The following is a 72,089-nucleotide window of genomic DNA, read 5'->3' on the forward strand; positions in this document are numbered from 1 at the left end:
CGTACACATGGATAATTGTTAAAGCAAGTGAAAGAAAGAGGGCCATTAGTCGTCTCACCTTTTTTCGGTGAATTTATACACCTCAAGTAGAACTGCGGCCAACTTTAGTGGTTTTTCACCAATGAGAAATCTACTACTACTATATATATATATATATATATATATATATATATATATATATATATATATATATATATATATATATATATATATATACTGAATTTATTCTATTCATAGTAGTTATATAAATAAGTTATCACAATCCCTTTTCCCAAAGGATGAATTAACGAGCACATTCACTTTTGCGATCCTGAAAACATCAGCATTTTCATCATTCAATCTATGCACCGAGTAATGCTGTCGAATCAAAACCATCACGCCATCCAACATTATCTGGTGTACAAAACACCCAACATCGAATAGAATTTTTTCCCAGCCAGCCCTTATTCATCATCGGAACGAGAGGATGTTTATAAACAAAAGGTTATAAACAGCGCATCATCATAAGCGAGCATCATAAGAACCAAGACCACGATCATCTCATCCAATGTTTGCAGATAAATGGATAAATATTTAGGGGGAGTGTAGACGAAATAAAGTTAGTTCTAATTGAGGATTCTTCGAATCTGTTATGTTTTATTATGTTACTTTTTGTTGAATAACTATCGTAAATTAGAGTAAAACAGAGTTCTGATTACGTAGAAATGTTCTCTAATGATAAACACTCGTAAGTGTCCAAGAAATTTTTGAATAATATTCAGTTTTCACTGAACTACGATTAAATGAAAGTTGACCCAATCTCACCCCTTAGAGGGGGTGACAATGGGTCAAAGTAGTTAATATTACTTTCTATCAAGAATTATGTTTAGAAATCAATTTCTCAATAATTTCATAATAATTTAACAACATATCTTGAATGATTATTTCAGTTGTGAAAATAGTGTCAATCCACCTAGAAGTGCGATGGAAATGTTTATATACAGCCATTCCATGTCAAACCGATATAGTGATTCTCCGATTTTCGTGAAAAGTTGTAGTTTTGTTCTTTATCTCAAAACATTAGACCCGTATTTTTTATTATTAGGGTGATTATTTCCATTTTAGGATTACATTTTTCATAATTTTTTTCTTTTTTTTTTTTTCCAAAAATGACTTTTTCTTGAATTTAAAATTTTTGAACTACTGTACCGATTCAGATGATCGATATATCAAATTAAAGCCAATTAGCTAGTCTATTATTTTGAAAAAATAGTATACTTGCAGATATTTTGGATTTTGGTTTTGTAATTATTGATTGTATTTTTTTTATTGTATTTGTCTCGGGACCAAAAACGCTATGCTTTTTTATATTTTTTCTTGAAAGCTAAGATTTTTTTAGATAACATATCCAAAATTCAGAGATGCGTTATTTTGTGTTATTGAGTTATGATTTTTCAAAATTAACCGATGGTCCAAAAAAATCATTTTTCCTTTTTTTTTTTTTCCAAAAATGACTCCTTTTGTTTTAATTTATAACTTTTAAACTACCGGGCCGATTCAAATGATCGATATACCAATTGGAAGCCACATTAGATATCACATATGCATAAAAATTGGATTTAGTCGCATAGATGTTGCTCAGTCGCATAGGAATATTGTACGATAACTGAGAACATGTTAATTTAGCACTCGAAAACGTAAAAAACACTTCTCTGATATTCGGATATATTATGTAAAAAACCACAGCTTTCAAGAAAAAAAATATAAATAATATGGTGACCTTAATTCCGAAACCATGTAAGCTATGAAAAACAATTATAATCAATTATTACGAAAACAAAATCTGATTTTTTTCAATGTACTGTTTTTCAAACAAAACTAGTTCATTGACTTTAATTTGATATATCGATCATCTAAATCGGTCCAGTAGTTCATAGGTTATGAATTATTAAAAAAAAGTCATTTTTGGGAAAAAAGGGGGAAAAGTTGATTTTTTGGACCACCATAAAATGGAAATGGCCACCCTGATGAAAAAAAAAAATGAAAAATATGGGTCTAATATTTTACGATGAGCAATAAAACTACCAATTTCCATGAAAATCTGATTGTGCTTGACTCATTCTCACCCCCACTCAGTGTAAATAAGAGATTATTTCTAAAATATTGAAATTCGAATGGAAAAAATACTTTTGATGTTCAAAATCAGCAATGACTCATCTGGCAAGACTTTAAAGAATTATTCTATCCAACATTTACAATTTTAGTAGTTCTGTATAATACTGGGCATTACATTTTTTTTCTGAGGTGTTATTTGATGGCTATTTACACATCAAACTTTGATGAATTAATAAATAATAACTATTTGTACTACAGTTAAATATTATGCATTGGAAGTTGTGGGAATATGTCTCCTATCAAACGGATCGCTGCTTTTAAAAATATTCGCAATATTTGTTGGGATATTACTAATAGTAACTTTCTCCATAGTGACGAACCAGCCAAAATGTTGTAACAGTTGCCACAACTGTTTTCATGATGTGATATTTTTGGATTATTTATTTACAATATTTTTGTGTATGTATAATAATTTATTTATTTATATATATATATATATATATATATATATATATATATATATATATATATATATATATATACAGGGTTTTCCAACTTTAAATTCCGAAAGTAAATTGAAATAAAACTCACTTAGAATTCGAATTTCGATGAAACTTTTATTTCAAATTAAGGTTTGGTTTATGCCATTATCTGTGAAATACAACATCATTCAAATGTCCACCTAGGGCTTCCTCGCACACCTTGATCCGGAACAGGTAATTTCCGGTGACTTTTCGGCACATATGGGACGGTGTCTCGGTCATAACTTCACGAATGTTGTCTTTCAAATGTTCAAGAGTTTGCGGAGAGTTGGTATAGACACGGTCTTTCGCATGACCCCACAAAAAAAAGTCTAGCGGGTTCAAATCGCATGATCTGGACGGCCAATTGGCATCACCAAAACGCGAAATTATGCGTCCCTCAAATTTCGTTCGCAATATGGCCATGTTCGGTCGTGTTGTGTGGCACGTGGCGCCGTCCTGCTGAAACCACATGTCATCCGTATCCATATCTTCAATTTGTGGCAAAAAAAAAAAATCGGTTAACATGCGGCTATAGCGCTCACCATTCACAGTTACCGTCTCGTCGTCCTCATTTTCAAAGAAATACGGCCCGATGACACCACCAGACCATAATGCGCACCAAACAGTGACTTTTGGCGGATGCAATGGCCTCTCAACAATCACGTGTGGATTTTCTGAGCTCCATATACTGAAATTTTGGGTGTTCACATAGCCACCGAGCTCGAAATGTGCTTCATCGCTGAAGAAAATTTGATGCGAAAATTCAACATTTTGCTGCTGTTGTTCGTTCACCCAATCGACGTATGCCCGACGCATTCCATGGTCACCACGCTCTGATGTTTGTACCAGTTGGACTTTATATGGATGTAGGTGCAAGTCCAAATGCAAAATTCACCAGAATGATGTGTTTGACAAGCCCAATTGCTGAGCACGCCGTGGAATCGAAACATTCGGGTCATCCTCCACACTGGCAGCAACAGCAGCAATATTTTCGGCTGAACGCACATTACGATGATGCACAGGTTTCACAATATCCGCTACGGATCCAGTTTGTTCGAATTTACGCACTACATTAGCGATTGTGTGCTGTGTAGGCCGTCCATGACGACCAAAATCCGTCCGTAATGCTCGTGCGATGCTAAAACGATCCATATTGTAAAATGGCAGACATTCAACTAACGATATGACGCTTTGGTTGAGAGCTATGTCAAACGGTTGTCAGCGCAGGGCTGTATACTTTCGGAAGCCCGAAATGGAAAACCCTATATATATATATATATATATATATATATATATATATATATATATATATATATATATATATATATATATATATATATATATATATATATATATATATATATATATATATATATATATATATATATATATATATATATATATATATATATATATATATATAGTTATTTATTTATTTATTGGTTAGGATAGTTAGTAATTACTCAAATATCAAATATTTAAATTCAAAAACTCACACTGAAACATTCACAGTGTACCTCCACTAAGTCACAACTGAAAGTAAACTAAAAGATACTCCAGAAAGTATACTTAAGAGCTTAGATTTCCCATCCCACCTCCCTGGAGCTGGGCGAAAGCTCAATCGCCAAAGTTGTTCGCGTAGCGCTTACTTTCGTGGCCTTGAGTTTGGGGAGGGGAATGAGAAGGTCATACTCAAGGACGGTTAGTTGAAGCAAGATGCACACAAGGGGACGCTTTGGGGAAATTGTCTTCGGCTGAGCTTGAGCTCTGAATCGCGAGATACCCTGCGGTTTATCTGAGGACTACAATGTTCTTCGACCATTTTGCCAAGAACTGTCCGACATCGCGGAACCATTGTGTGTTTTGTTCGCGATCGCTAATTGTAAGTTCTTTTTATATAACGTGAGGTCTTTGTGGTGATAAAGTTGGATTGTTTCAGTGCCATCATTTGTTCCTAGTTAGCAAACAAACGCTCAATAAAATTTAACGAGCAAAAAAAAAGCGACTACAACAGGTACATATATTGTATAAATTAGGGACATTTTTCTAACTGTGAACAAATTGGTAAAACAGGGAAATTCCTCTTGGCGAGACCCGACGAACCAAAACGCGTCGGAGAAAAGACTGCGCCGTAACCATCGCGCCTTCAACAGACCTGCTGGAAGCTATCAACCGGCGGAGAATCCGCCGCAAAGAAGCAGAAGGAGTCGGTGAGGAAATTTGTGTCCTCACCGCACTCCCCAGGTACCCTGTTTTGTCCAGGTGCACATGTGATGTCCCCATAGTTTAAGCAAAAGTAAATGTACACATAAATTGTAGAAATGTAAAATCATAGTCTACCCAAATGCAGAAAGTTTTGTAGTGTTGTCTAGGAGTAAAAGTCGCTATAATACAGGTGATCCTGTGAACATTCAATTTATTTTTATTAAGGTTTCACGTTATCCGTGTTTCGTAGTTGATGTCTGGAGTTGATTGTGGTCCGCCTTTGTTTCCCAGATGGCCGTGCCAGTCTGGTAATTTGTTAGAGTAACGTTGCCTGTGATGAGAAAAGCCTGTAGTGGTTTTCCGTCGCATTCGGAGTGATTCTGGGTTGTTGGTGATTTTCTTGGAGCTTCCTGCGGGTGTCTTCTGTCAGCCTTCGCTGACTGGAATTCGTACAGCTCAATCGTCCCCCGATCCTTATAAAAGGACACAAATTAGGCCTGCGTGTTAGGCCTCTAGCTGGGCAACGAACGCGGCGATTGGTCCTCGAAAGAGGTGGCGCTTAAGCCAATCGCTTAAGAGAGGTCGGGTGGGAAAGCTAACTTCTTAGCCTTCTTCGAGCTGGCCGTAGGTTCCGGGTTGTCTTTTGAAACCCGGTCCGCTACAATGTGTTGAAAATCACTATAATACAGAAAAAAAACTTTCTCCATTTTTGACTCAATTTCACCCCATAACCCATTTTCACCCCCATCGACGGTACCTCAAAAAAGTGTAACATATATATTCTCTCCTGTTCAAATCTATTTTCACGAGAATGAATCCAACTATCGATTTCCCTAATGTAAATGTGCCATATGACAAGAGTCTTCAATGACGTAAAGCTAGAGAGAAGTTCGAGAAAGTTTAGGATTTTGTGAAAAATGGTCTTCATCGGAATAGTCACCCTGTCACTTTTCGTTTCTCTCAAAAATTAAGGCAAAATTAAAAGGATATTTTTTAAGATATTATGGCCATTCAAGTGTCTTCAATCAAAGCATCGAACACCGTTTCTCAAAATAAGGGAGAGAGCAGGCGTTTCAATGGACTGTAAAAAGTGTTGTTAATCGATGCCTACAATCATTCACAATTGGAAATGCAAAGTATACACATGTTTTTGTGATTGTTTAGGTTTTATGAATTTTTTTTTTTTTAATTTTAAAAACATCTTCCGCATATTATTACCGAATTTATTGCCAAAACATACTTAATTTAAGTTATACAAAATTAAATGAAATTGATTGTAAGTGGTAGCTAATAACTTGGTGAAAGTGGTCAATATCGCGGGGCGGAAGTAATATTGATTTGATGGGGAACTTTCCAGTTTAGAAATAATTGGTAAACATTTAGAATAGCTGCTGTTCTTTGCTACCTTGGAAGCATTCCTATGATATTGGTGTCCTAATATTGTTACATTGTCTGATTCCATACAAACTTCTACTTTCTGGTTGTATATTTCAGTAACATACTTCAGTCAATCTCCCACCCTCGGCCAAATTAAGTTACCAACCGGAAGCACAATCCACCCTCTCTCAATTAGCACTATACCCCTAATAAATCCCGCAAACAGACTTCATTAGCCAGCCGATTTTAGGTAAAATATTTGTTTATCCTCCCAACAAATGGCTGTTTACGGCCCACGCGACGATCTTATCACAATCTCGGTGCCCAACCATTATTCCAACGTAAACTACTGCTGCTACTACCGGGGACAGGAATGAAAAATGACCACTCATTTTCTGCGCCCACACCGCCCACACACATTTCATTAACATAATTCTGTCGTCAAATTCTAATGCGCTCCCATCAATCCGCCGCGCTTATCGGAACCGTTTGTACCGCTTGGAAACAGGTAACCACACGCCATTAGACCGCCGGTTGTCATCCGTCGGTGGGAATAAAATAAACGTTGAAAAAAGCGTAACGAATAAATGAGCCATCAGTCGTCAGTCAGTCACAAGCTCTCTGGCGATGGCGAATCTTATCGGATTACAACGGTCTCTTCCGTCGGCACCGTGCCAAGCGTGGGAACAAAATTTACGTCGGTACGCTTTCTCCGCTGGGAGGGTTTGGGAAATATGGGGAAGCGCACAGCAGATCCGACTCCGTCGAAGCATTCCAGCGCACTGAAGTTCGGTCGTTCGAAGGCCGAACACGGTGCCACACGGTGTTCTCCGAGGGGGGAGTATCCTTTGGATGAACACATTCCGGTTGCATTCCGGTGCAGCGCCACCGAGTTTGCGCAGTTCCGAAGGGTTCCGTTTCGCAGGGGGGCGAATCGAGCCGTCCCGTTCGCTCCCGGTAGGTGTGCATTGGCAGATAGGAAGTAGCCCAAGAAAAAAAAAAGTATAGAGAGCAGCTGCAGCAACGATTGGATTTTAACGCCTTCTTCCCACGACGGATGGGAGAGCAATCCACGAAGCACGCGAGGAAGTGTTCATTCGCTTCGGATTTCTCGGGTGAGTCAACCTGTGCATCCGTGTTCGCTGGCGGCAGCTGCAAGGGAGGGAGGGGTGGTGTTGTGGGTTCCCGCTGGACCGGGATGGCACGACGGTCGGAGGGACGGTCGGAGCGCGATCCTGGACAATTCGGTGGTTCCTTCTTGACGTGGTTTGCCGTTCGGGACCTGCAGCGAACTTGAACCGCTGCTCTCTCCGCTGGCTGTGTGAGCCCAGTTTAGTTGCAAACTTAGCCAACGCCACCGACTCGCGCGCGTTCGACAGGTATTTTCGAGGAGACCCCTAGCCAGTGAAGTGAGTGTGTGCATTTTTTAAATTTTGGCCGCACGGTGTGTGCCATTCAGTGTTGTGTCCCCTCTTGCTGAAGAAATCCTTCGCGTGAAGCCGACGGAGCGTGATATTTTGGTGGGCCCTCGGTGGGCACGGAGTGGGGCGCGGGATATGCTGCTAGATCTCCATGATCTCTGTGCGGGCTGAGTGAGGGAGGGATAGTAGTGAAGGAGGGGTCCTGGGAGACAGTGCCGAGCTGAAATCAACAACAATAAAGGAAAACTAGTGCAACAATAAGACAGCTTAAAAGCGGGGGCTTACGGCTCGTTTTCCTTTGGGTGGGAGTGTGGGACGTGAATCAGAGTCGTGAGAAGGTGAGTGCCTTTCCCTCTAGAAAGCAGATCCTGTTGGTTGTTAGTCGTGGAGGGGTGACCAGCAGAGAGGGTGTGTGCTGGAGGGGTGAGCGATGCAAGATAATAACGGTAATAAACAGATACCCTCAGTTGAGCGCTAGCCGCTTGCAGAGGGGGATATCAACAGCCGGTGTCAACTTTTCAACGGAGATGAATTTTGGACCGGAGGTACACCCGATTCCTCGCATTGTGGCGAAGAATGCGGTTTGGATTCGTCTCGCTGCAGCTGCAGGGGCAAGGAATGATAGTCATTGTCGGATATGGCTACAATTTCGGCTGAAATATAAAGCCATAAATGAATAAAATAATAAAGAAATAAAGCGCGGGTATGACTCGTGCAAGCGGGTCACAAAGTTAGGATTGGCAAGGGAATGTGATTTATTCCACACTGTCCGATTGCTGGTGTACAATCCTTGAAGTTTTTTGTCAGCTCACAAAAAGATGTAATTGAACGTTCCAGTGAACTGCTTCACTCATTCGCTTGGCGTTATTCTAGACGAAACGCTGCTTTTTGAAGAGAACGTTAATTATACTATAAAGAAGGCAGCTCAAAAATATGGAGTGCTTTGTAGAATAAATCGTTTCTTGACTTTTGAAAGCAAAATAACGATCTACAAAGCGCTGATCGCTCCAAATTTTGATTATTGTTCATCTGTACTATTTCTGGCAAATAAGAGACAGATGCAAAGAATGCAAATGTTGCAAAACAAGGCTATGCGCCTGATATTGAGATGTGATCGACGAACTCCGCGGAGATTCATGCTAGAATGCCTACAATGGATGTCAGTCAGTCAGCGTATTAAATATTGCACGCTCACGTTTATATACAAAATGACTAATAATATGACGCCGAATTACCTACGAAACACTATAATGTATGGAAGAGACATGCATTGATATAATACAAGACAAGCAAGCGACCTCAGAACCATGAACTTCCGAATGTCGTGTACCCAAAATTCAATTTTTTATAAGGGATATCGACTGTATAATACCTTACCCAATGAAGCAAAGACAGCAACAAGCCTTCGAATGTTTCGTATTATTTGTAAAGAGTTTTTGAAGCATGATTTAAATTTTTGACCTGGGGTGTAATCAATGTTAGTATGTAAGATGACGAAGCTATAACGGATTAATTTTTTTTGTGCTTTTGTCTTTTTTATCATTAGACTATGATGATGGTGGTATTTTATTTGTTTGTACTCGTTTTTAATTTATTTTTTTTTTATACATTTCGAGTAGTCTACAACAGTTTGAGCATCGTGCACGTGAAACGGCATAGAGAAGCTTAACATTGAGCATTGGCTAAAAAAATGGTTCTGTTTTTAAGAAAATCATATTCTAAGGGATTGAAAGTGGAAATTGCGAACAAGCTAGGGATAGCTCAACCGGAATTCTTGTAAATTTATCTTTTTTACAGATGATTGACGAGATCTTTCTGTGTTGTGGCAGATCTCATTGCAGATTCAGATTGAAGCGATTATACCCCAGTTTGAATGAAGGGCCTGAAGTATCGGCTGGAATTAGGCTTAGGTTTGCTCAGCTGTCTGGTCTCGAAAACGATTAACAGATCGTTGTCGGGTATCCAGTAAAGCGGGATTTCCTTTGTAAATTCAAGGCTGGTACTGACATAGGTATTAGGTTCAATTCCTGATCGGTCAAGGGTCTTCCCGGGTTGGAAATTCTCTTGACATGCCTTGGGAGAGTTACTGGGCCTGAAGTGTCGGCTAGAATTAGGCTCGGGGTTGCTCAGCTGTTTGGACTCGAAAGCGATCGCATTAGTAGATCGTTCTCGGGACTCTAGTAAAGCGGGAAATGCCTTGTAAATTCATGGCTAATGCTGATATAGGCATTGGGTTCGATTCCCGATCGGTCAAGTGTCTTCCCGGATTGGAAATTCTCTTGACATGCCATGGAATATTTAGCGTTCAGATAATGCCCTTACTTGTTCTTTTGATAAACAATCTATGCCAGTGGTACAACCGGACCGTTTTTTGTTTTTAACTTGCTTACTGGTTGATTTGATATTACAAAGAAACTCCTCCATATAATTATCCACAAGATAACTCGTCCAGCTCAAACCTATGTAGGGGAAAGAGGTGGGACCATCATCATTTATATAAAGAAAAAAAAAATTCGCTGAAATAATGTTAACGAAAATAACTCTTATATAGGGTTGAAATGAAAAAAATTTGAATTATTAAACTTTGTATTGAGGTGTACAGGAAAAAAAATCGCTGTTCTTGATTTCAAAATCAAATGCAAACTGTAATTTCATCTCAACAATCTGCTGAAAACAGTTGGAAACGATAATACCTGATACATTCAATTCAGAAGCAAGATCTCAGAACATTTGTATGTGATTGACCGTCGTTAACTTCCCTTCCGATGGCCATCCAAGAGTAATCTTCAAGGCTTTTCAAACCCCTGCGGATTCCTGATGCTAGAACGTTTGCACTGGAACAAGATGCAAATTTGATTTTTATTTTTTTTACGTTCTGTAAAATAGACAAGAATCAACTTAGAAACGAACCAATATTGCTATAGTTATTTCAGTGTTTGTTTTCTAACGCAGCATGGGTCCTCTACTGATGGTTCTCTGGGGATGGGGATGGTTCAAACTACAGGGTATGTACACATTTATTCGTAACGAAAAAAACGTTACAAACTCGTGCTTTAGTACTTTACAGAATACATTGCATAATGGAGAAAACAGTTTTTTTTCAACCAAATTCTAACGAAGAAATGCTTAGTGCACAACGGTGGGCACACAATAAATATACTTTATAAATCATTTTCCGTCTTGGTATACGCTTTTTTGTTTATTTTAATTTATGATTGGCTCATCGATCAGATCGCTTAATTCTGGTTTTTTGACGAGATAGGACAATGGAAGGGAGCCTCCACCAATGTGGCCCGTGGATGTATTGCTTACCGGTGGCACTAATATACCAGAGACTCAAGATGGTTTATAAAACTCGCTCGCGCTCAATAGCTTCTGAATTGTCACAGTAAACATTTTCATCGTGAGCTAGCTAATTAATGTGACAAGATTTTGTTTTAAGACACACGGTGGATGAAATCTTTCTTTAATTTAGAGATGAACTCAAACAATTATCGCTGTGATAGGCAGGGTTGCCACATTTAAATCTGTAAAATTTTCTGAAAAAAACTGTACATCTGTATTTTTAGCCAAAAAATCTGTATAATAAACCTGTATCACGAAGTAAGAGGAAAAAAAATGAAAATAAAAGTTTATTTTCACTTTGAACTTATTTTTCTTATTTATGGGTTGTTAAAGTCGTGTCAATACAATGAGAGAAATCATAGGAAAGTTTTTCGCCTCTAAATTATACGATGTTTTCACATGGTTTTGTTGTACTTTGCCATAAAATTTTCCTTCAACTTCATCTTTGACGCTCCTCCTTGAGCCGATACATGGTTCCTCGCTCTCATAATAAAGTCCATAATTGTGTGAATCAACTGATTTCCGGACTTTGTTTTGTTGGCAATGTAAAGCAAAAATATTCGCTCAACACTTGCTGATGAATGTCATCAAATGTTTTTTTTTCAGTTCATTTATTTGTAAGGCATAAGCTTTGGGGAGCCGTAAAAAATCTCTTACAAACGACCTTAGCAATGGATACAAAAATTTCCCATCACGCCTTTTGATATCCAACAGCTGGGACCAAGTTATATCCGAGTTGCTCAATTTTTGCACCAAGGAATTATGATTTTTATATTCGACTTGAGTAGCCTAAATTCGTAACCCAAGCCTTTTCTATTATCTGTTTCAACGAATTGAGGAAATTGTAGCATCAAAACATTAAGGTTTGGTGGCTGGACGAAATTTTAAGGGTTTATCAAAGCTGCAACTATGTTTCACCAGTTCAATATAGAAGCCACTACAAATCAATTTAATGATCAACTTCCTAGCTGCATCCAATCCTTTTTCAGTTTCTTCTGCATCGATACCAACGCAAACATTCTCAGGCTTCTTTAGAAAGTCTTCAAAATCTTTCACATCAAGGTCAGCATCAACGAATCGTTGCACGTAGCTCTCCAAGCATAAGTTACCCAACATGATCAATAATAACAGTCTTCTCTCATTATAAAGTTCGCAAAATTGAGAACTTTCTGATTGAAAGGAGTGATTGACATTATTGATGAGCGGTAGAACAAAATTTAGGAACAGTATAATCGGGTTAGTTATAGGGTCGTTTAAAAGAGTCAATATACGATTGGCAAATTGATTATGGTCATACATAACTTGGAACGAAAAAAATACTTTAAGCTCTTCAAATCGCCCAAGATTTCACTTAATAACTGCCTCAAACGAAAGCCATCTCGTTCCGTTGCGTCCAACTTTTTTATAAATCAAGGTATCTATATATGCACTGTAATAAATTTAATATTAATATCTGTAAATTCTGTATTTTTGTTGAAAATCTGTAATTCTGTATATACAGCTTCTGTATCTAAAATTTAGCAAAAAATCTGTAAAATACAGAATATTCTGTATATGTGGCAACCCTTGTGATAGGCAATGCATCCGTCCGTGTCTAGATTTTTGCGAAGACTTCCCGCATTTTTTTCTTTTCGAAACTCTGTCTTATATCTATTTTTGTCTATTATTTTCTAAAAACATGGAACAAAGCCCGAACCTAGTTAAAATTTCTTGCCCACCGTTTTCCTCTCCACGCAATCATGAAAGACACATTCAAAACTCCGGCAAACAAACACAACTTAAATTTATTAATTTTGGTGTGTGTCACGGATAAAATTGAAAAATCAATGGTACCATGTAAAGAATTGATCCTAATGATCCTAATACTTGTTTTCCACACAAAGTAATAAATTAATATTCTCTGAATAAACAAAAACAATTGTAAATGATACATGGATATATAAAAAAGTAATTAAATATATTTAAAACAAACGAATAAATGAATACATAAAAAACTGAATAATCAAATAAATGAATACAATTCTTGAAAAATAAAAAATAAAACACTTATGCAAACAAAAAATACTTATGACCTGTCCCAAAAATATTCGCGTTCACGACATTGAAGTACAGCGATTTTCAGCCTCGTCTTGATATTCGAAACGTCGAAATCGAAGATCGTTGCGTGTTAGTGAAAATCAAAGCATAAAATTCAACGTCAACCATTTCAGAGTGAAATCGATTAATGCTAAAGGAAGGCCATTCATCGCTATTTAGCTACATACCTCCAATTATATGGGCAATGAGTTAAAATAACAGACGAGCGGAAAACGAACATAATCTTGTTTTGATTTCCAGTTTAATGATAGTGGCTCTAAATGATCAGCAATGATAGAAAACCCCTACGATATTGGTAATGGGTGAAGGGCTTCAACAGCAGAACAACCGTTCACCGACGCACAACGGTCAACGCTCAACGAAAACTATTGTTGCCTTTTCTGGAACCCTGGTCCTGTTTTTCTAAATATGCCCCCAAACTAGCGTTGTCAGAAATCATTTCACTTTCGACAGAAAATATGTCATTTCGTGCCTTCAAGCGTCAAATAGACAAAAAATGTCATCTGTCCCCCAACGCTTTAAAATGTTTGTATGTATGGGAGTAGAGACATCTCTTTCTTTTTTCTTTTTTTCATCTTTTTTGGGATTGCACCAAAAAAAAAAAGTCCAAACGACGTCAACGGGAATCGAACCAAGGCCGGCTGGAATGCAAGACTGTTTGACACGATCACGCTATCCACATAGCTAATGATGCTGTTGGGGAGGAGTGTGATAATATTACATCACATTACAAATTGAAGCTGGAAAGTGTTTTCTGATTTTACTCCTAGAAAACACCTGCCTGCATAAAGGAGATCTATATCTAGATAATATCTTATTGCTAAAAGATAGATAAACAAATAATGGTAATAATAGATGCTAAAAATATTTTTTGTTCTATTTTTACGGAGCTCCAAAAAACGTCCGAAATACATGTCTCTACAAGGCGGTATTCTACCTTAATATATTAGAGTATATTCATTATGACAGATATGGTGTTGAGTGTCAACGGAAGAGAATTCATTTGACACTGGGAAAAATTTAATTCCTCTATTCGTAAATAAATTTTGACAATTTGTGGTACTCTTATGACACATCAACCTGGATTATTTATTGAAGCTTGTTGGAAATATTTTTAAGTATGAATTGTAATATACACTGAAATTGCTTTTTACGCGGATTTCGGAATTCAAGCGGTTTTTTTTAACGCGGATTTTGGAATTTACGCGGATTTCCAAATTTACGAGGTTTTTTTTTACGCAGCGCATACTAACCGCGTTAAAATTCAATATGTTGATTAATGTGACTTTTCACGAAATAAGTTTGTATTGTATCACTGATTAGAAGCTGAGAAATTAAAGGAGATACAGATATCGTGGTTGTAGCATGCAAAAAAAAATTCAGGTAATCAATTGTTAGAATATGGGTTGCATTTCAAACTAATAATTCACTGTTTGTTAGATTTTTACACGGATTTTAAAATTACCCGGATTATTTTTACGTGGATTTTGGAAATCACGCGGTTTTTTTACGCGAATTTTGGAATTTACACGTTTTTCTTTTACGTGGTTCTTGTTTACGCAGCACGTATCCCCCGCGTAAAAAGCGACTCCAGTGTACTTGCTCCATTACCACTAGCTATTTTATAATGGATGGAGGTATTACAGTAAATGAAATACAAGTAGTAGATATTGACTGTAGATTTCTTATATGGCAAAACAGCAAAAAAATTATTTTGTGCAAAATTGGTTAGATCCAAAAACAACAGTTGACCAAACTCTTTTTTATAACCCAACGTTTGGTTACAGCTACAAAAAGATAGACCGATGAATGCACTTTAAAATTATGTAAAGATTCAAAGTGATTCATCGGAATTATTTCAAAAATAGAGTTTTTAAAGTAGACATAGCAAATCCATAAAAATTCACTCATGATCATACATATAAGCTGAAATTCCTGTGTGACATTCCGCTTTTTTTTTTACTATTCCCCCGTAAAAGCATTTGGATTGAATTTACAAACAAACTAGATCACGGTACATTTAGCAAGGGAATACAAACCATAATAGTGATAATCTGAAAAAAATCATTTTCGACAAACATTTTGAACCTTTTTGATGTCGTCTTAAATTTTGGTATGGCCGACGAAAAAACATTCAGAAATAAATCAATTTTAAATAACAAACCATTACTTTTCTTAATTCAATGTATTTCATTAACGTAACTAAAAAAAAGTGAAAAAAGTAATATATTTTTGTAGTGAAATAAAAAAAAAATAATAAAGAAAATCAATATTAATATCTTTCAACTACTGTCTCGTTGGTGAAAAGTAATCTCCATCAGATTATCAGACCCGGAAGCAATTTGAAAGTGTTCAAATTTGAAGTTGTTCAGATACTTAGAAGACATAGTTCTGACCTAACCTAACTAAACTTTATCCATTTTATAAAATCATTATCAGGGACAATTTTTGTTCAAGATTTTTGCCCACTAGTAGAGAATGCGTTTCTTTGTAACACAGAACACATATAAGGATCTATTTTCATTCATAGTTTTTGTTTTAAAAGCGTGCTTATTTCACACGAAAATTCGTTACTCTTTTCCTTGCACAGAAATGAAAAATTAATCTCTATGTAGTCTATGTCGAATTATGTGGCAAAGTTGCACCAATTGGATTTGAGCCAAACGGATCACAGAATGCAATATTGCGATCCATTCGGGTAATTCTGACTCGGTCAGATTTCAGAACATAGGAGAGTAGGTGATCAGTAGACGAACCTAGAATTTCAGAGGAAATAACGCAACCGATTTCCTCAGAGCATATTTTATCGACTAATCAAAGTAAAAATGTGCGTATGAGGTAATCCTCGCTTTTGCCATTCAATCTCATGCATCCAGCAACGTCTGGGACAGAATACGTGTAATGTGGTAATGGAGCTCATTAAAGACTTAATTTTTTGTTTGAATACACATGCTGTAATGTCATGCGATGTATGCGTTTTTTTCCTGGCAATAGTAAAGGCTGTGTAGGTTTTGCTCATGATAGCGTCTCGCAAGTGAATGTATTCTTCTTCACGCCGCTTCTATTGATTCAGTCGAGTGAATCGCAGTCGTTCGCTCTCTGCCTTTGTATATATGTCAACCATGCATTGTTGGCATAGCACACGACATCGTAAAATGACGTTGTCCTGATCACGTCGAATCATCATACGATACATATAAAAATCCAAGGATTTAATAAGTATTATTGGATTGTTTGTTTCGTATCCCTCATTCATGTTTAACCAAGTGCGAACTCGATAATGTACAGTTTCGGATTTATTATCACTGTGGCCAAGCTTTTGGGCATTACGGGCTACTAATTGTTCAACTGTTAGGCGGCGGACTACCAACTACCACTATAACAGAAATTCATTAGAAAATTAATGTAGTACTAGACTGTTGCAAACCAATGACAGACATATGATCCACAAACAATGGTTGCAACAAACCGCCATCTGAAAAGGCCTTTTCGGAATCAAACTATTGGACCTCGATATCACACAAACCTTGCGCTCGATAGTTGTTGTACGCAACTAAAGGATTTATGTTGTATAGAACAAAAACTTTGAATTTATTGTTCAAATTGATTTAAAGGCGCTCTTACACTGAAGATCCTTTCATTTCCATATTGAAGTAAAGAGAAGAAAGATAGTGCAGTTTTAAGAATAAATATTCAAAGTGTAAATTATAGTGAATAATAGGAACACTAAACGTAGGAAAACTCAATTTTATATTTTATTCCATGTTATTGAATTATGTTAAACTTCTAGGGATTTTTTAACCTACCACCGAATAAAGAATAAAGGTTCAAAAAATTGGAAAAGTTCCTGTTGCTCACGCAACATTTTAAAAAATCCGTTTACGCGATCGTAAACTATTTCCGTTGAACATGTCCAACAGAGGCGAGCCAATTATTCCCGTGGAGAAGAGTTGTTCAATTTGTAAATCCCCTGATAACAGTCGGATGGTGGCATGTGATGAGTGTGGGCTGTGGTTTCATTTCGAGTGTGTGAACGTTAATCAGAGCATCCAGGACCGTGATTGGAGTTGTGACAAGGGTACAGCACCCAGAGCTCAAATCCCAGTCGGAGCTTCTACGCCAATCGCCGGTGTTTCCGCTGCCACACAAATGCAACAAACCGAATGTAATAATCAGCTTGTGAAGCAAATTGAATCGTTACACTTGAGATTGAATGAACAACAACGAGCGTTTGAAAAAGTACTGCAACAGAGAAATAATCTTGAAATTGAATTGAATGCGAAGGTTGAACAGATGCAGAATAATGTTGGGCAACGTAGCGCTAGATTAACAGGTGCAATTCCTAAAGCCTGTTCAACTATGGTGCCTGACCAATCCGAAAAATTACTCGAGCAAGAACTAAAGCTTCTAGAAGAGAAGCAATCGTTAGAGAAAAGACACATCGAAGAGCGTATGGCGCTGTTACAGCGTAGGCGTGAAGGAGCAGCAATTCCAACAGCGGAAGCAAGTAGGCCTCCCCCGAATGTGGCAGAATTCAGAACAATGCAGAATTGGAACGAAATGGACTTTAACAACTTTTTACTAACTAGTTCAGGTATCGAGCTTAGCCGAAGTCAGTTAGCGGCACGCCAGGCGGTAGCAAGAGATTTACCTACTTTTTCCGGAAATCCAGAAGAATGGCCACTTTTCATCGCAAGTTTTGAAAGTTCAACAAGAATGTGTGGCTATAGTGATGAAGAGAATTTGCTTCGTCTTCAGCGCTGCTTACGTGGAAAAGCTCTTGATGCAGTACGATACCGACTGCTTCACCCGTCTGGCCTAGCAGGCGTGATTGTTACTCTGCGTACATTATTTGGTAGACCTGAAATAATAGTTCATTCACTAGTTGAGAAGATTCGGGAAATGCCGCCGCCCAAAGCAGAGAAATTGAACACACTTATCGAATTTGGTGTGGCTGTTCAAAACGTTTGTGCCACCATAAAAGCATGCGGCCTCGATGAATATTTATGTAATGTAGCCCTGCTTCAGGAACTTGTAGACAGATTACCCCCGTCTATAAAATTGAATTGGGCAATGCACCGATTAACGCAGACTTCTATTACATTATCATGCTTCGGAGATTGGCTGGGGAAATTAGTTGAAGCAGCTTGCACTGTAACAGTGACGCCAACATACTGTCCCTCAAATACAGAACGCCGTGTACGGAAAGAGAGTAATTTTTTTAACGTGCATTCCGAGGGCATAAATAACACAACAGATTTCGAAGAGATGCAACCAAAATCACAACAGATTGGCCCTAAAAAGTGTCCCGCGTGTATGGGGGCATGCGAAGCCCTCCAAAATTGTAGACGGTTTCAGGCAATGACTGTTACGAATCGATGGTTCATAATCAAAGAACATAGACTTTGTCGTAAATGTTTGCGGAGGCACTTTGGAGCGTGTGATGTAAAAACACCCTGTGGAAGAAATGGTTGCACCTTTATGCACAACACTATGTTGCATGACGATGTTAGATACAGCCAAGCAGGCATAAATAGAAACATGATGTATCAAAACAATACCGAAAGCTGTAACACTCATATGGAATTTACAGGCAAGATTCTTTTTAAATATATTCCCGTGATGGTTCACGGACGGAATAAATCAATAGAAACGTATGCATTTCTCGACGATGGTTCGTCATCAACGCTCATGGAGCATAGTCTGATGGATGAATTACAACTCGAAGGCTCACCACATCCTTTGTGCCTCAACTGGACTGCAGGGCAACACCGATACGAAAAAGAATCGATGAAACTCTCCGTCAAAATATCTGGAGTGAATAATCAACGAGAATTTATGCTTTCTGAAGATCACACTGTCAAAAGTCTATCGCTTCCATCGCAGTCTTTATTAATACGTGAATTAACAGATAAATACGATTACCTCAATGGCTTACCTATAAAGTCATATGAAAACGTTTGCCCTAGAATTCTTATTGGTATCAATAATTGCTATTTGGGGCATGCAATCAATAGTCGAGAAGGTAACACAAATGAACCTGTTGCAGCAAAAACCCGACTTGGGTGGTGCATCTTTGGTCCATGTGCAATCGGCTGTGGATCGCTTAATGCTCACTATACAGCATACCACGGAGTTCGAGTATGTGAGTGCAACAAAGAAGCAGATGAAAACATGAATGAAGAACTAAAAATGTATTTTTCCATTGATAGTCTCGGGATTTCCAAATACAACGATCCGATTCTATCAAAAGACAATGAACGAGCTCTAGAATTACTCTCATCTCAAACACAATTGAAGGATTGTCGTTACGAGACAGGTCTTCTTTGGCGATATGACGATGCAAAACTACCAAATAACAAATCAATGGCGTTGAAACGTCTGAACTGCCTGGAAAAAAGAACGAAGCGAGACAATGAATTACCAGAAATAATGAAATCGAAAATAAAAGAATATGAACAAAAGGGTTACATTCGTAAACTAGATCCGCATGAAATTAGGATAAATCACCCGCGAATCTGGTATTTGCCGATTTTCCCCGTAGTAAACCCGAACAAACCGGGAAAAATACGAATCGTTTGGGACGCAGCTGCATCTTATAGAGGAGTTTCACTCAACTCATTACTATTAACCGGTCCCGACCAGCTTAACTCACTGCTGTCAGTACTGTACAAACTCAGAGAATTCCGTATCGCCCTAACAGGCGACATTCGAGAAATGTTCCACCAGGTTCTCATCAATGAAAACGATCAGCAAAGTCAACGGTTCCTCTGGAGAGACGGTGATGCAACTCGCAATCCAGATGAATATGTCATGAGAGTAATGACATTTGGAGCGACATGCTCACCTAGCTCCGCACAATTTATAAAAAATTTAAATGCTGAGAGATTCCAACTCCGATATCCTAGAGCATCCGAATGTATCATAAAAGAACATTATGTTGATGATCTTTCTACCAGTGTTGAAACAGAAGAAGAAGCAGTCAGGCTAGCTCGTGAAGTACGATTTATACACTCTCAAGCTGGTTTTGAGATACGAAATTGGCTCTCCAACTCGAATAAGGTGTTGACGACATTAGGAGACATGCATGTTGAAGAAAAGAACATGAATATTTGTACCGAAATGGCAACCGAAAAAATCCTCGGAATGTATTGGTGCACACGAAGTGATGTTTTCACCTTCCGACTTTCCGCGAGGCACGACATGGAACTACTCTCTGGATGCAGAATTCCCACAAAAAGAGAAGTTTTGAAAACTCTAATGACCATTTACGATCCCATCGGCCTTATAGCCAATTTCCTGATGTTTCTTAAAATACTTATGCAGGAAATATGGCGATCTGGGACCGGGTGGGATGATAGTATATCACCAGTACTGTATGAGAAATGGAAAACCTGGCTGAGAATCCTGCCCATGGTCGAATCTGTTCGAGTGCCACGATGCTACCGTCAACTTACCACAATTCAAAATACAAACATCCAGCTCCATATTTTCGTAGATGCAAGCGAGAATGGCATCTCAGCAGTGGCGTACTTTAGGTTCAAACAAAATGATATTGTAGAATGTGCGCTAGTAGGATCCAAGACTCGCGTAGCGCCTCTTAAATACTTGTCCATCCCACGTCTGGAACTACAATCAGCAGTAGTTGGAGCACGACTTTCGAATAGCATAATCGAATCACATAAGATGGAAATCTCAGAGCGATATTTTTGGACCGATTCACGAGATGTTTTATGTTGGCTTCGATCGGATCATAGGCGGTATAGTCAATTTGTTGCAGTCAGGATAAGCGAGTTACTTGAGAGCACTTCGATGAATAACTGGAGATGGATCTCAACGAAACTCAATGTAGCTGATGAAGGTACGAAATGGCAAAAACTTCCAACGTTTTCTCCATCTAATCGATGGTTCCGTGGTCCAGAATTTCTGTGGCTGCCCGAAAACGAATGGCCACAAGAAAAAAGAGACACAGAGACGACCACAGAAGAGTTACGTTCGAGTGTTTTGCATCATACACTTCATGAGCCGTTGATAAATTCGCATGAATTCTCAAAATGGAAACGTTTACTCCGAGTTGTCGCATATGTTCTTCGTTTCGTATCAAACATTCACCTGAAAAGGAAGCGTAAATCAATAACCATCTGACCACTTACACAAGTCGAGTTTCAAGAAGCAGAACGTTTCCTATACCGACAGCTGCAACAACAAACATATCCAGAGGAAGTGAAGCTACTGCATAATCCGGAAACAAGTGAACGCCTACTTCCAAGAACAAGTAATTTATATAAACTTAGCCCAGTTGTAGACATACATGGTGTTCTTCGCATGCGTGGTCGTATTGATGCATGTACATTCGCTTCCGCCTGTTGCAAGCAACCAATTTTGCTTCCGAACAGAGATCATGTAACAGACTTATTGATAGCTGACTACCACCAGAAATACCAACACATCAACCATGAAACCGCTATGAACGAAATCAAACAGAAATTTTACATTCCGCAACATAGATCAGCATACAATCGTGTGCGCCGAAATTGTCAATTATGCAAAATTCGTCGAGCAAATCCTCAACCACCCATCATGGGGAATCTTCCAGCAGCTCGACTTGCAGCATTTACTCGTCCGTTTTCCTACACTGGAATAGACTATTTCGGACCCATCATGGTGGTAGTAGGACGAAGAGTGGAGAAACGCTGGGGAGTATTATTGACCTGCTTAACAATCCGTGCGATTCACATCGAGATCGCACATTCTTCAACAACTGACTCGTGTATTCTCGCTGTGCGGAATTTTATTGCACGTAGAGGATCTCCTATTGAAATCGTCAGCGATCGTGGTACAAATTTTATTGGCGCTAGCCGCGAATTACGTGCAGTCCTACAACAACTTAGCCAAGAGAGGATGATGGAGTACTTCGAGGGTCCGGACACCAAGTGGACCTTTAATCCGCCAGCTTCACCGCACTTTGGAGGTTGTTGGGGAAGAATGATTCAGTCGGTTAAAAAGGTGTTGAACCAGATGAAGTTCCCTCGACATCCTACTGATGAGATCCTGCAAAATATGATGATAGAAGTGGAAATGATGATTAATTCACGCCCACTCACTCATGTACCGTTAGATGATGAATCCTGTTTTCCACTGACTCCTAACCACTTTTTAATGGGCTCGTCTAATGGTAGTAAACCGTTGATCCCCTTTGACGGCAGTTCATCGATGCTGAAGAAATCCTGGAAGATGTCACAAGTTTATGCCAACGAATTTTGGAAGAAGTGGATTTCTGAATATCTTCCAACCTTGACACGAAGAACAAAATGGTTCCAGCCGATAGAACCCATCGAGAAGGGAGACATCGTATTAATAGTAGACAGCAATCTCCCTCGAAACTGTTGGCCCAAGGGTCGGGTCGTGGATGTGGTGTTTTCCAAAGATGGTCAGGTTCGTCGAGCAGCCGTTCAAACTTCACATGGAATATTGGAGAGGCCGGCCGTGAAAATCGCCGTTTTAGATGTCGGTTTGAATATAAGTAAGCCGAACGAGATTCGTCGTACCGTGGGGGAGTGTTGCAAACCAATGACAGACATATGATCCACAAACAATGGTTGCAACAAACCGCCATCTGAAAAGGCCTTTTCGGAATCAAACTATTGGACCTCGATATCACACAAACCTTGCGCTCGATAATTGTTGTACGCAACTAAAGGATTTATGTTGTATAGAACAAAAACTTTGAATTTATTGTTCAAATTGATTTAAAGGCGCTCTTACACTGAAGATCCTTTCATTTCCATATTGAAGTAAAGAGAAGAAAGATAGTGCAGTTTTAAGAATATATATTCAAAGTGTAAATTATAGTGAATAATTAACCTACCACCGAATAAAGAATAAAGGTACAAAAAATTGGAAAAGTTCCTGTTGCTCACGCAACAAGACAATAAAACAAAGTTTCAACCCTCCTGTACTCGCGCGTAAAATCATAACCCTTATACTCGCGCACGATATCACAGACTGTGCTTGTCTCTTGTCTTTGTAATTTTTCTATTGTGTATTTTTTTGCGTTATTTGTTATTTCAAGTAATAAAATATATAATCAAGTAATAAAACTCCATACATACGTTTTCTTCAACTTCATTCAATTTCAATAGTCTGAATAGTCTGAATTGAAACAGCCTCCTCAAAACACAATTATTGATTCTCGGTCTGTGGGACCGTATTCTCGAGTATAGGAGGGTTAATCAAGGGAAAACATAGGTTATACTAATAAATATTCAATGATAAATTATTCAACAAAATAAAAATAATTATCGGTTACTAAATAATTGATAAGTAATATTGTTTTAAGTCTTATCAATCAATATCGTTGTTTTTTAAAGGGAATTGTCGTTTATGAGTATATAAAACATTTATTTTCCCTAAAAATTCACCCAAGATGATTATTATATTCATCAATTAACTAGTATAAGGACCCTCTATCGTAAATATTGGCCCCTATTTATTATGTTAATTGAATCGCACGGTCGATTCGATCGCTACAACTATCACACCGAACAAATTTTCATATTTTGTAAATTTATAGAATCTCATCGAATCAAATTCGTTCTCGAACGTCGACGAATTGCATATTTTGAAACGTTGCTGAAATGTTTCCCAAAGCAAAACATCAGAAATGCAACAAGCAAACTAAACAGCTCGAAAAATTCGAAAATACTTCGCACTCGCAATCTTCAAAGGTTTCATTACAAGTTATGGTCGAACAACGGGATGTGTTAATAGTAAATAACTAACAATCTGAAAGAAAATATCAAAACGGAAACTTAAATGAAGAACTATCTACTCATGCGACTAATATGGTCTATTGAGGTTAGCATAAACACCTCATAAAATATTCATGGTAGAAGGAGAAGGGATATTTAATCCATTGCGTCTGGAGGTGACCCTATCCTAGCCCTGCTGGCGGGCGCCTAAGAATACCTACGTAGGGCGCAACAAATAGAATAAATAAAGCGTCTTCGCATTATTTCTAGAAAAAGGCATGTGCTATCGGTGTTTTCGAATCGTAATTTTCCCTTATCCTGAAGTTCAAATGGTTAACGCGTTTGTCGTGAACAGAGCCGTTTGCTCGATATCAATTATAGCATCGTCACAATATGCAGATATACAACCCCTTATAGAGTAGTTTCTCGACATCCAACCATCTGTCATTACTGAAGTTTAGAAATAATATAAGTGCAGCACTTTTTAAAATATCTTCACTATTTTTCAGCGCTACAATTGTGGCAAAAATTCCTAACCAAATTTAGATGAAACTCTGGTTCAAAGTCAGACACATTTTTAGTGAGACAATCGATAAAACTAGAATGGCGTCGAGTCTCAAACCTCAACCCAGTCTTTCATTCGAAAGTATCCGTATGTCGTCCCCAAGAATTACACACCCACGCACATGTATTGCGTGGAGGAGGAGGGAAACGCATTCGTAGTCGGGTCTTCGATTTCTTTTGTTTAACCCTTTCAAATTAGATTATTATCGTAATAATGCGTATAATTTCCTTCGAAAAAGCCGACCCACTCGGGCACCCGAGGAGCGAAAAAACAGGGGTTAAAAGGCTTGAAAAGCGACCCTCCGGCAAAACAAACGGACCCACCCACGTACATGCACACACATGGCCATGGTATCCCATGCGTGCGAGGTGGTCATATCCTCAAAAACTGTGGAAGTACGGTGTTAAAGCTACCGTTTTTGAGTGTGGTCAGGAATGGCCTCGAAGAGCGCAGGATGAGATTCTTGATTGCAGTTGGATTTGGGTGGAAAAAGCTAAATGGGAAAGACCTCGGTTGCTTTTGTTTACTCGATATCCCTTTTTGTTCCCATTCCCGTCCATTGTTACTCGCCCACGAGGATATGCTATTGCGTGAACAATTTCACGTTTAATGGTTCGCCGTGAATGTCATCATCGTTTGGTAGAGATTTTATGGGGTGGCAAAAGGTGGCATGGGGGAGGCGATGAGTATTGATTTTTTGGATTGAAGAAATTAGAAATTTCATGCAAATTGGAACCATTTTTCGGCGACAACTCCAGCGTGTCCTTTTCAATCTTTGTTCCGTCGCTGTTCTTGACTTCAATTAGTTTCACTCGTGACCCCTGAGGGATACCCTCGAAAGGATATGCGAGCGCATTGATTTGAGTGGAGGAGATTGTATGATAAATTATGCGTGTTTTGTGCGTACGTACTTGTACCGAAGTGCGTGTGGGATCCGCATCTCTAATAGAAATTAATGGATTCGGGACATGAAGGGAACCCTCCGTCTAACCCCGCTCTAATCAAATAAAGCAGGGAACGAAAATTAATAGCATTCTTCACATTTTCTCTTACAGAATTACGCCATACATCGAAATCCGGACGAAATGTAGAACCCGTTCGCCTCTTTCGATCGCCAACCGTCTGATATGCACCACCGGCCAAAGGTGCACATCCGAGACGAACCACGATCTGCTAATGCCGGACCACCGCGCTCTCGTATGGATTCATCGTCCGCATCGTACAGCAGCAAACGTCACAAATCGTCAACAGCCAGCGGTTCCTCCACTACCCGTAATCCGTCCGCGGTTATGCGAGGAGACTCCACTGTAGTCTCCGTATCCACAGTCAGCAGCAGTACCGGCCGAAGTACCGACCTCGACGCTCGTCTGTCAGGAAGCAGTCAAAGTCACAGTCGCAAGCTAAGTCCCGGAAGTGAGAGCGCTGTCAGTTCGTCGACGACCAGCTTTCGGGGGGTAGGTCTTGGAAGCGGGGCATCGTCATACTCCGGAGGCTTAGCAGCGGACGCTGTCAGCTTGGACCGGGCAGCAGCTCTCTTGCGACATCGAACGGGCTCTTCTGGGACGTCTACCGATGGTTGTTCGGTGGGTGCGCTGTCTTCGGGTTTGAAAGGTAGGTGTGTTGTGAACACTTCCCATTTTAAAGCTTTGATGGCGATTGTTGTGTTATGGCCTATCCAACATTGGAGAATGCGGAAATGAAACTCCTAACACAGATTGTGGAAAATTTAATGGTCTACAAATCAAATAAAAAATTTAACCCTCTAAAAAAGGAAAACAAAACAACTGGTATATTTTTTGAATCTACTGCGAGATGAATTGGGAAAAAAAATATCATCCGCGTCACGAAAATCGTCCAATTTTGAGCACTTATTGTTTAGTCAGAGCTTGATGAATATACGAGATTTTTGCATCAATCGTTTTGGACACTCCCAAACAATCTATATCAGTACATGAAGAGTCTTCATGATCGAGATCTATCACAAACTGCAACTAACGATGAATCCCCTCCTTTCGTAACAAAATGACGTTCTCTTAGTTAGTCTGAGTTGATCAATGCATCGCTAGACTGAATCTAGATTTGAGAATCGATCTTTTCACTCGGTTTTGTGTACACATCGCAGTAGTTTCTTTCGCTCCACGAGGATACTTGTCTCTATGGTGAACGATATGGCCGCTCTCGCTCTCTCCGCTCAGTTACGTTTGCAATGACCCGAATGTTAAAATTGCCTCACCGAGCGCGTCTTTGTAGACGAATCGGGAGACGAACGAAACGAAATCAACACGAACATGCTTCATTGGAAGCCAGTGAATCAGCCACTCGCTTCGACTATTTCCAAATGATGGCATACTCAGATCAAAGTTGTTCGTATGTTGTATATAGTCTCAACAACTTCTCATTCTCAGCTGCAAAAACTGAGATTATTCGTTTGTATCGCGTGTCCTCAATATAAACCATGAGTATCATAAGCAAACTTTTGGGATTGCAGGCAGTAATGATTTTGTTTCCATATCAAAATTGTTTGAAATGCGAAAACTAAGCATATTCATAAGCAGCTGAAAAATAGTTCCAACTCAACTATGATGTAAAAAGATTATCTCCCCCAAACACAGACATCAAAATCAGGCACCACCTTAGCAAAAAGAAACAATGTTCCGGAGACGAATGAATTACTAGATTTGAAGTCTCCGTAACTTATTTGTTAATTATTGTTATTTGTACTGAAACAATATTTCCAAATAATTTTCACGTTTAAAGCCTTTATATTAAACGTGAAAATTATTTGGAAATATTGTTTCCGTACCGTTATTTTGATTGAGAGAATTTAAATTTCTTCATTCATTCAAAATTCATACAATAAATGAAATGGAATGAAACAATTTTTCGGAGACGATCACTAGATCTAAAGTCTCCATCTACAAGGAAAAAGTCACAGGAGGGTTGTGTCTGTGACACGACCGCATAGTTGACGTAGTATTCCGTTAGGCTATCTGTTGATTTTGGATATGTTGGAAAAATTACATCGGAAAACTCTTTGATATTGATTTGGTGGCCCTGGAAAAGGCCGTTTTGTTTGATTGTTCGGCATTGTTTGTTCACTCCACCAGTGTTTACCGAGTGATGATGATAGGAGGATGGTAAACAGTCGTTGGATGGTGCGTATCAGATGCCGAAGTGGAACGAGATATGATGAAAATCGCCCTCTGTGATCCTAGACGAGATGCCTCCTGTGTTATGTATGGATGAAATAAAGAAAAAAAAACTCACCAATGCAATATAAGATAATTACCAATACCGTACACAATTATCAATGTTTCTCATCAGTAAAAACTTGTTACTTTAATATAGAGAAAACATATTTGAAATGGAAAAGGTAATTTTCTTTTATAATTTTTACTTTCTGAGTGTTTACTCAACCCAATGCGAATTTTAATTGAACTATCAATAACACAACCTACTATACTATATGGGAAACCACTTTTTCCAATATTTCTTCACCTTTCGATTTTTTCTCGCTGTGTAAACTTTCCTTGGGTGAAAATAAACATAACAAAACAGACAGCCTCATCCGAACGATCCGTTCTCGAGCGGGACACACCTCGTATCACTCACCTTACTTAAAAAATCATAAAATCATAAAAAATGCCCCCGACTTGCATATATTTGCCATGCCGAGTTCACCCGGGCAACTTGGTTTAGATGTCTCTGTTAGGGAACACTTTTCGGTGGGAACAAAAGCTCCCACTACTTCCATGTATTTGCAATGCCGATTTCCCCTAGATAGCTTGGTTTTGATGTCTCTGTTAAGGAACCGCCGCATATGTCGTCAATTTCGACCAATCAAAAGAGGGTATTTCCGTTAGGAAAGGGGTTGAGATTTTTCAATTGTTCGATAGTTAGTTTCATGACATTCATTATTTTCTTCAATATAACAAAAAAATTGTTGTAGAGTGCCGAAATCGATTGACGCAAACATTTTATCAATTCATCATGAAATGACTGAGTAATAAGTGTTTGAAATTGGACAATTTTCACGATGTGCTCGATTTTCGATTTTCAATTTGTACCCCAATATGTTCCCGAAAGACGTAATTCTACGTCAAAAGAAGAAGAGGAACAACTAATTTTTGTGGATCTCCGGTTGCGCTTATCAAGCAATCGAATGTGGGTTCCCGTGGCCGAGTGGTTAGCTTCCCACATTATCATGCCGGGGGTTCGGGTTCGATTCTCGTTCTGGCTGGGAAATTTTTCGTCAAAGAAATTTCTTCCGACTTGCACTGTGACGTCACGCGTATTCCAGAACTTGTCACTCCAGAATACATTCAAGGCGTGTTATTCGGCATATAAATCTCAACTAAGAAGTACTAATAAAAATAACTCAAGTGATACTTACGTTGAGAAGGCAAATGTTCCACTGGGAACGTTAGCGCTATCCAAGAAGAATGTGGGTTCAAACCCAGGACTCTCGATTGACCGATCTTTCAACATACTCCAAGGCTAGAGATAAATTAACTTTGTAGTAGTCTATAATAGAAGTTATATAGGGCATTATGTCCAAGACATGATTGACGTAGGACTATAAAATAATTTTATTCAATGAAGGAGTGTATCGAAAATAAGCTGTAAACACATTTTCAATTCTAAAATCCATCTTTATTGTTCAAGTAAACAAGGAAACCGTTCGGCAATGTTTTACGAACCTTCATCTTACAGAGTGTGAAGGAAAATAAGTAAAAAAATGATTAGTGGACATATGCTCTGACCGTCCACTTATCGTCTTTCATTAGATTTTTGTTTGCTTTCTTGGACGCAGCATTCCAGTTTTTTCTTGAATTTCGCCATGATATTATTGATCGTACCTTCCTTTTTGAAGATTCGCTTGACAATAGTTCAGTATCTCTCGGTCGGACGAAGCTGAGGGCAGTTTGGCGGATTGATGTCCTTCTCTACAAAATCTACATCATTATCCTTAAAGCATTTAGAAGTGGTTTTGGCATAGTGGGCCGATGCCAAATCTGGCCAGAATAGTGCTGGGATGATATGTTTCTTGTATAGTGGAAGCAACCTTTTCTGCAAACACTAACATTTGCACATATTGGAATTTATTGATTCTTTTGTGTAGAACCCTGACAACTTCAATTCACATGAGTAGATTGCCTGCCACACAAGCACTTTCTGCCCAAATTATACCATCTGAATCGACTTCTCATGGTCACTCGCATTCTCGTCAATGACTGTTTTAAAATTGTGGTCCCGGAACAGTTCTTGAGTCCTCTTCAACATAAGTCTTATCATCCATCAGAATATACGCATTGGATTCCTGCAAAATTCCAACTTACAGCTTCCGGGCTTTGGTTCCGGGTCGTGATTATTGTTCAGCACTTTGTTTTGATATTTGTTTTTGCTTCTCATATGTCTCCATGTTTTATCGCTTTTTTGATCCAATGCACCATTCCGACAGTCGTCCCAGCATTTTTCGCCAAATTACGTACTGACGTCGATTTATTCCGATTGATGAGATTGATTACTTTCCGGTCCAGATCGGGGTTGAAAGGTCCTGGTTTTCTTCCCTTTCCCGGTAAATCACCGAATAAATAGTGTTCCTCGAACTTCTGGATGATGGATTTCACACTTTCAACACCGAAACGTTTTGCTACAATTTTCATTGTAATGTCCTTCTCTCGCATCCATGTTTTCAAGACTTGATCTTTAGTGTCCTTTTTGATAGGTGACTTTCATTTCGGAAGGAATGAAAAATCCACAGGTAAAAAAATCCTCGTTGGGCTCTTGACAAATCAAGATACTAGATACAGGTGAGCAAACCTGCATTCGATTGCACATCAATGGCCATCAAAGAGGCACCAACAATGTTTATAGCAAATTTTTAAATACACCTCTTGGTTTGTTTATCACTTCGTATACTATTCTACAATGCATCGACATTTTATAAATAACTCTTTAAAAAAGTTATAATGGTCCTGAAATGGGCTGAAGGTTTTCTTTTTTGAAGATTCATTCTTGTTCTCGTGACAAGATTACACACCCGGGCAATATGTTAATTTACGCATTGCCCTAGGCATTTATCGCGAAAGCTATCGTGGCAGTCTTTTTCGTAGTTGCTCCTACTCGTTCACAGGCTCGTTATATTTCGTTCCACCGCTATTTCTTAACCACTTGAATCTATCTTTGGTAACTCATAAAACCAAAAATAATGGATAAAAAATACAGAAGTACTTTCACCAGACAGCATTGAAATCATCGCGTAGTTTCTACCGAATAAAATTGCACCACTGCGAGCGGAGGTTCTGGTCGAGTGACGCATGGTTTTTCTGTGGAAACGCTCTGAACGCCTGCAAAATAGTTCTGAGTAGAACTGACAAATCTCCTGCTTGGTGAACGGCGGGTAAAAAACACGTTGTGACAGGAGCGAAGCAAATGATGAGGATGTTTTGAATTATAAAAGGCTTCAAACTTTTTAAGTTCATTCCCCTCTAGCAAAAAAAAAACTTGAACTAAACTCTCTGTATTACCATCGTTGAGCCCCGTTCTGTTCTTGTTGTGCTTTTCATTCTGTAGAACGCTTCCCCAATATAATTGTCGGTCTAAGTTCTCAAAGATATTTATTATATAAAAAGAAACCAGTCAAAAAATTGACTTGATTTTGTAGCACATCCGAAAACAAAGTCATATTTTTTAATTTCTTATTAATTGTTAATCCCAGTGATCAACACTTTCCAGGCCATTTGGAAAATCTTGTGTGGTAGCTGTGATTTTGACAGGAAAATTGAAACTCGTTTGATGTTGCTGACGACGTTGTTGCTGCTGCAGAGGTTGTTGCTAATGATGCCGCTGTTTTGCTACAGCTCCTTTTGCTGATGAAAGATTCGACTATTCTGCTTTTTCCCTGGTTCGTATTCCTTTTGGTTGATGGTGCTAATTAACATCACGGTTGGAAAATGACTCGCTACGCTGTGAGGCAGCTATTTTTATACATACTGGCTGGCAAGAGGATTACACAGGAGCGGGGCATGCGACACAATGTTTCGCTTTCCTTATTCTCTTCCATTCTTCCTTTGTATCGAGCCAAACCGTTGTGTGTCTGCTGTCTGCTCGTTAGCTGTTGTAAGATTGTGATTTGGAATCGCTAATAGATTATCTATACTAAATACGTGGAAAGGAACGGAGCACAAATTGCAATGTTTCCTCTCTTTACATTGTCCGTTAACCGAACGCTGCATTTGCATTTGATTCTACTACGAATACTGTACTTCGAGTATAAATTATTTGCTCGTTATTGACAGCACGGATAGGATAACACAGAAATACTCTAAGCGAAAATGAGGATACGTTCAATTCAAAATAATAAATATGTTTGACTACTTTAAACCATTTACGGATTCGGTAATCGTAAGGTAAATGATTTTGGTTTGTCCACTTTTATGAATGCTCTAGTTCAGCGCACCTATGTCAAATTAGGTATTCGAATATTTCAAAACATTTAAATAATATTGCCTTCTTCGTGATCTTCAATAGTTTTATAGCATATTTTCACGGATTCACATGATTTGAAGGATTATAAAATCCCCATTCTATTCTATTCTATATTCTATCTTGAGCTAACTTTTAATCAATCCCCAGATGATTATTTGGCACGTATTCGGCCCTTTTTGGATTATAACACTTACAAATATTGACGTTAGAAAAACATAAATATTTCAATAATTTTAACGCCTTATAGTAGAATCAGAAACTAGAGACTTAGGGCTTTTCAACAAATCCAAACTCGTCTTGATTGTAGAATACTCGATTTGCATTTACTAGTTGCGTGAAAACACCCTAAATTGGACAAACCGAGATCATTTACCCTAATATATAGCAAATTAAATTTCGGAGAATTTCAAACAGCTTTCAGCTACCCGTCTATAAAAGGCTTTTGAATCTGTCAGGCATGTCTTAGAGGACTAAAGTGTGGTCCGATTCCCACCATGTCAAAATGGTACACATATCCCTATTACTATCTGTCATATTTCCACTGACTCCAAGATTCATTTTGCCTCGTTAGTCTCCGTTCTGACGTCACTTAGTCCGGCGGACATTTAATCAACCATTTGCAGTTGCTTGTATGAAACCACGCAAATTACCGGTCTTTTTCAGGGCCACCGAACATTTCTCAAATCTCAAATCTCTATAGTTATGTACACTTGCTCAAAATTCTATCTCAGTCAGGGTCAGAGAAAATCCGAAACAGCCAGAGGTTGATGCATGTTCGGCTGATAACCAAAGGACTATACATATTTTACTCGTCCTGGCCAACCCCAGCTTCTATTTCGCTACCGTATACAACTTTTTTTTCCCTTAGAATTCATTCTCAGAATATGCATAAAGCAAGTATAGTACAGAGATCGCACGAGCAGAAAATAAACAAAAGAGAAATATTAAACTGGCGCGTACGCAAGAACTTTCTTCTCCAATTTAGTTTTAGTCAATCAACGAGCAGTCAGCTTCCATACAAGGAGTTTTTTCCGACGCTAGGATTCCACATTTTAAAATAGTATCCAAAGCAATGAAAAGCGAAAAGATTCCTATTTATAGCGACTTCAAGCTTCCTCAGTTCATCCGACTCTAGCCTTGAAGAAGACCAATTTGGAAGAGTTTGACCAAACCAAACCATGAGAGTTTGGCCGTCTGGTCGCTAGCTGGATGATTGCTGAATCGTGAATGTCTTGCTTGTGTGAATTCGGCTTTTTTTTTCCATGTTAGAAGTGACGTCAAAATACAGTGTATTTCAAGACGAGTCTTCTTCACATGCAGCCTCAATGACGGCGCACTTTGATTTTCCAGCGGTGAGAACTTCGGTGACTATCACCACACAAGCGATTTTGGAGTTCGGATTCTCTGTTGTCGTTCTGCGAAAGAACCTTCACAGTATACAGATACTGATACAAAATATTGATCTATGCCGATTCATCTGGTTCGAAATTTCGTGTGTATGCGTTGTATGTTTTTTTTTTGTAGTGCGACTTGAAAAGTCCATCCAACCCATCCCACTATCTCGCGGAAGAACCATCGTGTGCTGCTGTTTTTACGTTCCGAGCATCACTCGCTCAGAGGAGCTGTCTCCGGATTTTTGTGTTTTTCTTGGAGATTGGCCAGACCCTAGACAGTTCCCTCTGAACCAGTATAAGCCAAAATAATCTTCGAGGAGAGGTTTGCTGAACACAAAAGGAATCCAACCTGAAGCCGCCATCTTGATTTGCGCCACTCTAACTACTAAACCATGCAAGCCGCCGAGATTTTTACGTATCTATATAAATAGAAGAAAAAAATCTATTTTTTGAAACAAACTAATAAAAAATTGAGCGAGGCTTAGGTTTCAATATTTCCGATTTCCTCAATGTTCCTAGGGTAGACACTGCATTTGTATTGTACCTCGTTATTATACAGTTGGGAAAACACAGAAATGCACAGAACAAATGTATGATAAATTAGGAGCTCGCATTATAGCGTTCTATTATTACAAGTTAATCACGGTTCATGATTGGATCATTACTTTCTCCGTTACAATATTGTTAGGAAGTGTCCTAAATTATGAGTACAAAAATCTCATAAATCCACCAAGAAGAGACTGAGTAATAAGGGTTAAAGACTGAAGAAATTTCCGTGACGAAAGCGATTGTTAGTTTTTGAATTTGCAACCCCAAAAAGGTTTCCGAAAGATGCAACCCCATGTCAAAAAGACCCACCATCAGAACCTAGCATATTCACTTTCGTTGATAAATCGACACCTCATAACACATCTACTGCATTTCATTTTGCAGCTTATTGACGCTGGCTCAGGGTATTGCTGCTCTATTTTCACACTCAATGAAGGCAATATCACTTCTCCTCCGTTTACGATTTTTTTGCTTCCGGATCGCGGAAACTATGTCCTTCTATACCTCTTTTAATAACACTTTTTTGGAAGACGGCCGAGAGTATGCTATTTGTTGAAATAAAATGGGTGAAATTTTCAGTCAAAAACTGGAAGTGGGTTATATCTATGGTATAACCGCAAGAGTGACGTAGGACTATCGTTGATTTAGAGATCATTTGTTTGAAGTTGAATCTAAATCCATTCTGAATGAATGAATAAATGAATATTTGGGAGACTTCGAAAACGAGAGCGTTACGTTGGAGGCACAAGGTTTTATGCATCCAATATAGGATACGAAAAACCTTGTTCTGAAGAATAATCTTCAGAAGCTAACCTGCTAACTGTACTTGATTGACAAATCACAAACCCAAATGTATTATATGGATATTTTATGAATAGAAAACATTAAAATAAACTCTTTCGCTTGAATGTAATTTTAATTCCAAGGGGAACTGGCAGATTATTTTCCAGCAACGATTAGATATTTCCACATTTTCCTCGATACTGGAAGCCCACCAGTGGTTAATACTAACTCGATAACCACCTGTTAATAGTACTTGATTGAAAAATATTTGGTCACAGTGTTACATGGATAGAAAACATTAAAATAAACTCTTTCACATGAATGTATTTTCAAATTCCCAGAGGAACTGGCAGATCATTTTCCAGCAATGATTAGATCTTTCCGGAACTTTCTCGATGCTGAATGGCATCCAAACGGAAAGAATTCTGCGCGTGTATGTGTCGATCCTTCGCCGTCCACCTCCTCCAGCACGTTAGGCAACGATGTTGTCTTGTCGATGTCCTCACGAAAAATGAATGTGTCTCACCACCAGAATATCGCTTAAGTATGCTTTTTGTGTGGGATTAAATCGAGAGAAGGTGTGGTTTACGATGGCAATTTGGAAGGCAAACTAGAGGGGAATGAACTCTCTGAGCTCGGAACTTTCGGCGACTGAGCAATAATCGATTGCGGGCGCATACAATATTGGATACGGAAATATCCTACTGATGGGGAAGAATAATCTTCTGAAGCTATCCTGTTAATTGCGATTGATTGAAAAATCACACAACCAAATGTATTTGGTCACAGTGTTACATGGATAGAAAACATTCAAATAAACCCTTTCACATGAATGTATTTTTAAATTCCCAGAGGCAGATTATTTTCAGTAACGATTAGATATTTCCACATTTTCCTCGATTTCAGAAGCCCTCCAGTGGTTAATACTAATTCGATAACCACCTGTTAATAGTACTTGATTGAAAAATATTTGGTCACAGTGTTACATGGATAGAAAACATTCAAATAAACTCTTTCACATGAATGTATTTTTAAATTCCCAGAGGAACTGGCAGATTATTTTCCAGAAAAGATTAGATCTTTCCGGAACTTTCTCAATGCTGAATGGCATCCAAACGGAAAGAATTCCGCGCGTGTATGTGTGTGTAGCGATGTCTTCCCGGGGAACCGTTTGTGGCATCACTCTCCTCCTGATGGATTCCCTTCTGGCCTAGGGTGCACAAACAGGCTCTTGGTGACACCGTTCATCCGCGCTTTCATGATAAATGAAGAGCTTCACCACAACAGCGACAACATGCTCCAATCGCTGTTCAATTAGAACTGAGTGGATTTCCGAGCGGCGCTCGCTTATATACCGATTGGTGATTTCAATAGCCTGTTTTGAAAGTAATTTTAAGACTATCGAAACAAGTTTTTGGATCAAAAAGTCACAAGTATAGAACGCGTAGACATTTTATCTTTCGAATGAAGTGTTTATCATACCATTTCGTTCAGTTGTTTAGGAGCTATTAACGCTCAAAATCTCGGTCTCCAGCGTAACGCTTTCGTTTTCGAAACTTTGATTTTACACCCCGGTATAGAAATGAAAGACGTAGTCCTACGTCAAAACTGTTAGGATTGTTTCGCATGCGAAACAAATACCTTTGACGGTAAAAATTTATATAGTTCATTCGAACAGTATCAATCGTCAATAATAGATTATGCTGTCCCAATTGAAAGGAATCAGAAGATAAATCATATGGAAACAGATGATCATCGATGTTTAGGTAAAAGTGATAAGTGGAAAAACGATTTTTATTTTTTTGCTTCGAAAATGACAAACCCTGTCCAGGCATATTTTTTCGTTAGAAAGTCACACATAGCAATCACGTACGATGAGATTCCAGAACAATGGTGATTTTTTTTCTGATTATATTTTTTTGTAGAATAACTCGTTCAACCTTTCTTGAAATTTATCTTTTATTTGTAGTTAATTTTTTTTTTCAATTTTTAAAAACCGATCCCTAGTCCAGTATTTCGGGAAGATCGCAGTATCCAAATAGTTCCTGGTGCAGGGAGCTCACGCACTCTTCAGTATTATTTTTCATTAATCTTTTCAAATAATACGATGCACCCAAAGATACTATTCATTGTTGATTTTTCGATAGGAACCGTCACCCTTCCCACCCGCTTGGCACAGAGCTCACTCTAATCCCCATTCCAGGAAAGCCTTCTCACTTCAAGAGATAAAACAGCAGCAAGGCTTGTCCAACGACGTGTTCGGAATATTTGCTTTGAAAAGTAGCTCCCGTAGATTCCCCTGTCAAGCGAATGAGGGAGGTAGGTTAAAGGAGAGAGAAAAATAAGTGGCCGAGTTCCCTGCGAAACATGTGTTACGTTTTCCTGCCCTTTTTCCGTACCGAACCTTCAGCTGATTAGAATTCTTCGTCCGGTAGACGCCCACACCCTTCTGCGATGGTACGATGAGATGATACGGAAGTCACCATGCCCGATAAGGACCTTTTTATGAGAATTTGAAGCTGTGCTCTCTTCCGCCCCGGGGGCGATGGTTTTATTTTTCTTTTCCCCGCATCGCACACACGTTCACACCCACACCCCGAACTGTGGTAGGCGAGTGCTCTGTGGACCTGAACGGACCTGAATCACACAGGTTAAAATAGTTGGATTTTCGGCTCGTAGGGGGAGTGATGATGACTCTGATGGTAAATTCATTTACAGAGCCATAAAATAAGGACTAAACAAGGATGTTACGGTGGGGATCTGCCGGCTGCCCCGTGAGTGAGTGAGTGAGTATTAGCAGGAACTGATTCATTCTTGCCAGGAAAATATTTGTTTAGGATGCTCAGCGTAGGGTACGAAGATGAGCTAATTTGGTTGCTGGATTTGCATTTTTTTTTGTGTCCCGTTGAAAGGAACTATCTCGGAAAGCGTTAGTGAAGATGTAGGAGTGTGTAACGAAATATTCCAGAATCACACAGCTATTTCTATCAAATAACTTCGCATCCACCAAGTTAAATTTAGTCCAATATTTAATCACAAAGACTGATTGCCTCGAACGATACAGAAACATTAATAGTGAATAAACAGTGTTGTATCGGAAACATTGCTAGCATTTCCGATACAACACTGTTTAAACACTCACGAAAACTATCATCGAAGCCAAACGATATGCGCTGTAAAATGAATGTCTTTCAACTGGAGAAAGTCCTTTTACCACTGCGAAGAACGTGCAGAAGTCCTCCGAATGTGCATCTCGAATCTTGTTTACCCTCAGCTCGAGAGGTGGGCGAAATTAGTTTACGCGACAAAACGCTTCAGAACATTATTTTAATTAGTTGAATGCATATTGAGCTGACTTTTCACGTCTGGTCTTATGTTTATTGTAGATTCTAGCAAGTGTCCAACACCAGGTTGCGTAGGACTTGGCCACGTTACCGGGCTATACTCTCATCACAGGAGGTACAATTTTGTACACTGACTCGCATCTTTGAACTAATTTTTGGTGAATTTGTTTGTTTTTGTTGTTCTTTTCCCATTGCAGCCTCTCTGGATGCCCGAGGAGAGACAAGGTTTCCTCTGAATGTGAGTATTCAAATTATTAGAGCTAATTAGAGCGCATGAGGAAACGGTTCATAGTAATGTGAGAGATGTTAAATTTCGAGCGTATTTCGAGTGCTAAGATCACTCAATATGAAACACGTGATCCACAACCACAAAAATAATCTTCGGTACAAACTAGGTTTTTCAATTTTTGACAATTTTTGATTTTTATACGATTAATTAAATAAAATTGTATTTATTTTTTTTCGAATCATCAATTTTTTCATAATTCAAAAAAATTCCATTATCGAAATTTAAAATTTAAAATTTTTATAATTTAATCGAATTATTTTCTTCAAAGATCGCCAATTTGAATTTTTAATTTTCAATATTTTGAATATTCATTCTTTTTAGATTTAAAAAATGTGTCATAATTTTTCTTGAATTTTCTTGCTTTATTTTAGTTCAATAAATATTAGTTATCATTGTCTTACCTTTGGCATTATCTTTTTTATCGTTCTAAAAATAAAACTTCCATAATGTTAACTTTTATCATTTTTTAAAATATATTTTTTTAACTATCATCATATAATGTTTTCATCGCTTTTTCAAATTCCTATAATTTTGTAGTAACATTATTTCCAATTTCCATACTTTTGAAACTTTCATAATTTTTTTCATTAAATTCAAAATTTTGAAGGAGAATTTTTTCTTCAGATTTCGTCATTTTTGTCAACTTTTCCTCAATTATCATCACCAATTTTGATTTTTTTATGAATTTATAATTTACATTATTACATTATTATTTTACCATAATTATGGTTTTTTTTTAATATTTATTAATTTGAATAATTAATATTCATTCCATTTTTTCTTATTTTTTCATTTTTTCATCAATTTGAACTTTGTTGGCTCTGAATTTCCACTATTTTTAAATTTAAGATCTTTTCTGGTGTTTTTTGTCAGAAATTTTCTCATCATCTTCTTCGTATTTTTCATCATCATGATTTTTCTTTTGAGTTTTCCTCATCTTAAATATTAATTATTTCAAATATTGAGTATGTATCATTTTTGATCATCTTGATTTCATCATTTTTAGTATACAGGTCCGGCTCGTTTATATACACTTTTTATATAGAAGTTTCCGGTTCGAATGTCAACGAAAAAAAATGTAGAACGGTTCGAGAACTTTAATTTTATTGATAGAAGAAATCTAGTTTATTATGATCTTTGGGATAAAATTAACAAAAAAAAAACCTTCAAAACCATAATCTTTTAAGTTTTGCACTTTCAAAATGGTACTTCAATCCACAAATTTAGACGTTTCACAACTATATCCTATATTAAATTTTCACATCTTCCAAATGGAAGCAACAGAATCGTCCTACGTAGCGTACTTTTTGAAGTAGAGTCAGTTTAAGGCACAAAGCCCGGAACAATAAATAAGTTCGATAACTCTGTCATTGTGGCAATTCGACCATATGCGTGAAAGGATGTTTTCATTAATTATAATCGTCTAAGAGATTCCGGATAAATTATTTTTTTTCGTGTGAGTAACGTGTTTTTTGACTTGGTTGAATCAATAAAAAAAAATCGGAAACTGTACATAATCAAGTCCGCCCTGTATATATATACTTTTAATATTCACCATTTCAAATTATAAATTTATAAAATTTGAAATGTTTTTTTAAAATTTTTATAATGCTTGATTCTTCTTACTGTTTAAACTTTCTTCATTTTTTTAATTCATTAGAATTTAATTGTTTTCAATTAAAAGTTTTAATTTTTTTCGGTATCTTTATGAGCTTGAGCTTGAGCTTGGGTAGACTGTACAATTCGTAGTTGCTCTCCGTGATTGACCTGAACCAACCAAATTGCACAAAGAACACACAGAATGACGCTTGGGACTAGCAAATCATTCTCGTTGTGCAATTTTCGGTGATTCGAGCTTTCAAGGATCAATAACGACGCCGGCCACGTCCTTACAGTCACCAGGGGAAGGGTAGGAATGTTAGTATGATATTCGCCGCCCGAAGGCCAGAAGGGTCGCCTCTATAGCGTGGTTCCCTAGCGTTTATCATGGAAGGGATAGTTTGTTAGTGGGAAGGGGTAATAATCAGGATTCACTGTGGTAAGTGATGTGATTATGCTAACGCAAACTAGAGATCACTTGACGAAACGAAAACTTGAAAACCAAATGCATTTCGTAGCCGTGAAGATATTAAAGGGTGACCTGAAAAGGTCTCTGCAAAAGGATCATAACTCTGGTAAGTGAATTAATTTTGTAAGCGTGGACCCAATTACTTGTTGAAACGAAAACTCGAACATCAAATGCATTTCGTAGCAGCTGAACGGTAACCTGAAAAGTCTCCTCTGTTCAACGACGCAAAAACTCGAAAATCAAATGCATTTGAAGATTGAATATATTGAAGGGTCACCTGATAAGGTCTTATCAGACTCGGATCGGACTTAATACTTGTGCCTAGTCGCACGTCATGCTCTTCCATTGTAATACACGGAAATCACGGAAGTTTTCCGAATTGGGACTCTAGCATCTTGAACCTAGTCTTGCAATTTATATTTGAACCTCGAAAAGGAAAACTTGATACCTGCGATTTGGATTTGTAATAAAAACTAACAATTTCTCAAGTAATCAGTCGAGCAATTATTAACGAAATCATTGTTCTTGTAGTAAGGGTTAGAATGACATAATTGAAGGAAAAGCAACGTCAATCCTCTATTCAAAAAAAAACCGAAAAGGAGATACATACAAGAAGAACTCACTGACATTCAAGGTGAACTACTAATCCCAAGAAAAAACATGGGTGAGCAAAAGAGACAAATGTAAGTTAATTCAAACTTTTCTCTCGACCTCCGTAACATTCTCATGGTCGAAACGCACACTACATTGAATATTCTTGCATGGAAATCTTATGGCCGCTTGTACATACACATCAAAGTCAACGTCTAGCTAGATTTAAAAGAAAAGAAAATCGATGTTACGTTGACGTCAATGCGCTCTTTACCACGAAGACAATATTAGATATATAAAAACCTCTAAAACTATTGGATCTTCTAAAACTCTAGAATATCGTTTAGATTGAATGCAACTCCGCGCGAAAATGCGGCTGCACAAATCTCACGCAACTGCGAGAAGTAAACAACGACATAGAACTGCACCGGCGTGGCTACACCGTCCGCTCCGCGTTGCCGTGACCGAAATCGTCTGCCTCGAACAAACAAAACAGCCTGCCTCCATCCGTCAGCTATCGCACAATCAAAATATGCTCTCCGATCCAATCCTCTCACAAAAACTCGACTGTACGTCAACCGACGAAAAGAATCAAACTACCTTGGTCTTCCGAAGCAAACGAGTCCGTTCTGGGAAGCAAGGCAACCACACCAATACAATCACATGTTTGCTGGTCATCCTCCACGATCGCGCACTCGTAATGCCACACTCTCACACGCAGCCGCACCCGCCATCACCGCAGTCTTCTACTGACTGACACTTTCTCTCTCTCGCACACAACACCGAGAGACTTGAAGCGGATTGCATTTCGGATCGGTTATAAAAATAACAAATTGTTAATAGTACTTAGCTGGGATGTTGATGTTTCTCGATACAGTTGGATCATTTTGCTGGCAGAATTAGTGGTTTGTGGATTCCATCCTTAATATCACTGCTGTAAAAAACATGCTCTAAAATGCAAGCTACCACGCATACACACATAACCACGGTACACGAGAGAGTTGAAAAAAAAAACAACGCCATAATCCAGTAAAATAACCACAAAACTGATTAACTGCATTTGAACTTTTTTTTTCATTACAACACCATTAACACAACGAAACCAGAAACCATTTTCACGATAACTTCCACCAACAAACTATTCCTAGCAGCGAATAGAGACGAAACAGGTTGAAACGCGCTAAACAAAGAAGAAAAAAAAATCAGACGCGGAGCAAAGAAAAACTCATCCGCACCCGACGAGTGTTCGGTCGAGACTTCTTTTGATTTTTTTCGGTATCTTTATATTGATTTTCAACATCAATTGTGATTTTTTTCAAATTAAAATAATGTTTGTGAAAATGAAGAAAAAAAAAATGTCGGCTTTTTGGATTTTTTTATATTAACATTTTTAAATAGTATAAATATATAAAAAAAAATTTTTTTTATATTTTTTGAATATTTTTTTTTCAAATCAAAATAATGTTTGTTTTGTTTTTATCATGTTTGGAATTTTATCGCTATCTTTTCTTTTATTCGCATTCATAATGATATTTTAAAAAAGTTTGAGGATGAAAATGAAATAAAAAGTAATTCTGTATTTTTATTGTTTTTGTTTTGTTGTATTTTTTATATGTATTTTGGATTTTCCCATTATCCATGAATTTGTATAATTCTTTAATCGTCATATGGAAATTTGCAAAATTTCATAATGTTTTCGTTTTTACCATTACTTTTTTCTTAACTTTAATTATCGTGATTTTCTTCAACTTTCAAATATTGAATTTATATCATTCTTCATTTTTTTAAATTTTTTTTCGATGTATATCATTTTGAATATTGATTCTGCAACATACCAATTATGAGAACACTTGTAATACTAACCTCGAGCCAACCGCGAGTAATCGGTTACATAATACTAACATAGTTGTAAGCAAACATTGTCGAAATATTGAACTCCCGGCCCCGTTAGGCTGACGCCATATGAGCCTTAATAAAAATATATATTTTGGATTAAAAAAAAAAATCATTTTGAATATTCTATCAAACATCCGTGTTTCATTTGAGTTTCCAACATTTATGGTTTTTTTTTCATTATCTTTATCTCAATTTTCGTCATCAATTGTGAGTTTTTTTAAATTAGAATAATTTTTGTTACTACCCTGGTTTTTTATAATAGTCATTATATGGAATTTGTATTTCTGTAATTTAGTATTAAGCCATTCCATGCCAAAGCATTATAGTGATTCTCAACTTTTCGTGAAAATTGATTGTTTTGTTCCTTATGGCAAAATATTAGACCCGTTTTTTTCAATAAGGTGCCCATTTCCAGTTTAGGGTGATCCAAAATATAAATGTTAACTCTTTTTTCCTAAATTTTTTTTTTCAAATTTTTTAACTACTCAACCGATTCAGAAAATTGACATATCAAATTGAAGCCAATGAACTATTTTTTCGTTCAAAAAATATTAAACTGGCGAATACAATGGATGCTGTTTTAGTAATTATTGATTGTATTTGTTTTTTACAGCTTACATGGTATCGGAACCAAAAGGGAGCTATATTTTTTCCTGACAGCTGATCATATCTAAAAATCAGAGTGATATTTTTTTTTTAGTCATAATAAACTTCAAAATTCAAAATTTGTGCTCCCGTGGCCGAGTGGTTAGCGTCATAACTAACATGCCGGGTGTTCGGGTTCGATTCCCGTTCTGGTCGGGGGAATTTTTCGTCAAAGAAATTTCCTCCGACTTGCACTGTGATCACGCGTATTCTAGAGCTTGCCATTCAGAATGCATTCAAGGCGTGTTATTTGGCATAGAAATCTCAACTAAGTACTAATAAAAAATGACGCAAGTAATACAACGCTGAGACGGCGAAGTTCCTCTAGGAACGTTAGTGCCATTGAAGAAGAAGAAACTTCAAAATTCAAAAAAACAAACAAAACATTTAAATATAAAGAAAACCAAAGAAATTGTATTTTTTGAATAAAAAATGAAAATTTTAGTATTCAGAAAATCTGAATATGTGGACATCTACACATAAAACAAAATATATCCAAAAAACTGTATTTGTATTTTTTTATGTTTAGTATTTTAAAAAATTCAAAAAATTAAAACCTCAACATCAGAAATAAAGGAATCGAAAAATCAATCAAAAATCAAAATGTTAAAAACTCAATAAAATAATTAAAATGCAAAAAAAAATTAAGTTAACTTCAAAATTCGTTTTTTTTTTAAACTAAGTTTTCAAATAATGAAAAAAAATAAAGGTAATCTAAAATCTTTTTTTTTTGTTTCTATATATTTTTAGTTTTTCTGATTTTGTTTATTTTTCGATATTTCTATTTTTTGAAAAAAAAAATGAACATGAAAAAAAATGTAAAAATTCAAAAAACCGGAAATTTTATTTTGGTTTTGATCTGATTATAATTTTTACATATTTTTTCAACTATTCATTTATGAATATGTTGATTTGATTTTTTGGATGATCGTTTGATTTTTCATATTTTTGTCTGTTTTTATTTGTGGGAATTTTGATTTTCTGAAAAAAAACCCTGGGGTTTGGAAGTGAATGGTTGATGATGTCTAAGATATAATCCTAAACTCTCAGACGAGTGATCTAGGCTTCAAAACATTGTGTATGGCCTTCTGAAACCCTATTCCATCATGGTGAAAAACAGAACCGATTTCCTCCTTTTAACAATTGCTGTAGAACTAGTTTTTATTCCAATAAACCTTCAGATGTTATTTACCCTGACGAACACTCCTTATAATACCATTTCCTTGGTATTATACAGTACTCGCCCTCCACGAGACTATCCTCAAATGCCCGACACCCGGTTGTAACGGACGAGGCCACGTCAGCGCTGGTCGCAACTCACACCGAAGTTTGTCCGGCTGTCCGAAGGCTGCCGCCAGCAAGGCAGCTGCCCGCGAAGTAAAATATCAGAATGGATTACTCTTCCGTCAGAAACTACACTCAGCAGGTTGATTTAGTTCTAAGTGTCATGAAACCTACTAGTTTTACAGAATTTTATTTGCAGTGTTGAACTACCAGCATTTGAACGAATACAGATCACCTTTGCTAGGTCAAATTCCACAGCAAAACCGCAGTCACTCACCGGGGGTGGATAATCGAGGAGCCCCTGTTGAAGAACCCCAGAATCTTAAAACTACTGAAAGGAGAGAATTCGACAGTCAGCCGTCACTAGCGACCGAAGATAAAACGGTGATCAAAACCGAGAAACCGGACTTTGATAGCGAGTCGGTAACTGGAAACAGAGATAGCACCATGCTAGACAGTAGCAGCAGCTATGGTCGCGATGTCGACTATCGTTACGGTCACCATCAACAGCAACAATCGCAGCCCCAACAGCAGCATCAGCAGTATACGAACTCCCACATGAGTAACTCCGCCTTGGGTTACGACTTCGGGGGGTACCCAAACCGATCGTACGACCAGGGGGCATTCGATCGTTTCGACCCGGCATACGCTTCCGCTTCCAGGTATGGTCCATACGGAGCAGTACAGCCTCTCATGGACGACTACAGCTCCTCGGCAGCGATGGGGTTTCAACAGCTGCCGCAGGGCCAAGCTACGAGTCTTGGTCTTGCAGAGGCAGCATCAGCAGCAGCACCACCACCACCGGTGCTCAAGGTGGAGATGGACGACAACAGCAGTTCAACTGGTCCGATTTGTCCCCGGCCGGTGTATCAACAGTACGAACCGTCGAACCCCAGCAACCCTGCCAATACTGGTGGGACGGTAGCACAGTCGACAACTCCAACTCAACCACCGTCCACCGGGAGGATGGGCTTTTCGGCGATCAATTTGAGTGTCAAAACGAGTCCGGATACGATTACGGAGGGTGTTACCGCTAATCAGGCCAGTAGATCACCAGTGCCCGGTGAACGGGCTCCGGTGATGGATTTATCGACCGCAAATATTTCCTCCAGTGGTCGTCAGAGTCCGAGAACTTCGGAGAATCAAATCGTCAGTGGGAGTCAAATTTCCAGCCCGCAGACGTTGGATTTGAGCGTGAATCGACTATCGAATAGGTGAGTTGAGTTTGTTTTGAATTCGATATTGAATTCAATCAATTTGTTTCCTTAGCACTTCGAGTCCTCAGAGCAATCAGCGAGCCTCTTCGGGATCACCCGTTCCACGGTCTCCGCAGGCCGAACCGGTAGATTTCAGTGGCCCATCGAGACCCGGACTGGGCTTTGGGTTTATGGCTCCGCCACCTACGATGGGTTACAGTCGGGAATCCACTCCGGACAGTGCGTCATCGCACTATATTTCCTCCGACGGCTATCGGGATCATAGCGGTGAGTATATGTACTCATTTTCAGGCTTCACTCAAACGACAAACATTAGTGTAATTGTCCCGAGGGGACATCAAAAGGCATCAAAGCGAAAAATCATAACTCGTCAAAGGAAGGCATCCCATAAAAGAGAGTGATTATGGACAGCCAGGTGGAAAAGCAGCTCCACCCATCCTTTCCCCGCTTGCGTGTAGTATAGCGAGCTGGTCAACATGAGAAAGAATGCAAATTTTTCTCATTTTGAAATATTTCCCCTTTCCTCCTCGGCAGGAAAAAGGATTCATTGAACGGAAAAGCGGGAAAGAGGTCTACAAAAGAATTTCACTCTCCATTGCCCGGCTAATGAGAAAGTGTTTACGAGCCTTTCATGTCGAAGTCTGTCTTTTTCGGGGACAAAAATCTGTGGAATTTTCCCGTCGGTCCGTCGACCGTTGGGGGACTTCATGTTGAAAGATTTCTAATTATGTAACTCTCGCCGGTTGTCCGGCCTCCCGCAGGTTACAGCCCTCATCCGAGCTACGGTATGGCAATGGAATATGCCACCGCCGGTTCGAGTTACCCTGGATACGGCCCACCGGGAGCATACCAGGCTTGCAGTCCGTACGGAGCGCCTCCTCCCCATCCCCTGTACTCCACCGGGGCGTACTCCGGAGGACACTACTCGATGCCACCACCGAGCCACATTCCCTCCCAGGATCGGCTGCTGAAGGATGGGTAAGTTTTAGTTTATTTGTTTTTTCCCGACGCCAATTCGAAAATAATTCGTAACGGTCGCACACCGAATTCAGATTGACAGGCCTCTGCAGATCGTATCATCATGGGAACTCCCAGGAGCTGAAGTGTCCCACGCCGGGATGCGATGGTTCTGGCCATGCCACGGGCAACTATTCCTCCCACCGGAGTTTGTCTGGGTGCCCGCGGGCTACGAGACCGAAGAACAAACCCAGGGATGGATGCGAGGCGGAACCGCTGAGGTAATTATTATGTAATTTGGTAATTCAACTAAGATATTGTTTTATATTGATGTTTATTTCATTATTTAGAAAATTGTCCGATGCTCATATCTTGATATTCTATATGATTTGTCTTGAAAAAGAGAATGAGAGAGAGAAACCAATGGTTTGGGAAATCATTTTGTATTATATTAATTTCAAACACGATGCATTGAGGCATTAGAAATGACATTGAAATATATGACAAACTGACAGAACTTTAAGGGGACTAGCATCGTATGTTAGCTATATCCCCTCTTCGGGCTTTAAGAAGTGTGATCTTATATCGTAGAAAATCCATGAGGCCGAATATGAATGAATGAAAATCGATTTGATTGGAGGAATTTCTATAACATTATAACGATATTTTTACTGTCGATGGGGTTCAAATAAAGTAAAATCTAACGATCCTCTTGGAAAAATGTCCAAAATTATCTGGAAAGACCAAACTAGCCGCGTTCCAAATCATTATTTTTAGTTGCTATAAAATACTTAAAGGTTAAACCACGGAATCACGGAATAAAATATTTTTTTCTCTAAAATTTAACTGTATCAAGCTAGGAGGGGATAGAATCACAGAAGCGAACCCCGAAGCTTTCATCAATGCAAGCGGCGAACAAGATGAATTTTTCACAATCTTATGTACAAAAAGTGAATAAGTGGACTGTATTAAAATGTTTTAAAGCCCAGAGTGTGCTGGACCGGAATGCAAAGCAGAATTGGAAGGGTAAGAAACGCTCATAGAAAAATTGTTAACAAAATATGATTGCGTGGTTATGGACGACGAAACGTACTTTCTGTTCAAATTTATCGTCAAAAATTTCATACCCCTGCTGACTGGAAGAATGTGAAATTAAGAACAAGTCGAAATTCCCCGAAAAGTTCTTCGCAAGCAATGTACAATTGTGGATTGAAAAGGTGAAATTTTCTTTTCTTTTGGGACCATGAACCAACAATTTGAAGAAGTGTCTACGGAAGAGATTACTGCCTTTTCAAACTGTTTTTCAAACACTATTCAAACTCCACCAAACAGTGTTACAGCGAAAATGCAGCGCCTCGGCCATGAGAGGAGAGTTTCTGGTCAATTTATCATAATCATTGCGTAGTACCGATCTCTTCCGAGTTTTTTTTTGTTTTTTTTTTCTCCAGGAACTTTCCTAGTGCATCCAGCTAAGATATAGGGCTACACGATGCTGGATCTCCAAATGGCATTCCTGGTCTCGGAAGCAGCACCAACTTTTGAATTTTCTGCAGCACCAGTTTGGAAATATCGGAGAATGCTAGAATCGGCATGTTCAAGGCCAAATCAGGGCTTCCAACGGGACCAGGGGCCTTCTTCATCTCCAATCCTTAGTTAACCTTAATCCTATGGATGTTGTACCTCAAATTCTCGTCATCACGATTCGATATGCGTCAACCCAGCGATTAACGTCAGCATCTGGGCACAGACTCCTATAGCAATTGGTTTGCTCAATCTTATCTCTCGTTTTTAACCAACCCTGGTCGCTCGGAATAGCGTTCGTCGGTCCTCTCTTTATGCTTCAGTCCGCGTCTTCTGGACTTGTTTTCTGGCTGGGAGACAACAAAATTTGGAACGCCTATAACAAGATCATTTCTGGATAAATCACAAAGAAATTCAATTTCTTTGGAGCCAACAAACAACAGAATCATCGTAAAATGTCAAGCATCATCTAAGCACACCAAATCTCATGGTCAAATTTGCAGTCCACAATTTGTACCGACCAAACAAATGACTGAAGTAGAAACGAAACACAATTTGAATACATCACTGAAAACGATTGTGTAGTAAATGAAAAAGTGTAAAAAGGGGGAAACTGCATGCGTCGAGATGGAGTTCAGTCATAATGGAAATTTAGAATTTTAGAGAAGTAGGAAAACAATTCGTCAAAGAATGATGGGCCGTGTTTCACAATAAGTATAAACATTAGTTATGTACCAGTTCTAATCGTCAATACAAACTTCACCTTAATACATTATTGGCCACATTGTCTGGTTTTGACATCTAGCAAAGCATTTGACCTCAAAATAAAATTATTTTTACTCTGCTGCATCAATTTGAAGAGTTTTGAGCATGTCGACTTTTGTGCTTGAAATGTGCGATTTGCGGTCAAGCATTAATTTTCTTCTACCGTTTTGTCTCATATTCCGAACACTTCATTTTTAAATGTAAATTTACTACACATTAATTTTATAAATAATTGAATAATGTAAGCCCTGACATTGCATTGATTCAGCCTGTAATTTAAAATATTAACCATTTGCAAAAAAGTGACAGTCAAAACCAAAGATAAAATGCTTGCGTTAGCAAATTGCGTGAAAAACAAGCATCGTTATTTTTTAGTTTTTGTAGTTCTTCCAATTTCTTTGTTCCCTTTTTTCATGTTAAGTGCTAGAAATGGTGAGAATCTACAATAAATGAATGAAAAAATTATATTTTATGCAGATATATATTAATCAAAATTAGTACTGAAGTAGTGTTCGGAATTCAATTTTCGGAATCAAGTTTCTTTGCATGATTCAAATTCCGAACACTTCATTTCAAATGTAAATTTACTGAACTTTATTGTTATAAATAGTTGAATAATGAGAGCCTTGACATTATTTGGGTTATAGGCTACATTTTCATATCATTTACAGATATCGATACAGCCTATAATATATAATATTAAACATTTGCAAAAAAAAAGTGGCAGTAAAAACCAATAATAAAATGTTTGCGTTAGCAATTTTGTTTTGCATTCCGTAAAAGACAAGCACCGTTATTTTTTCAGTTTTTAAAATTTTTTCAACTATTTTGTTTGCTGTTTTCATGTAAAGTTCTAGAAAAGGTAAGGGACTATAATAAATGGATGAAAAAAATGATATTTTGTGCACAAATATTCATAAAAATTAGTATTGAAGTAGTGTTCGGAATTTGAATCAAGTTTCTATGCATGATTCAAATTCCGAACACTTCATTTTAAATGTAAATTTACTAAACTTTAATGGTATAAATAATTGAATAATGAGAACCTTGACATTCTATGGGTTATAGGCTTCATTTTAACATCATTTACAGGTATCGATACAGCCTATAATTTACAATATTAAGCATTTGCAAAAAAGTGACAGTCAAAATCAATGATAAAAAGGTTTACGTTAGCAAATTCCGTAAAAGACAAGCACCATTATTTTTTCAGTTTTTGTAGTTTTTTCAACTTTTTTTTTGCTGTTTTCATGTAAAGTGCTAGAAAAGGTGAGAATCTACATTAAATGGATGAAAAAAATGATATTTTATGCAGAAATATTTATTAAAATTAGTATTGAATTTGAATCGAGTTTCGATGTATGATTCAAATCCCGAATACATCATTTTTAAATGAGAATTTACTGAACTTTAATGTTAAAATAATCCCATAATGAAAACAAAAAAAAAGTCTATCGAAAACCAGTGATAAATTGTTTGCATTTGCAGATTCCGTCGAAAACAAGCATCGTGAATTTTTCGATTTTTTTAATTGCTGTTCGTTAGGTAAGAATCTCATTACGAATCTACTATAAATTGTTTAAAAAAAACTTTCATGAAGGAATCTTTATTAAAATTAACGTTAAAGTAGTGTTCGTAATTTGAATCAAGTTTCGACGCACGAATCGAATTCCGAATAAAAATGTTTGAACACTATTTTCCGGCAAATACAACGATAGTTCACAAATTAGGGTACAAGGACCAGGGGTACCAAATGTACTGCATCACGACAGTAATCTCATGACTGTCGCCACCATTGTCCCGTGACAGTCACGCGATTGAATTTTTAACTACAGTCACACAGTGGAAATGTTATGCGACATTTATTGTTACTGTCGTGTACTGTACACGAATACATTCCCATGTGAGAGTATTTTGGTCTTTCGTCTGCGACAGACCCGCTTGCTCATTAGTGATGTTACGTTGCTACCGTCGTTGATGATTTTTTTCCCTCGTGCTGATGATGTCGGGTGTCTTAGTATATATTTTTCCAGTACAACGTCATTTTATTTCATTTCATTTTCGCAAACTAAAGAGATTAATCTGCTGTGCAGCGAAGAATTAATAACAATTAATAACTGGCGAGTTCTGCAGCATATTCCGATATGGGAAAATTTAATTTGTTGATGACGCGGCTATTCTATGTAGAGAAGTTTTCGGGGGAAATAGTGTGAGCAACAGAAGAGAATCTGTTGAAAGAGGTGCGTGGAGAAGTGTCGTGGGTGGAAGTCGTGTGAATGAAAGTTACGCGAATGCAACTGTAGGGCCAGATTAGAATGCGGCTGGGGGAAGTGTTGCGCACTTAGCAATGTAGGTTTGGACATGAAGGAGATTTTATTTTATTTATGAATAAAATATGTTTAGTGCGTAATCTTAATATTATCAACAAAAATGTAAAGTAACATTTTAGTATTATTATCATTATTACTAGCCGACCCGGTAAACGTTATGCTGTCATTTAGATAATTTTTAGCGAATATATTCGTTGTTATATGACAAAAAACAAGTGTATTGCAAGTGTGTTTCATATTCATATCGATATACTGAATTTGAAATACAGCCACATTACTGCCCTCATTCACGGACTTGCAAATGTATTTAATGCTTTTCACGGAACTACAGAACTGCAGAACATTAATATATATGTTGTATATGCAAGATTTTATTACTCTGTTACATAGAACACATTTGATACGGTAGAGTGTGGCTAGGATGCATAGCTCGATTGAACTTGAGTCGTCTAACGGATTACAGAATGCAAAATTGCGATCCGTTCGGGTAATTCTAACTCGATTGTATTTCAGAATACGACGGTATACTTTTACCTGGTGAATTAGGTTTGCCTGGTTGATTATTGCTTTGAAATATATGATTCATTGACATTCAAAACTATAATTATATCATGATCTGAAGAATTTTCCACATATAGAGATATTTTGATTTGAACATTCAGCTATTTTTGAAAGTGTGAAGTTTTGCCTTTTTTTATGTACAAATTTATTTCCATGAGATCTTCTACGTGCGAAAATTTTCGTTATACTTGTTTCATTTGCGATTTTTTCGGGAATCTGTTTAATGGGGGAATCAACTCTGGTAAATCGAAAAAATGGTTTTTATGCAATGTTGTACCGGAAGGATTCTTCGATATTTCATTTCGTTGAAAATCTGCAGTAAAAACTATGGGGTCATCTCAAGAGTAACATGGCTGTACGAATCTTTAAGCGCATTTTTTTCAGCTGGTGCTACGTTTATTTCAGAATCTAGTGGACCAATTTAGCAGAAGTGTTTTTTCAGCATGCAAAAATGAATTCTTGTGTGACCTACGAAAAGGACCTATCTGCTTTGATCGATTATCATCATTGATAACTTCTCTGATAACCACGGCCTTACTATTTTTGTTGATTTTTTGTTTTATTCAAATGGCCGACATTTTGGCAATTTTCATAATTTTCAAAAACCGTTACGTAGCGGTTCAGATAATAAGATTTTAACATGCTAAAAAAATCAGCCATATCGGTCCACTGGATTATGAGAAAATCGTACAACTAGCAAGAAAATGTTTTAAAGATTTATAAAAAAATATCTTTCAAATGAAAGCAACATAATTGGCTCACGTAGCGTACTTTTTAGTGTAGAGCCAATTTTGTCCTATAACTCTGTCACTGTTAAAATTCGAACATATACGTAGGAGGGTTTTTCCATGAAATATGATCATCTATCACCTCCTGAGAGATTCTGGGAAAATATATTAAATTCTTCTTTTACATTCAATAATCAAAAATTATATGCATGAAAAACAAATTGAAAAAAAACATTTTTTTGACTCGATTATATACAGGATTCGATTATATACAGTGAAAAGAAATTGGAGACTGTATATAATCGAGTTCGCGCTGCATTAGTTTCCAACTTGGAGGATAAATCTAAACACTCCCAACACTGAGTATTATTATAACGAATTTTTTCACATTCCTCGTCAGGACACACTCGTTAGTTGGCAGCGCATGTGGAGTGAAGATGAGTTCGGTCGTTGGTTACACACGATTATCCCTAAGGTTTCGACGAAAGCTTGGTTTAAGGGATTGAATGTCGGTCGTGATTTCATTCGCGTGATATCTCGGCTTATGTCCAATCACTACAACCTAAACGCGCATCTCTATCGAATTGGGCTCGCAACAAACAATCTTTGTGATTGTGGCGATGGCTACCACGACATCGAGCATATTGTCTGGTCGTGTATTCGGTTCCATGCTGCTCGCTCTCAGCTCTGTAGAGCACTGAGAGCACAAGGCAGACAATCGGATATCCCCGTCCGAGATATCTTAGGTAGCCGTGATCCTGATCTTCTGCTTCATCTATACCTGTTCCTCAGGAACGCCGATGTCAACGTTTAATGATTTTTCCTTCGTTGTGTCCCTGTTTCGTATCCCTCCTGTTCGATCTATAAACTTTTACTTAGTCGCGGCAATACATACACACACTCTTTACAGATACACGGGCCAAAGGTTGTGCAGTCCACTGATGATTCAACAAAAGCCAAAGGTTGTACCGCTCATGACAACTCTACACGAGCTGATGATTGCGCCGGCTAGTGACCATTCTATCCTGGATTCCTCGAGAAGACGCACCACGCTAGATATGGGGTACAGACTAGGGGGGCGTTGCTGATTAATGGTCAGCTGCATCCCAATAGGAAGTATCCCGTGTCGGGCACAGGCACAGATCATTGAAGACAGCAACATCACAATTACGAAAACACTTGTAATACTAACCTCGAGCCAACCGCGAGTAATCGGTTACATATTACTAACATAGTTATAAGGCAAACATTGTCGAAATATTGAACTCCCGGCCCCGTCAGGTTGACGCCATATGAGCCTTAATAAAAATATATATTTTGGATAAAAAAAAAAAAAACACTGAGTATTTCCGACGTCACCAATATATTATCGAAGAAACTCTCGCCTAGAATTATTAAGCTGTGCGTGGTTTTTGTTGATCATTTGTGTATCTGGATTCAGGCATCCCAACAGTAAAGCATTCTTATTACAGTATAAAAGAACATTTGTTAACAAATGTTTGCATGCTATTTCCTTGCAAAACACAGGTCGCAGGTGCAAACCAACGAGAGTAAAATTCATTTTCTTAGCCAGGTCTTCAACTAAAACCACAATAACAAAACCGGGGTCCTGAAGTAACAGGGCGAACTCGATTATTATATTACATTTTTATATAACTTATCCAAAAATAATAAATGGGTTGTTTTTTGTTTTTGAATTATAATTTTCAAAGTTAATCGTTGGTCTAAAACTTATGTTTCCCTTTTTTCCAAAAATGACGTCTTCCAAAAATTCATAACTTTTGAACTACCTAACAGATTTGGATAATGGACATATTAAATTTAAGTCAATGAGCTAGTCTTCTTTGAAAAAATATTCAATTTGCAAAAAAATGGAATCCTTTTCGCATAATAATAACTCAAAAACGATAAAAAAACACATCTTTGATTTTTGGATATGTTATGTAAAAACTCCTCAGCTTTCAAGAAAAAATATAAAAATATATAGCGCCCTTGGTCCCGAAACCATGTAAACTAGAAAAAACGAACACAATTGATAATTACGAAAACCAAAATCAAATTTTGTTGCGAGTAAAATATTTTTCCACAAAAGATTAGCTTATTCGCTTCAATTAGATATAACAATCATCTGAATCGGTCCAGTAGTTCAAAAGTTATGAATTTTTTAAACCAATGCATTTTGGCTGTTCGGAATTTGAGACAAATGTGATTAATGTAATTTTTATTTGCGAAGCAATTTAAATGAAAAAAAAAGTAAAATGAAAAAGAATGCTCTATTGTATCCAAAAATCAAATTAATTTCGCGATAAAGTACCATTTTGAGTACTGAGACACTGTTCAATGCCCACCGAAGTTTGAGTGTTCGGAATTTGAGACAAAACGGTATTATCTAAAGAAAACTGTTGCAGATTTGTATCGAATGCTTATCGAAGCATACAGTGAACATGTTCGTGAATAATCTCAGTGTCTTGAGCTGTTCAGCAATTGAAAAATAGATGACACTCAAACGCTTTTTCGAGAATCCTAAGCGTCAAAGATGTTGGTTTCACGACCAAATCACTATGGGCAGAAGACAATGGTCTATGTAAGGTGGGATTATAGTTTTACTATTCATTATATCATTTGTTTATCTATCTTTTAACAATAAAACAAAAATTGGACGGAAGAAAAATATACATGGTTAGAAAAGTTACAAGTTGATGAAGTGAGGGGGTTTAAAAAAAGGTGTGCCATGGCGTACACGATTCTAGCTCTTCTGATTATGTGAAACATAAAAAAATCGAACAGATTCTGAATCAGTAAAGATGCCTCTATCACATGAACCTTGGATAAGTAAAAAAAAAAACAGTTTTTTGACAATTTGACGGCCGTTTGAAGGAAAATTTACCCATTGTTTACCGAGTTAGAACCATTTTTGTGATGCGGTATCTAACCTGGTACGGCCATATCAACGAACTTCAAACGCGTTTTTCTCGAAACTTGTTTTTTTTTAAACTGGCGTTTTTTTTCAAACTTGCGTACACGATATCTCAAGTTCTACTGAACCGATACATGTCATATTTCTACAATCGATACAATTTGTATGCATTTCTTTATCGCATGAACCTCTAAAAAATGATAATTTTGAAATTTTAAAATTTTTAAAAAATCGGGAAACGCAAGGAAAAGCGTTTTAAACCGCATTTTGTTTTTCAAACGGCCACCATTTTGTCACAAAAGATGTTTTTGACTTGTCCGAGGTTCATGCGATAGTGGCATCTTTACTGATTTGATTTAGAATCTGTTCGATTTTTTTGTTTCGGATAATCAGAAGGGCTGGAAACGTGTACGCCATGGTACAACTTTTTTTTGAAACCCCTCACTTCATCAGCTTGTAACTATTCTAGTTATGAATATTTTTTCTCCGTTCAATTTTTGTTTTATTGTTAAAAGATAAATGAACAAATAATGATATGATGGAATGTAAAAATACTCTTTGTTCAATTTTTACGGAGATCGAAAAAACGTCCGAAATTTGTGTTCTACAGTGGAATACCCCCTTAAAAATCCGATTTCATAATTTTACATTGATAAATAAGAAAATGACACGCATAATTCCCCTCTACCACGATTTTTTGCCCGTTTTGTTTCGGGTCCAAATGTTTTCATGTTCAACCTTTAAAATTATGTTCCTTAAATGATTGTTTTTATCGATCTCATGTACAATTTCATATTTTATTCAAAACCAAGCCCTAATTTAATTCCATAATTCAGGTGCCCGATTCCGGGATGTGATGGTTCTGGTCACTCTACCGGCAAATTTCTCTCCCACCGTAGGTGAGTCCCATTTGGATCGTTTCAACTGATTCTAAGTACACCATTTATGATTTCCTAACTACCCTTGCAGCGCATCCGGCTGTCCAATCGCAAGCAAGACCCGCATGAGGATCATCGATTCCGGTGGAGGTGATACTCTTGGTGCACTGAAATTCAGCAGTGCTTCTGAATGCTCGACTCCCGACTGCGAAGGTATCATAATAAATCGGGTCTGAGTATTGTTAAATCATGGGAGTGTTTCTTTTGTGTTTAGCTTCCACGGTTTCTAAGAAAATGAAATATTCTGACGAGGAGTCCGATAAGTTGATGAAAAATTACAATGGTATATAAATTGTGAAATTTTAAGATTGATAAGGAAGCTTAAATGTTTGTTTTCTAGGGATCAACGATTTGGTTTCCTCGAATGACATCCGAGACAGCGATGCGTCCAACGGATCCCATATGGATACCCACCAGTCGGATCATTCCAGCAATAGCTACGCATTCCCAAGCAATCCCTCCGGTTCAAGTAATAGTAGCCAACCACCGCATCAACAGCAGCAGCAGCACCCTCAAGCGGCGGATGGCACCGGTGAGGACCTGCTTTCCCTGGAGGCCGAAATTACCGAACTGCAGCGGGAGAACGCACGTGTCGAGTCGCAGATGCTGCGACTCAAGACCGACATCAACGCCATCGAGACGCAGCTAGGTCACGCCGATCGGGTACGTAAGCTCAGGTTGGTTGACGAGACGGGATCCACGCACGGACCCAAGAAGCTTCTTCGCCCATCTCACCAGCTTATTTGACCTCGTTTGTTTGTGTTCTGTTTGCGGTTGCCCACGTTCGGAGCCGGGAAAGCTAAAACCACAGCAAAAAACGAAAAACGATAATCGTTGCTAATCTTGTTTTGGTTGACCCAAAAGCACCCAATCACAACATACCGAGAAAGAAATGGAGCTAAGCGCCGGTCGTGACGGCAAATCAAATTCAATAAAGTCATAAAAACGGAATAAAATAACAAAACTCATCGAGATATGATCGCTCGTAAATTGTCTGTGTGAGCAGGTTCCGCCGCAGTCTAGAGTTTTCCCCCTTTTCCGGGGAAGGGGAAGATTTTTTACTTCGGCGCGTTGCTTGGGACGAATGGCTGAGGCAAAAAAAAAGTGACCCTTTTTTTCTTCTCCCCTTGTGTTTTTTTCGGCATTACGTCACCCCGCAGCGGAACTATCGCTTACATTGCGAGATTACTATCAATAAACACAGGCGGAAATTTGTAACAGCACCCCGTTTCTGGCGATGGGCTGTGAGTGGGAGGAATTGCATCCATAAAACGATTATAATAATGTCAACTGCTTCTCCAGCTGTGAGTTTGTTTAGATTCGAGAGCTTGGTCGCAAACGTCCAAACCTCAAACTTTTAAATTAGATTAACGCAAATTAGATTCCTTGGGAGGGACTACAATCGAACAAGGTGAAAGGCTGCGCCTTGATGTGGTGTTTACATTCGAGTTGACTGCGGTAGCGTTGACCCGTTTTTGGTTTGTTTATTGAGTCGTCAGGCAGCAAAACAGACGTTCGTCATGCAATTAGGCCATTCATCACACGCCCCATACGAATGCCGGCCCGAAAAAAAAACCAGGGGAAGCATAACTTTTGGTGCCACCGAAATCGTTGCAACAAACAAGTCAACTGCACTTCTAACTTCGCCGCAGAATGTGTTCTATTCGAACGATTTTGATGGTTCAAACTTTCAAGTGATGAATGTGTTTGCATTTACTCCAAAATTATTTCCAATAAGCAATTAAGATCGGCATGTGCGTGATTTCCCGGTTCCGAATGCAGTTTGGCACATTCTTAGCGAACCTAAATCATTATAATTTTATTTCGTACAGAAAGCTGAAACTGCTCCAACTCATGACGGCTACTATGAAGGCTTACGAAGCAACGTGATCTCGCTACTGAAACCACCTTCCTCGGAACCAGCTGGCAGCGTCTCCGGCAACGAGCCGAGGGATCCACCAGCCAACGCAATCGCGAGAAGAGAAACCGACAGCAATATGGTGGGCGAAAAGTTGCCCACTCAAAACACCAACCACAACAATAATAACAACAACAACAACAACAACAACAACGAGATTTGCAGGAATCTGAACGGAAACAGCAACTCAGCACCAACGTCAACGCCCAACAACGGGGAGCCCCATTTCGATCAATATCTCTCCAAGCTGCAATCGTTCTGCAACGATGCCCCGATGGCAAGGAGTGCCAAAGATGGCCACGGCATGGCTCACCAACAGTACTACCAGCACCCAGTTAACCAGGGTTACCATCACGAGGGGCAACAGTTCGGCCAGCTCGGCCAGGAGGACGCCGAACGGTCACGGTACTACGAATCGCTGAGGCTGGGCTCGGTAACGGATTATGGGCCGGCCATTGCGGCCACGTCCATCTGAGTGAAATTGGTGTCCTATTTGTGTATACTAGTATTTAGCGTTAAGGTCATCGATGTATAACGAGCCGAAAGCAAGAGATAACGAGTACGATTTTTAACTTTTATATATTTCCCCTATTGTTTCCGAAGGTGTATACCATTACTACAATCCTCTACATATCAGTAGATTTTAGTATGTTATGGGCTCAGCACAGAATCAGTTTACCAGAATGAAATCTCTTGGTTGTATTTAAAAGACAAAACTAAATGATTGATATTGTCATGACATTATTATTTAAGGTTTCGTCGAATGCTACAATAAAATCTGAAAATGGATAACACGTGGATAATGGTTTCTCTGGAGCCTTGGTTTCGTCTTTATGCCATCGATGTTCGCACAACATCGGCAATGGGGAGTCTTCGCTTACTGATCCCAAGACCCAAGACTCAAGACCATCTTTTTAATGGCATTTTCCAATGTTACAGACCAATGTTTCTCAACTGTGATCGATATCTCGTATCGAAAAAAAAATTCAAATTTATACTCACTGGGAGGATAACATTTCACATTGAAAATTCCTAATGTTGTTTTCTGGTTTGTCCAGTTACAGGTGAGGGTAAGTTACAGGGTGTTAAAAACGGAAGGCTGCATATTTAATAGTTTTCACAGCGAAAATGCGGAACGGGCGGAAGAAGTTTGGTAATGGTGTTTATGGTCCCGATACTGCAATCTAATTTTGGTATCGTAGAGTCCGTTCAGGTATATTTGATGTTGAAGATGCACCTCGCACAGATAGACTCGCCGTCAAAAATATTGAGAAAATCAGAGAAAAGAGCTGCAGCTGCAGCTGAACGTTGTTCAAAAAACCCTTTGGACCCACTTGAATAAAGCTGGATACAAACAAAAACAACTCGATGTGTGAAACAACACGAGTAAAAGCGAAACAATCGCTTGGACCTAATTTTCATCTGGTGCTGAATCACTGCTGAATCACAACAAGATTGATCTATTCATGAAGCGGATGTGGTTGAAACGTTGCGAACCGGTACAAGCCAAGCCGAAATTGACGGCTGATGGACGGTATTCGGAATTGTTTCCGATAATTCACAAGAAACACAATTTTACGAAAAGACACTTTATTTCAACGGACACTACATTTATTGGGGACAACTATTTTACGACTAACTAATTTAAAATCTGTGGTGGCGAACGAAAGCTCATCAGCTGTGTTATGCTGTTGTATTGGTGAATTTCTTGTTGATGTAACTAAGCGAGATCGACGTATAGCCTATTTCGAAATGCAATCACAGGGTTGAACAGCAATTGATTTCGGGCGAAATTCAATCGTCACTCACCCGTTGCTTATTAAATACACTAACTACTAACTCAACTCAACAACGGCCATAAGGTAGGTTAATTTACTGTGAGTTTGGCGGAAACGAGTTTATTACAATGATCGGTTGGCTTGTGAAATGAAATTGCTGATCGTGGATCGTCATATACTGATTCACGGCTATTATCAGGAAGTTTCCTAATGAGGTAGTTGTAGTGTACAGTGGATCCTTATTGAATGACCTCGTAAGTTGGTCGTTTACGACCCATTACCTACAATGTTCCGGACAACTCGTTTGCAGGATATTAAGTTCATATTACACAGCGCTTTTTTGAGGTACCATTTGGAGTATTAGAGGAGCACCTTAGGGCTGTCCACATACCATGTGGACAACTTTAGGGGGGGGGGGGTAGGGGGTAAGAAAATGTCCATGCTTGACCACGGAGAAGGGGGCGGGGGTACAGACTTAATCCACGTGGAAAGGAAGATCACCTATACATTCAAAATTAAATAAAATCTGTTACATTTTTATGAATTTCAAAACTCTCCGTACTTATCAATAAACGAATTGAGCCGTCTGCGAGTGCAGCCCAGTCAAACGTTCATATTTTTTTTTCTCATATCATTGAACTGTTCTATATCTATATTCTAAAAATATCTCATGTAAACTTAGACGCCCATAACCCAAAACTACAAAAATTAAACGATTCCAAGGGATTGAGATTGAGATTTCATGGTATGCGTAAATGGTTTTTCATGAGATATAACCTTAAATACATGTTGTTTTATATCGAGAATAGTTAGTGTTGGGGAAACCGATTATTCTGATCACTCTGTCAACCGTTCAGTTGCCGAAAAGGAAACTTCCGAAGGGCAGTTGACAATTGTCACATTCACACAATCAATAGAAATAGATCAATAGGGACAAATAGAAAAGTAAACAATCACAAAACAATAGAAGGATTGATAGGTAGTACAAACGTGGAAGCTTAACAGAGAATTAACGATAATCTACAATTGAAACATAATCTAAATTAACGAATTTAACTAACTGAAGGTACACACATCATTAAATTACACAAACATAAAAATAACATGTATTTACATTGACACAGATATTGTTATTAAACGTTGCACAACAGTTCGACACAGATAGCGAAATACATAAAAAGGACTATAAATGTAAGTTTACGTACGATAAAACATAATATTATAATAACAGTCAAATAAAATTCTAACTTGAAGCACTCTCCAACGTAAAAACGAGTTTGCTAAAAAGAGTTCCGAAACACTTGTGGTCACGACTGGGTCGCAACAGTTAGTCTTAGGATAATAACTTCTGTATAGTTTTTCATACAGAATTGCGTGAAAAATGAATGCAGTTGTAAAATATTCAAATTAATGGAACCAAATATCTTTTAGGAGTAACGAAGAAACTTAAAATTTTGTGTTTTTATGGGTTTTTACTAATTTTCCAAAAATTCATGATATTGTTTTTATCAACCAAATTGAAGCTACCATTTTGTCTCAAATTCTGAAATTCTGAATTTTGATCCAAATTCCAATCACTTCATTGTAAAAACTGAATTTATTGCAGATCAATGATAATTTGATACCTATGAATGTTGTTACACAGAAAGGTTTACCCTAAAGAATATCGGGGTTTTCGTTATTCAATTGTTTATAACATTGATGTTCAGTAAATTTAGTTTCAAAATGAAGTGTTCGGAATTTGAGTCTGTTCGGAATATAAGTCAAAACGGTACAGCGTTCCGAAATCACTTAAAAACTCTTCGACCCTTTACACCTCAACCCTTTGTTAAATGTAGATCTATAGATATCAGTGCTTCCTACTTTATCTTTTCCTTCCTTGAAATTATTTTTCATTAATAAAAAATAATTTATGTATGAAAAATTGTTCTGTGCGTTTGTGTGCGCTCGAAAAGTTCGGTACTGATGGGGCTCATATCATATTATCTAAAATCGTACTTTTTCTGTCCACGTGGAATGTGGACAGCCCCTCATTCAACAGCAATCATGCCTAATTATCACAATCCTACGCCAAGCTCTCGTTCGTGTCTCCAGGCACACCCTTGCAACTTTTTTCTTCCGTTTATCTTTCCAACCATCCAAAACCGTCAGGATCATCCAGATTGAACCTTTTTTTGTCAGCACTGAAAACCACCCCAGACTACTCTTCATCTCAGAATTGGAATTTTTCTCGGCGAAATTCAGCCGTGCTTTATCATGTCGTGAGAATAGTCACGGTACGAATACGGATTTCCTGTACGAACGGCATGAACGAACTGATTACTGGAGTGCTCATTTCAGCTTTTATTTTTGCTTGCGAAAGCTTGGACTCAACAGCGAGGCGCTTGATCATGGCATCTCTAATCCTTTCAATTCTACGCGCTACATCGCGGAGAGGAAACCCTTCCTCCTACAAAACATTGATTTCACCGACCGCACTCCTTCTCCATTAAAGGCATTTCCCTCGGAATGGTCGTTGAAAATAGGAAAGGTACATTATTTAAAGTGTGCTTTTTGGAATATTTTAACAAACTTTTATTCACTTGATCCACTTATATTTTTAACTTTATAACAGTTGAATGAACACAGAACCAATACCTATTTAAACTGCTAAAAGGTTCAGCGTACAGAAAGTGTAAAGGAAAATCCAACATAGTCGTATTGACGTGAAATATTTCTATATATCAATAATTGGCGAATGACGAGAGGACATTTCGTACTATCCAAACTTTTAACATGCCCGACATCTATCGGTAAGCTTAAGTAGTGACGAAAACTGTGTGATTATGCTGACCAGTAGGGTAAAGTAACTAATTTTTGGTACCAATGGAACCATATCTAATTGATTCAATTGCATTCACTTTTACTCTATTTCGTTATTTTAAATACCCAGAGTAGGGGAAAGGGGGGCAGTTTCGGACAACGCTTGTAAAAATTAAGTGGTACAATTTTCAACCAAATTGAAAATATAAGTAAGTTCACAGCCCTTCCACCAACAACTGTCATATGGTTTGACATCTCCTGGTCGTTTATTACTTACGAAAACAACACAGTGCCCTTTTTCATACACGTTTCGAATTTTTTGAGCTTGAAGTTGTAAGTATTTACCCAAATTCCTTTGTGAACGATTTAGAAATTTGAGTACGTCACATCAGTTAGTAACTAATATGAAATGGTGGAGCCGATCTGGCGTGGAGGTAACATCCATACTTCTCACGCTCAAGATCACGAGTTCAATTCTCACTCCCGACATTCTTCCAAAATGGAAGGTAAAAGTGACGAACCAGCCAGAAGCGTTGAAAGTCACTATAATACAGAAAAAAAAAAATAATATGAAATGAAAAAAACGTGCATACAACGGGGAAATAAAGGTCTATTTGTTAGATAAAATTATGATTTGTCTTCGGATGATGGTGGGGCACATTCGGACACTGTTTGATACCGCATAAAATTTGTGTCTGATTGTTGTTTACTAACAAACATCAATTTAGCCTGTTTCTCAGACCCAATGATGATTTAAAGCTAGAAAAAGACAACCGATAGAACCAGCATCAACGAAGATGAGATGGAAAGAGCTATCGAACTAGTTTCGAATAGAACGTTTTCATTGATTCTAGCTCACAGGTGATCCAACTGGGTCCATTGTCTTTGCTAATTTCCCAACTAACGGTTGCATAAAAAAACTGTTTCTCAATGTTCTGGAACATTTGGAACACGAATCAATTTCAAAAAATCAAAAACAATCAAAAAGTTATTGCACTTTGGAAACAATTAAATATTGCCGATATCACAAATCACTTACAACCGCTGGATGCTTCAGTTATGGGCCCTTTCAAGCCAAAGCTCTTAGTTTCCCAGAACGATTGGCTACTCAACCATCCTGGAAAAACTATTTCGACCTTTCAGGTATAGTTGCATCGGCTTATAATGCCTCTTTCAATCTGAGTAATATCCTAGCTGGATTCAAAATGATAGGTTGCTCTCCATTCTCAAGAAAGGTTTTTTCGGACAAGGATTTTGAATGCTCAAATGATTTCACCTACTGGAGCGGAGGTAGCAACTGACTCATCGGGTAATACAACAATGCTGCAAAACATTGCGTCTACAGCACAGATAGATTTTACTTTGGCAACTTTGTCCCCGGAAAATGTTGAACCTTTTCCAAAAACTTCACCGCGGAAAACCACCACTCGAAAACGGAAGAAAACAAAATCACGAATTTTTACTGACTCTCATAGCAAGCAGTTTCCTTTCAGACAAATACTGATAAACAGAAAAATGCAGAATATGCTGGAAATAAGTGGAAACGAAAGTAATTGTTGATAAACATAAAATTTTATTTTTTTCCGTTGTCCGGCAAAGGCAATTTTCAAAAATTCGAATAAACCATTCGTAATCGTATCTACGCACACCTCTAATACGGCCATACGATACATTGATGTCCAAATGACAACCAGGATGAACACAGGATTTAAAAAAATTAAAAACTACTCTGTTAATGTATGTTGCACTCATAACTACTACAAGAATCATATTATGGATTGGCAAAACATAGACGAATCCTGAGTTTCCCGACCCCAAACCTAGAATCGGGCAAAACACAAAATATTACTATACAACCATTCCATGTCAAACCGATACAGTGGTTCTCAGATTTTCGTGAAAAGTGGTAGATTTGTTCTTTATCGCAAAATATTAAACCCGTATTTTTTTTAATTTCTTCGTTAGAATGACCACTTCCATTTTAGGAGGGGGCCCGAAAATCATTTTTTTCACCTTTTTCCCAAAAATGACTTTTTTCGAAAATTCATTACTTTTGAACTACTAGATCAATTCAGATAATCGATATATCAAATCAAAGTCAATTACTTATTCCATTACTTATTACATAACATATCCAAGAATCAAAGATGTATCTTTTTTCGTTTTTGAGTTTTGATTTTTCAAATTTAACTTGTTTTTAGTATTCGTTCAATATTTCTATGCAACTATGCAACTAGATTAAATGATTTCAACTAATTGTCTTTAATTTGATATGTCGATCATTTAAACCGGTCGAGTAGTTCAAAAGTTATGAATTTTTGAAAAAAAAGGAAAAAGTTGATTTTTCGGATCACCCTAGAATGTAAATGGTTACCCTAATAAAAAAAATTATAAAATATAAATTTAGTGATTTGCGATAAAGAACAGAATTCCCACTTTTCACGAAAATCTGAGAACGGTTTGGCATGGAATGACTGTATATCAATATGCAATGATCGCGATTGCCCTTTGCAACTTTGAGACAGTTTCCTTGTTTTTTTTTATTTAAATAGTTTATTTTTACAGGCTCAGTTACATAGGTTTAAAAGAGCCGAACTCCTTACTGTATTGTTACTAGTATATATACATTTTTCCTTAATTCTAATGTTAATAATATAGGAAACCGATTACTCGCGGTCGACTCGAGTTTAGAAGGGTGACATATTTTCTTCAGGAAAAGGAGGGGATATGAGGATATGTTGACAATGATCACACTCACACTCTCAATCACACTCATCACACTCAATTCTTAAACCTATCTTATATCTAATATGTATTTACATTTCATCTTATTCTTAAGAAAGGATCCGATCTCTCACAAAAGAAAAGGAAAAGGAAAAACTAAGGGTATAAGGACAATCACACACGAAGATCGATAGCTTTAAGGAATACATATATTTGGGACATGTAATCAAGGTCTATCCGAGCCAACACGTCTCTCACTGGCACCATGGGCTGCCTTCCTCGGGCCCGAAGGGTGACTACTAAATTCGATCTGGCGACAAGATACAGCTCGCACGACCAAACAACGTGCTCGATGTCGTGGTAACCTTGGCCACAAACACAAAGATTGTTGTCGGCAAGATTAATACGAAAGAGTAGCGCATCTAACGAACAGTGATTGGACATGAGTCGGGAGAAGGTGCGAATAAAGTCCCGACTCAAGTCCAGACTTTTGAACCGTGGTTTGATGCTAACCTTAGGGATAATCGAGTGGAGCCACCGGCCCAATTCATCTTCGTTCCATTTGCGTTGCCAGTTAACTATGGTATTTTTGCGGACTAAAGAATAAAATTCATTGAAGGCGATTTGACGCTGGTAAATATCGCCTTCAATTGCACCTACCTTTGCTAATGAGTCAGCCCTCTCATTACCCAGAATTGAGCAATGTGAAGGGACCCAGATAAAGGTAATGACATAACAGCGTCTGGTTAAAGCACTCAAATTTTCTCGTATTCTCTCAAGGAAGTACGGCGAGTGCTTTTCCGGCCTCACTGAACGGATAGCTTCGACAGAGCTAAGACTATCCGTTACAATGTAATAGTGTTCAACAGGTCGTGAGGCGATGCTGTCCAGCGCCCAGTGTATAGCTGCCAATTCAGCAATATACACTGAGCAAGGATTCTGAAGACTGTGTGAGGTGCTAAAAAATTCGTTGAACACTCCAAATCCTGTGGACTCATTCATAGAGGACCCATCAGTAAAGTACATATGATCACAATTGATATCCCCATACTTTGCATTGAAGATCGTTGGAACGATCCTCGATCGAAGATAATCTGATGTTCCATGGATATCCTGCTTCATGGACAGATCAAAATGCACAGAGGAATTGATGTAGTCAGGAAAACAAACACGGTTGGGAATATACGAAGAAGGATTAACCTGCATGGAGATGAATTCATGATATGGACTCATGAACCCAGATTGAAAATTTAGCTCGATCAGCTGCTCAAAATTTCCGATCACCAATGGGTTCATAACCTTACACCGGATGAGGAACCGAAGAGATAATAAATTGAAGCGATCTTTTAGTGGGAGTACGCCCGCCAAAACCTCGAGACTCATGGTATGCGTTAGTTTCCTTGTTACTTTTACCAATTTGAAAAAAACGTGTTTAGGACGTAGGACAACATCTTTCAGTAAGGTTTCCAAAGTAAAAAAAGAACAGGTCACGTTCTTATGAAACAAGATTAATCCTCCTGTACTCGCGCGTAAAATCATAACTCGTATATTCGCGCACGGTGTCATAGACCGAAAGTTGAACTTCTCTGTAATATTGCTATTATTTTTCAGCCTCCTCAAAACACTGTATTTTTGGCTACTGTAACACAAATAACGAAATTCGACTTTTTCTTTTATTAACTAAAAGTAAGCAACGGAATTTAATTCATTAATCGATTAATATTTTTTTGGGGTAAGGATCAGAACATACCATAACTGCACGCTCGTGACAAACCTATTTTGGATCTTACATACAGTTTTAACGTGTTTTTCGGGTCTTTTTTAGAAGAGGTAAATGTATAACGATCTTCTAGATTGATACCAGGTGATAAGTATCCTGGAATATCAAGTTTGCATATTTCTAACATTCTTTGTCTCTGCGTACTTGGTGACCTTAGAATTAATGCCTGTTTCAAAACTAGCCTTTTTCAAGGCTAGTGTCGTATGAACAAAGAAAGCTTTAAGTCTCTGTAATTCAAAACATTCGATCCATCACACGCTGTGGTGCAATTTTGTTCGCCGAAAGTACAGTATCGATTTTCGTCTGGTGGTAGGCGCTTCTGTATTTTTGGTTCCCACGTACAAATTATTTTTGGTTTCATGCGTTCTCCTTCTTGGATGGCACTAACGTCTCAGAAGAACTTTTGCCGTCTCAAAGAAGGTATAATTTGCGTCATTTTTATTAGTAGTACTTAGGTGAGATTTTTTATGTCAAATAACACGCCTTGAAAATATTCTGAGTGGGAAGCTTTAGAATACGCGTGACCACAGTGTAAGTCGGAAGGGATTTGTTCGACGAAAAATCCCTCAGCCAGAACGGAAATCGAACCTGAACGGGACCCACAAGAAGAAAACTGATTTGAAGAAATGCAAGAAGTGTTGGATTGCGGCAAACCTCGGTATTTCCGAATCAGCTTTGAGGAAGAGGCTCATATCAGAAAGTGATTCATGATTTGAATTTTCTATTATTGGCATTTCTACTTCTGCTGGAATGTGTCAGCGAGCACCTAGTTCGGTTCAGATAGGTATTTACGAGTGAGCAGTCTGAGGATCTGCAGGCCATTGGACAAAGTTTTCTATGGTATGACTCTCAAAGATTTACGGCGCATGGCGTTCGATTTTTCGAAAGCCAACAACCTCCAGCACGAATTCAACAAAGTTGCAAAACTAGCAGGAAGAGATTCATGTGGAACCACCGTCTGTCTCTTCGAGTCCCAGAACAGCGCAGGAATAAAAATGAACAATTGCTTCAAAATAATTCAAAATGAATTTCAAATGATTCAATTCAATAACGGTTATGTTCGTTTATGTGTATGTTTTCACAATGAATGATAGTGACTTCAAATCAATATTGTTTTTTTTTAACAATGAGTTTCAAATCAATCAAGTGAAGGTAACTATGTATTTATAAACTTGATCTATATGAATAAAAATGATTTGGTGTCCGTTCCTCACGATTTAACTCAAGAACGGAGCCACAGATTTAAACAGTCATTATCAGGATTGATGCGTATTAGTCTGCATCAGGTTTATATGTCAAAAAAGAAATTATATACCGCGAGTATAGATTACGTACATAAGAATAATTTTTGTGGGAACTTCAGTGTTCGAAATAATTTATATCAATATATCAATTGTGGGTGGGATGAAGTTCGCTGGGTCAGCTAGTTTGTTAATAAAAACGAATTTTGGAATAGAATTCACAATTCACAGAATTGTTGAACATTCGGATATCTTATATCGTCAGTCTCCTTCCTCCCAAAAATTCCCAAGTGGTATGTTCGACTATAACACCCACTCTTCTCCACCCATAAAAAAAAACATAGAACACCCCCTCCTGCCTAGTGGACAGTGCCTACACTCTCTAGTAATGATGCTAATGATGCTTCTGATGATAAAGCATTTATTTTTGGTATAAGTTATCTCAGAAGTTCAATTCAATAAGTGCAAACCTTTGCCCCCACTATGGGGCAAAGGTGCGCATTTGTCTTTTGGTATTAAAATAGGTATTTGTCCAATTACAAACACAACTCGAGAAATGCTTGTACTACGTTTCGAAGGTAATATATATAGTTACAATTTGGTGAGCAAACGGAATTTTATTTGCTTATATTTCAAGAGTTATTGGACGACAACAGGTGCGCACCTTTGCCCCGCATTACTCTACGTGTCAAAAGCAAGCTAATGTAAATATAAGGAAAAAATGGTCTGTCACGGCCAAAATCATTATTCAGGTTATGATGAAAAGTTAGATGAGTGATGTCCAGAACCACATTGTTAACGTAGGACTACGAAATTGATGCATTCAATTCGCCTGTTTATCACCGATATTTCCAGGAAGAAAGAATATGTAATATGTAATATACAACTCTTTAATTGAACTCCTAAATAGTCTGACTTGAACCTCTGGCCCAAAAACATTGAAATTTGTTAATTTGAATCTTTTCATAAGTAATTGAAATGACTTCCCAATCCAGCGTTTCAAGCTGCTCTCATGCGATGTAAGTTCGGTGTTCTATGTGCTGTCTCATCCTTATCCGAATGTTTTTTTGCAGCAACATGCAAAATTACCTCGGATATACAGGAGAGGCCAGAACTTGTATTTGTTTGATATTTCTTCAAATGCTTAAGGAAGCCTAATGTACTGCTCCATAAATCACCACTGTTGTGTCATCAAATGAGTGTAGGTGCCCTCTTCCAGATTATTATCTTGTTCTTGACAAGAATCTCTTCATTGTACTGGAAAATCCTTATCAGAAAAAAGTCTGTTCGAGATCCCTTGATACTCTCTTGATACTCTATTAAAGGATATTCATTCTAAACGGAAAATTTAATCATCGTTCATTATTTTCATGAAAAATGTAAATGCAGTTTCTCCCAATTTTCTATTCGCAAATATAGAGCCCGTCTGCCTCGAAGCATGCCGGATATCAGGTATCCGGTATCCGAATAAATTACTATCCGTTTCATCACTAGTTTTGATTCATTCAGTGATTGGAATTCGAGAGGCGTCGTCTGTTATCGAACGTTAATGCTCGAGAAGTACTATTTTGAGAGGAAGCTCAAAACACCACTTCTGGTCGGAACAAAATTCACCGAGTGTTTGATAATTTTCAATATTTTTTTTTAATTTTTTCAGTCTCAGCCTCAACATATGCTGTTACCTGCTCGCTGTCTAGAGCGAAACTCAAAATCCGCACATCAACAGGACGCAAGCACCAAATTCATATTTCGTAGTACGTAACCTCACTCATATTTGAAACTATATCTCTAGAGAGTGTAATGAAATGAATGCTTGTTTGAATGCGAAAGAGAGGCACAGCGGCAAATAGTCAATTTAAAGGTATGAACAATAATTTCCGCGGTTTCTCTTCCTCGTTCACGATTCTTCAGTCACCGGGCTGGCGACCAGACGGCTGCAATCCTCGGTGCTTTCCAATTGACCTTTCTCAAGGCCGAGAGTTAATTTTAGTTTCCCTAATTGACTTATTTTAAGTTCAAGGCTAGAGGCGAATGAACTGAAAAAGTTTAAAGCCTCTATAGTTTAACAATACTACCACTACTGTTTCTTCCCCAGTTACGTCGAATACACCCATCATTGTGTCATACCTTATATTGGAAAGTAATTAAAAAATAACTGTAAAATGTAATCCATAAAAAATCTAAAAGGTAACAGTTCGGCTGAAAAGTTCATAAGGTGGACGTCTAGATGGCACCTCTTGCAAAAATCTACTTGACCATCTTTCAATGGATACGTGTCAAAATTTGACAGCAATCGGTCGATTGATTCGTTGAAATTGACAGTATTGAGAGTTAATCAATTTTTGTTATTGTGAAAAATGAAAAAAATCACAAATCAATGAAAACGATGGCAAAATTGCATGAATTGGGCTTCGAGTTGCTTCCGCGTCCACCGTATTCCCCAGATCTGGCCCTAGCGACTAATTTCTGTTCGCAGACCTGAAGGGAATGCTCGCTGGCAAGAAATTTAAGACCGATGATGAAGTGATTACCGAAACTGATGCCTATTTTGGAAAAGCCGAAAGAGTAAAAATGGTATCGGAAGATCGCAAGATCGCTATAATCGATGTATCGCCCTCGAAGGCAATTATGTTGAACAATAAAATTGAATTTTGCAACAAAAATAAAAAAGTCTTACTGTGTTACCTTGTAAACTTTTCAGCCGAACTGTTACACCGCGGCAAATTTAAATTTGGGGTAAGTTAAAACGGAAATTATAACTTTTACTAGAAACGATGGATTGACGTGATGAAAATATATATAGTAAACATAATCTTTCAACCCACCTTATGACAGCCATTACCATAATATTGGAATTAAGGCAATCCGGGCCCTTGTTTACTTTTCCTTGTTCCGTGAAATCAAAACAAAAATTTTTGCGCGGACTCAATCGGTCCAAAAACACTGATTTTTTCAAAAGTATCGCCAGAATTGCACGCCAGATAATCAAATAGGGATAATGAAGTGTAGTGATTTTGAAAATTAAACCGAAAAATCTTCTTCCGTATAGCACTGAGCACTTAAACTCACCCCATGTTTTTTTCAACCCTGGGGTAAGCTGAAACCAGTGAAATCGACTATTTTTCCAACATTGCTGCGGATGCCGGACGTTATTTGACGGTAATTACTGTATGAATGAATGATGATTAATTTTAAAAAA

At 38.0% G+C, this 72,089-nt stretch overlaps 1 protein-coding gene and 1 long non-coding RNA gene across 2 annotated transcripts; one reads left to right on the forward strand and one right to left on the reverse strand.

Annotated features, from left to right (window-relative positions):
• Positions 1–7,408: 7,408 nt before the first annotated feature.
• LOC129767913 (uncharacterized) lies at positions 7,409–59,345 on the forward strand. Its single transcript, XM_055769195.1, has 14 exons — positions 7,409–7,959; positions 25,435–25,990; positions 37,983–38,055; positions 38,138–38,178; positions 44,667–44,855; positions 44,913–45,927; positions 45,983–46,197; positions 46,692–46,908; positions 46,983–47,168; positions 56,546–56,608; positions 56,679–56,800; positions 56,862–56,930; positions 56,988–57,310; positions 58,480–59,345. Exons 2-14 carry the CDS (start codon positions 25,507–25,509, stop codon positions 59,038–59,040), a joined length of 3,558 nt encoding a protein of 1,185 aa, XP_055625170.1. The 5' UTR covers positions 7,409–7,959; positions 25,435–25,506; the 3' UTR covers positions 59,041–59,345.
• LOC129767940 (uncharacterized) lies at positions 21,879–22,292 on the reverse strand. The gene is made up of 2 exons (XR_008741598.1): positions 22,168–22,292; positions 21,879–22,114 (listed from the first exon to the last, which is right to left on the reverse strand). It is a non-coding gene; the product is annotated as an uncharacterized LOC129767940 (long non-coding RNA).
• Positions 59,346–72,089: the final 12,744 nt, after the last annotated feature.

This window comes from Toxorhynchites rutilus, chromosome 1 (assembly GCF_029784135.1).
Source record: "Toxorhynchites rutilus septentrionalis strain SRP chromosome 1, ASM2978413v1, whole genome shotgun sequence".
Classification (NCBI taxonomy): domain Eukaryota; kingdom Metazoa; phylum Arthropoda; class Insecta; order Diptera; family Culicidae; genus Toxorhynchites; species Toxorhynchites rutilus.

Excerpts from the sequence above, each read along its gene's own strand:
- LOC129767913 (XM_055769195.1), top strand. The coding sequence starts at position 25,507 with ATGCACCACCGGCCAAAGGTGCACATCCGAGACGAACCACGATCTGCT. Across the intron at positions 38,179-44,666 it reads AGACAAGGTTTCCTCTGAAT|TACTCGCCCTCCACGAGACT; the intron begins GTGAGTATTCAA and ends GGTATTATACAG. Across the intron at positions 56,801-56,861 it reads CTCGACTCCCGACTGCGAAG|CTTCCACGGTTTCTAAGAAA; the intron begins GTATCATAATAA and ends TTTTGTGTTTAG.